Source organism: Capricornis sumatraensis, chromosome 7 (assembly GCF_032405125.1).
Source record: "Capricornis sumatraensis isolate serow.1 chromosome 7, serow.2, whole genome shotgun sequence".
NCBI classification, from domain to species: Eukaryota; Metazoa; Chordata; class Mammalia; order Artiodactyla; family Bovidae; genus Capricornis; species Capricornis sumatraensis.
Genome location: NC_091075.1, coordinates 47,244,969 through 47,313,982, shown reverse-complemented (window position 1 = coordinate 47,313,982; position 69,014 = coordinate 47,244,969). Strand labels below are relative to the sequence as shown.

General features: G+C 38.9%; 1 protein-coding gene across 2 annotated transcripts; it reads right to left on the bottom strand.

The window, feature by feature from the left end:
- Positions 1 to 11,226: 11,226 nt before the first annotated feature.
- Positions 11,227 to 47,370, bottom strand: PI4K2B (phosphatidylinositol 4-kinase type 2 beta). Of its 2 annotated transcripts, XM_068975149.1 has the most exons (12): positions 46,974 to 47,370; positions 36,817 to 36,842; positions 30,834 to 30,968; positions 28,897 to 29,097; positions 27,992 to 28,123; positions 25,655 to 25,808; positions 23,755 to 23,816; positions 20,535 to 20,540; positions 19,619 to 19,718; positions 15,939 to 16,072; positions 15,318 to 15,377; positions 11,227 to 13,575 (listed from the first exon to the last, which is right to left on the bottom strand). In XM_068975149.1, exons 1-12 carry the CDS (start codon positions 47,275 to 47,277, stop codon positions 13,402 to 13,404), a joined length of 1,488 nt encoding a protein of 495 aa, XP_068831250.1. In that variant the 5' UTR covers positions 47,278 to 47,370; the 3' UTR covers positions 11,227 to 13,401. The 2 variants fall into 2 exon arrangements, with proteins under 2 accessions (XP_068831250.1, XP_068831249.1); XM_068975148.1 differs by lacking the exons at positions 20,535 to 20,540; positions 36,817 to 36,842 and having other exon boundaries at positions 30,834 to 30,970; positions 46,968 to 47,370.
- Positions 47,371 to 69,014: the final 21,644 nt, after the last annotated feature.

Here is a 69,014-nt window from a genome sequence, read left to right as displayed (position 1 = left end):
GAAGACATATAGATGGCTAAAAAACACATGAGAAGATGCTCAACATCACTCATTATCAGAGAAATGCAAATCAAAACCACAATGAGGTACCATCTCATGGTGGTCAGAATGGCTGCTATCAAAAAGTCTACAAACAATAAATGCTGGAGAGGGTGTGGAGGAAAGGGAACCCTTTTACACTGTTGGTGTGAATGCCAACTAGTACAGCTACTATGGAGAACAGTGTGGAGATTCCTTTAAAAACTGAAAATAGAACTGCTGTACAACACAGCAATCCCACTGCTGGGCATACACAGTGAGGAAACCAGAATTGAAAGAGACATGTGTACCCCAATGTTCATTTCAGCACTGTTTACAATAGCTAGGACATGGAAGCAACCTAGATGTCCATCGGCAGATGAATGGATAAGAAAGTTGTAGTACATATATATACACAAAGGAATATTACTCAGCTATTAAAAAGAACACATTTGAATCAGTTCTAATGAGGTGGATGAAATTGGAGCCTATTATACAGAGTGAAGTAAGTCAAGAAGAAAAACACCAATACAGTATACTAACACAAATATATAGAATTTAGAAAAATGGTAACAACAACCCTATATGAGAGACAGCAAAAGAGACACAGATATAAAGAACAGACTTTTGGACTCTTGGAAAAGGCTAAGGTGGGATGATTTGAGATAACAGCATTGAAACATGTATATGACCATATGTGAAATAGACCATCAGTCCAAGTTTGATGAATGAAACAGGGCACTCAAAGCTGGTGCACTGGGACAACCCAGAGGGATGGGATGGGGAGGGAGGGAGGGGGTGGGGTTCGGGATGGGGGACATATGTACACCCATGGCTGATTCATGTCAATGTGTGGCAAAAACCACTACAATATTGTAATTAGCTTCCAATTAAAATTAATTTAAAAAATTAAATCTCTTATCTAATTCCTGATATAAATGCATTATGAAGTATGCAGGATCACTTGGAAAATATTGCCAAAAATGTTTAACCTGAACCTATTTAAGCTTTCAGATCTCACTTTTAGTTTAGAGGAAATACAGGGGATACAGGATCAAGTAGAACACTAAGAGGAAATAATGAGACAAATCTAGAATGGGGGATATCCCAAAAGGTAACGTCAAGGGGAAAGTGAAGGGACTGTTCTCGATGAAAAGATACAAAAAACAAATGTATGAAATTTGATTGGATCTCAATTCAAAGAAACCCAGCTATAAAATATATACTTGGTGAATAATTGAAGATATTTGAATATGGTGTATATAATAAATAGGCTTTTTTTGTTGTTGTTAATTTTCTTAGTAGCAACAACCTTGTGGTAAGTAGAATGACCTTTATCTGCTTCTCTTTCAACATGATCTTTCCACATGATTAGCTTAGGCTTCTTCATAGCATGGTGGACTCTGGGTAGTTGAACTTCTTTACATGGCAGCTGACTTCCAAGGGTAAGTGGAGGCTGCCAGGCTTTTTAAAGTTAAGCCCAAAGCTGGCATTGCTATACTTTTGTTACATTCTGATGATCAAAGCAAGTTGCAAGGCCAGGTCAGATAGAAATGGGGGAGGGGTAGACTCCACTTCCTGATGGATGGAAAAGCACATGCTTGCAAAGAGGGGAGTGATGATAGCCATCTTTGGAGACTATACCCTTCTGTCCAAAAAATGGATTAAATATATCCATTGAATGAAATCCACACTCTCCACAGTACAAATCTAGATGTTGAGTAGATGCTCCTATTATAAATAAGAAAAATGTTGAGTGCTCAAATCAAATCCAGTGAAGCATTTTGTTTACAAAGCATTTCATTTCCCCCCACCTTGTAGGCATAGAATGCACAACTTAAGAAGCAAAGATAGAAATGTGCACACACAATCAAAGATGAAGACATTATTCCCTAGAAAACACTTTTAGACCTAACACCATTTTCTGGTTTTTTCTACCTTTGAGCAGTATCTGACAAGCTCACTGTTCTCCGTCACATCTGACTCTTTGCTATCCCATTGACTGTGGCCGGCCAGGCTCCTCTGTCCTTGGAATTTTCCTGGTAAGAATACTGGAGTGGGTTGCCATTTCTTTCTCCGGTGAATCTTCCTGACCATATCTCTTGAGTCTCCTGCATTGGCATGCGGATTCTTCACCAGCTGTGCCACCTGGGGGTCCTAGAAGTACCTAAAGAGTGATTCCAAGGGCTGAAACTGCTACAGATTTCTGTCTTCCTACTGCCTCTTGGAGAATCTGGCACACGTGAATACCCATGTTTGTTGAAATCCATGTGTGACATATCATAAAAACTGTTGTCCATGAACGAATTCGAATTTTAGCAAATGAGAAAGAGTAAAGCAAATTCATGTATCTGCCATGTTTGAGAAATGAGCTGGTCTGGTTCACAACTATGTAGAACAGAACCAGGAGGCCAGCAGTAAGCAAGACATTTACTTCAGTTGTCAAAATACTTATTACAAATCCAAAGATCAAAAAAGTCCCACACGTTATGAAGAGCAAAGTTTCTCAATCTTCACTTCAGAAAATATTTACAGATGGGTGTTCCTATTATTTCAGTCTTCCATTGAAGATTATGACTAAGCAGGTGGCTGGAACTGCAGCAGTGGCCAAGGGAGAGGCTGATCACAGCCGCCTTCCAAGAGACTATTGTATATGGAAGTGCCTAATAATTTTTGGTTTGGGTAGTGCTATCAGCTGAATTGTGGCCCTGCATCAAATTCATATGCTGGCACTCTAGCCTCCATGTGACTAGATTTGGAGGTACAACTTTTCAAGAGGTAATTAAGATTAAATAAATTGGGGGCGTGTAGGATGAATTGGGAGGTTGGGATTGACACATAAATGCTATTGATATGATGTATAAAATAGACAATGAGAACCTACAGTATAGCACAAGGAACCCTACTCAGTGCTCTCCGATGGCCTAAACGTGAAGGAAATCCCCAAAGACAGGATGTATGTACATGTGCAATTGGTTCACTTTGCTGTACAGTAGAAACTAACACAACATTGTAAAGCAACTATACTCCAATAAAAAGTAATTAAAAATTTAAAAACAGAACAAAAAAATAAATGAGTTAGACCCTAATTCAATAGAACTGGTGTTCTTAAAATAAGAGATATGAGGGACATAAGTGCAAGAAGAAAGGTCGTGTGAGGATACAGTGGCAAGGCAGCGATATGTCAGGCAGGAGAAAGCCCTCACCAGGGAAGAAGCTGGCCGGCACCTTGATCTTGGGCTCCCAGCCCTTCCGAACTGTGAGAACATTTATTTCCACTGCTTAAGCCACTCTGTGGTATTTTTTTTCATGTCAGCCCTAGAAAATTAAGAAAGGTGGCATACAAAGCACTCACATAAATGTGTTCCCAAATAAAAACTTATTTTAAAAAATGAAATAATTGAAACATATGGAAAACAGAGAATATTTAAAAGCTCACCTAAAATCTGCTGCTCAGATTTTAACAGATGTGGACATCTCGTCATACCTGTTTCAGATATTTTTTAATTTTTATTTTTTTTACATTCATATAAAAGAATTCTGTTTATTGATCTTCCTTTGCAATTTGACAAGAAAAAAGTTGAGATAATGTTACAAAACAGTTAGGTCCTTGTGTTATAACTCTGTACAAACATTCCAGCCAGAGGCATCTCCTTTGCAAATAGAGCAAACAACAGATTGTTTTTAAGAAATAAAATGTTCATACTTAAAATTGGTACCCTTTAGATCTGCTTCCATATCCTCCTAGCCCTGAGGTAACAACTCTTTTGAAATTGGAGGCCAATTTGTATGTTTCCTGTTGACTTTTTAATATATTATACTTAGGTGTATGCATATATCAAAAAGCAAGCATAAGAAAGTACCACTGATCTGCTTTATATTTACATAAATGTGTAAATACTTTTGCAACATTTGTTTCCTTCAACATTGTTTTGAGGTTTATGTGCACATTTTGATACATGTGGCTATCATTTAACTATTTTTAGTATGCTGTGGTCTTCTATTGTATGGGTATACCACAGTTTACTTATCTATTTTCCTACTAATATTCAGGATGTTCTCAATTTTTCAGTATTATAAACATTACAGCATTGACCAATCTTGTATATGTTTCCTTGAACGCATATACTACCAGCAAACTTGTATCTTCAATTTTACAAGAGGTTGATCTCAAAAATGATTGTACCAAGCTACAGGCTTTTACTTCTCCCAAATCTGATAGGTTTACAGCAGTAATGCACTGTTTATTGTTTCATGAAGAATACTTTACTTACAATGAGCTGTGCAATTTGATGATCTTTGATGAATGTACTCACCTATGAAATCAGGACCACACTCAAGACACAAAGTATTTCCATCATCCCTTGAAATTTCCTCAGGCCTCCGTGGAAACCATCCACCCTCCCACCCCATACCCCACCCACAGGATCCATCTCAGTCCCCAAGTAATCACTGGACTGTTTTCTTTAGCAATGAACTAGCGTTCATTTTAGAAATTTTTATATAAATGGAATCAGATGGTATGTTCTCTTTGTGCCTGGCAGATTATTTTGGTTTGTTGTTCAGTCACTCAGTCATATCCAATTCTTTGAGACTTCATGGACTGCAGCACACCAGGCTTTCCTGTTTATAACCATCTCCCAGAATTTGGTCAAACTCATGTCCATAAAGTTGGTGATGCCACCCAACCATCTCATCCTGTTGTCCCCTTCTCCTCCTGCCTTCAATCTTTCCCAGCATCAGAGTCTTTTCTAATGAGTTGGCTCTTTGCATCAGGTGGCCAAAGGACTGGAGTTTCAGTTTCAGCATCGGTCCTCCCAATGAATATTCAGGACTGATTTCCTTTAGAATGGACTGGTTGGATCTCCTTGCAATTCAAGGGACTCTCAAGAGTCTTCTCCAACACCACAGTTCAAAAGCATCACTTCTTCGGCACTCAGTCTCCTTTATGGTCCAACTCACATCCATACGTGACCACTGGAAAAACCACAGCTTTGACTAGATGGACCTTTGCTGGTAAAGTAATGTCTCTGCTTTTTAATACAAAATATAGGTTGGTCATTGCTTACTCCTTGGAAGAAAAGTTATGACCAACCTAGATAGCATATTCAAAAGCAGAGACATTACTTTGCCAATAAAGGTCCATCTAGTCAAGGCTATGGTTTTTCCAGTGGTCATGTATGGATGTGAGAGTTGGACTGTGAAGAAAGCTGAGCGCCGAAGAATTGATGCTTTTGAACTGTGGTGTTGGAGAAGACTCTTGAGAGTCCCTTGGACTGCAAGGAGATCCAATCAGTCCATTCTGAAGAAGATCAGACCTGGGATTTCTTTGGAGGGAATGATGCTAAAGCTGAAACTCCAGTACTTTGGCCACCTCATGTGAAGAGTTGACTCATTGGAAAAGAGTCTGATGCTAGGAGGGATTGGGGGCAGGAGGAGAAGGGGACGACAGAGGATGAGATGTCTGGATGGCATCACTGACTCGATGGACGTGAGTCTGAGTGAACTCTAGGAGCTGGTGATGAACAGGGAGGCCTGGCGTGCTGCAGTTCATGGGGTCGCAAAGAGTCGACATGACTAAGCGACTGAACTGAACTGATAGCTTTTTTTCCAAGGAGCAAACGTCTTTTAATTTCATGGCTACAGTCACCATCTGCAGTGATTTTTGGAGCCCAAGAAAATAAAGTCTCTCGCTGTTTCCCTCGTTTCCCTATCTATTTGCCACGAAGTGATGGGACCAGATGCGATGATCTTCATTTTTATCAATGTTGAGTTTTAAGCCAGCTTTTTTCCTCTCCTCTATCAAATTCAAAAGGTTCTTTAGTTCATCTTTGCTTTCTGTCATGAGAGTGGTGTCATCTGTGTATCTAAGGTTATTGATATTTTACCTGGTAATCTTGATTCCAGCTTGTGCTTCATCCAGCCCAGCATTTTGCATGATGTACTCTGCGTATAAATTAAATAAGGAGGGTGATGATATACAGCCTTGGCGTACTTTCCCAATATGGAACGAGTCCATTGTTCCATATCCGGTTCTAACAATTGCTTCTTGACCTGCATACACATTTCTCAGGAGCCAGGTAAGGCGGTCTGGTATTTCCATCTCTTTAAGAATCTCCTACAGTTTGTTGTGATCCACATAGTCAAAGGCTTTAGCATAGTCAACAAAGCAGAGAAGTAGATTTTTTCTGGAATTCTCTTTTTCTAAGATCCAGCAGATGTTGAAAATTTGATCTCTGGTTCCTCTGGCTTTTCTAAATCCAGCTTAAACATCTGGAAGTTCTTGTTTCACGTACTGTTGAAGCCTAGTTTGGAGAATTTTGAGCATTACTTTGTTAGCATGTGGAATGAATGCAACAGTGCAGTAATTCCTTCAGTTAGCCTAATGGTTTTGAAGTTCATCCATGTTGCTGGGTTTACCAGTGTATCTTTTCCTTTTTTAAAAAAAAAATATAAATTTATTTAACTGAAGGTTAATTACTTTACAATATCGTATTGGTTTTGCCATACATCAACATGAATCCACCACAGGTATACACGTGTTCCCCATCCTGAACTCCCCTCCCTTCTCCCTCCCCATATCATCCCTCTGGGTTGTCTCAGTGCACCAGTCCCAAGCATCCAGTATCATGCATCAAACCTGGACTGGCGATTCGTTTCATATATGATATTATAATGTTATTTTATAAATGTCTTTTTTGCTTATCCATTCACCTGTTGGTGAATTTAGGTTCTACCTAGCCGTTTGCTTTCATTTCTTCTAGGTTAGTAAAAGAAGAATGACTGGGTGTTATGATAGGTGTAAGTTTAACTTTATTCATTGTGGGTTTTATTTGTATTTCCCTGGTGATAATGTCAAGCTTCTTTCCATGTACTTACTGGCCATTCACCGTTATTTTGTGAAGTGTCTATGTAAAATCTTTTGTTCATCTCTTTAAGTTATCTACTTATTCTTGAGTTGTACAATCTCTTTATATACTTTGGAATTCTTTATCAGATATATTTGTCAAATATTTTCTCCCTGTTCGTGACTAGAAATTTTAATTTCTGAAGTATCTTTTGAAGAGCAAGATGTTTTAGCTTTCAGTTCAGTTCAGTTCAGTTGTGTCCGACTCTTTGCGACCCCATGAATTGCAGCACACCAGGCCTCCCTGTCCATCACCAACTCTCGGAGTTCACTCAGACTCACGTCCATCGAGTCAGTGATGCCATCCAGACATCTCATCCTCTGTCATCCCCTTCTCCTCATGCTCTCAATCCCTCCCAGCATCAGACTCTTTTCCAATGAGTCAACTCTTCACATGAGGTGGCCTAAGTACTGGAGTTTCAGCTTTAGCATCATTCCTTCCAAAGAAATCCCACTCTGATCTCCTTTAGAATGGACTGGTTGAATCTCCTTGCAGTCCAAGGGACTCTCAAGAGTCTTCTCCAACACCACAGTTCAAAAGCATCAATTCTTCGGCGTTCAGCCTTCTTCACAGTCCAACTCTCACATCCATACATGACCACAGGAAAAACCATAGCCTTGACTAGATGACCTTAGTCAGCAAAGTAATGTCTCTGCTTTTGAATATGCTATCTAGGTTGGTCATACCCTTTCTTCCGACGAGTAAGCATTTTAACTTTAATCAAGACCAATTTATCAATTTTTTCTCTAATGGTTTGTGCCATTTGTGCTTGAAGAAATCTTTATGAAAACAAAGTTACCTAAGATTGTCTCCTGTTTTCTTCTATGAATTTTAGCTCTCATAATTAGGTCTCTGTATGGTGTTAAGGTGAAAGTTGTGAGTGTGTGTGTGTGTGTTTATGTGTCTAGTTATTGCTGCACCATTTTTTGAAAAGACTACCCTTTTCATTGAAATGCCTTGGCATCTTTGTTGAAAATTAGTTTACTATGTGTAACTAATACTTACACATTTTTTTCTGGATTTCCTATTCAGTTTCATTGGTCCATGTGCCAGCTAAGTTGATTCAGTCATGTCCAGCTCTTTGTGACTCCATGGACTGTAGCCCACCAGGCTCCTCTGTCCATGGGATTCTCCAGGCAAGAATACTGGAGTGGGTTGCCATGCCCTCTTCCAAGGGATCTTCCTGACCCAGGGTTGGAGCCTCTCTTTAAGTTTCCTGCATTGGCAGGTGGGTTCTTTACCTCTGGCACCACCTGGGAAGCCCTTCATGTCTATCTTCATCCCAATTATCACTGTCTTGATTGCTGTAGCTTTGCAAGTTCTGAGACCAAATAGCCTATACGTCCTCCACCTTTTACTCTTGTCTCATAGTTTGGCCAAAACATTTCCATACACCTTTTAGAATTAGCTTGTCAAATTAAAAAACAAAAAATCCTGATGGCATTTTGACTGTGTATAGACAAACTTGGGAGCATCAACATCTTAGTATTATTTCTACATAATCATGGCATTGCTCTCCATTTATTTAAATCTAATTTTTCTTTAAAATAGCTGGTGTAGAGGGCTTGCTTATATGTCTTTGGTTGAACTTTTATCCCTAGGAACCTAGTATATTTTGCTGCTACTGGTATCTTTGAAGATTTTCTAACTGATGTTGCTGGGATATAAATGTTGCAAAATTCACTTATCAATTCTAATATAGTTATTGGTAGATTCTTTTAAAATTTATATGTGCATAATTATGACAACGGTAAATAATGACAATTTTCTTTGCAATCCTCATTCCTTTCAGTTCTTCCCTGCCTTTACTGCGCTGGCTAAGCTCTCCAGTACGATACTGAACACAAATTGTGAAAGCAGACATCCTTGTCACATTATGGATCTCAGAGAGAAAGTACTTAAGTCAGAATTATGACCCCCAAAGACACCCACATTCTAGCATCCAGAATTTGTGAATATATTACATGGCCAAGGGGAATTAAAGTTGAAGACGGAATTGAGATTACATGTAAACAAGCCTTAAAATAGGGAGATTAGATTACCTGTGTAGGCCCAGTGTAATAACAAGGGTCCTTAAAAGTGCAAGAAGGAAGCAGAAGGGTCAGTGTCAGAATGACGCGATGAGAAAAGCATTCAACCCACTGTTGTTGGCTTTGGAGACGGAGGAAGAGGGCTACAAGCCGAGGAATGTCTGAGGTTCATAGATACAAGAAAGGACAAGGAAACAGATTCCTTCCTAGAGCCCCCAGAAAGAAACAGCCCTTTGATGCTTATATCAGCCTTCTCATCTGCACAGCTGTCAGATATGGAAGTTTGTGTTGTTTGAAGACACTAATGTTTGTGACTATTTATTACAGCAGCAACAGATAACAAATACAGGAAACTTCAGATTTTCCAGCACTAAGTATGATGTTTGCTGCAGAGTTTCTATGGATATGCTCTTGGGTTCCTTCTAGTGTATTTCTTACACATAGTTTCAACTCTGATGTTTCTTCTGATCTCTGTCAGCAGTCATTTTATTTCCTATTGCTTACTAATCCAATTTTTCTTTTTTTTTTAATGTAGATAATCAACCTCTTTTTTTTCCCATTGAATTCCTGAGCTTTTCTGATTTTGATGTTATATTGTTCTTTCTTGGCTTCTATCATTTCTTGAATTCCTTCAGCATTTTAACAAATATTACTGTTTTCCTCTGCTTTGTAAATGTTTCTAGGATACCTTCATTTTCTGTAGGTGTGTTATCCTGTCTTCTTAAAGTATGCCTCACCATGTGGTCATGTTTAAAATGAGATGAACTTTATCATACTTTGCTCCTTTATTTTCAGAAGATTTCAGTGTAGGTGGTGAGGTGGGCCTGGAATTTCCTGGTTTTGTGGTTCTAGGTTTCCCTCTTCTGCAGTTACTACAAATCATTAGATAACATTAAAAAAAAATAACATTTTTAAATTATTATTTTTATCTTTTTGACAGTGCTTCACAGCTTGTGGGATTTTAGTTCCACCTAGGGATTGAGCCCAGGTCCTGGGAATGAAAGCACTGAGTCCTAGCCACTGGACCAGGGAATTTCCAGATGATGTGGGTTTTTTTTTTTTTTTTGGTTGTTTTTTATTGTGGTAAAAGACACATAATATAAAACATACTATTTTAACCATATTTAACTGTACAGTGGCACTAGGTATATTCCCTGATGACATGGCTTTTTATGTACCTTCTTAGTATCGTCTGAATTGTCCTATCTGGTCCCCTGCTCCAAATGTATCAGGACCTTTCTCTCCTTTATCCCCAGGGTCCTTTCCTTGTTGATGTCTGTTTTGTTCCTAGTAGTTTCTCTCAGCGTAGGCCTCTGTGCTCCCACCAGATACTTCTGAGAACCCTCATTACCTCCCTGCAGGCTCCTTTTACAGCTGCCACTTGAATGCTGACAGCCCTCTTCCAATTCTGATTGTGGTTTGGAATGCAACAGTTGATACTGCCATGATGACTGGGGCTCCTCCTTCTGGGGCTGAGGACATGTGGGCACGTTCTGGGACGTTTGGCTCTTAGGACTATCACAAGACCCCCTCCCTTTCTCTCTGCTCACTCCTCCAATGCTGTTGTTCCCATTTGATCCTATTAGTTTCTTGGGTCCAGAGGGATATTCTTCCACCTAAATTTAGTGAAGATGGTGTCACTGTGACTTTCCTTTTGCTATCCCAGTTGCTCTATGAGGATCTGACATTAAATACTCACTGTGGCTGCCATCTAGCCTTCTGTAATTGGTTTTTAATTTTTAAATGTCTTATATTTTTCTATTTATACTGTAATACCTAGGATAGGACAGACTATGGTAAGTTTTAACAAATAAATGCAAAATCTTAGTGACTCAAGCCCTTATTTCTTGCACATGTCACAGTCCAGTGCAGATGGCATGCTCTACTGGTAGGTTTCCAAGCAGTGACTCACATGCCCTGGGTACTTCCACTTTGCAAATTCTTGTTTATAGCCAAATGAGAAGACGGGAGAGTGGTCAACGGCGACCACTGGTTGTGATGCAGTGAGTTTTATTGCCAGATATGGAGGTCACGTAACATCCTTGGCTGGACTCTGTCACATGACTCCAAACTAACCACAAGAAAGGACTGGAAACAAAACCACACCGAAAACCTCTTCCTCAACTCTGTACAGCTGCCCAAGCAATTTCGGGAAAGAAAGTGAACTATAAAACAGTACCCATCTCTTTGTATATCTGTAAAACGATTTAAGATGTAATCTAACCAAAGAACTGGTCACCACTCTTTTTAATAAGGTTTTAATTCCATTAGTACAAAACTTTAAAAAAAATTTGTAAAGTCGTTTTCAAGCCTACAAAAACACATCTCCATGTTTGCTGACAAATTTGGAGAATAAGGCAGCTTACATTTAAATAAAAATTAAAATGCCTCTAATTATAAAGATTCCAGTTACATATCTTTTGGAATGATAACGCATTAAACTGTACTAACATATAAAGTAAGAAAATGGTGGTTTGGCATCATTCATAAACATAAACATATTCACAAACATTCTAAATATTCAATATACATACTTCAGGAGAAATCTAGAAATCAATCCTTTTTATTACCTTTAGTTTACAGGTGTAACACTACAAATATACTCACTGAAAAAATTAACGATATTTAAAAAAAAAAACAAAGTTCGTGAAAATTTACAAAATACAACCAATGTATTCTGACTTGTAATCATATCTTAAATATTTCAGCTTTATTTTTCTGACCTGGTCAGATCATTTAAAAATATTTTCACACTATTTAATTTTAGGATATAAAACAGTAGCAACTTACTAAGTTTATGTTATAAAAATTAATATAGCAATTATCAAAATACTGAAAAAACTGTCTTATGAGAGCAGTATCCAGATCATAAAAACTTGTTTCATTAAGAAAACATCTTCAAAAGGCACATTTTAATTACTGGTGTTTATCTGAAAACAGTAGCTTGAGTTTTGAATTTCCAGTCAGTTTTTCATTATCTCAATATGAAGATCATGGAGGGTTGGAGAAGGTAAGAAAACACAGGTTTCCAATGGACATCACCAGGACAGCAGTATTCTTACTCATCACATCCACAAAGACCAAGAGAAAGATGTAGAGGAAGGGAGGACTTCTGTTCTAATTCAACCTTCAGGAAATACCTTTTACATAAAAATAACTTAGTTTAAAAGATTACAGGACAGAAAGCTTGAAAAACACAAGGCCAAGACCACAAACTGCCCAGTTTAGTCTGAGTGGTGATGTTACTTGTTTGGAGCCTAAGAAGAGAAAGAAGCTTCTGCTTGCTTCTCTGGGATCAAATCTTCATATGGAGCTCATCTCAATTTAAATTACTCAGTGAGTTAAAAGTACTACAAATTCCCAGCATGTCAGACATATTGGTGTTTAAAATAAAATAAAAATGACTTTATGGTTATCTCTGTCATGTTCCCCTTTAGTGGGGGCTGATATTCTAAAGTTGAGTGTAATTATAACATCAGTAATTCAAGTACTTTACAAAACTACTATTATTTTTAAGAGGTTATCTCCTAGGTCCTCAAAATACCATCCAATGTACAGTTTGAATTATGCTTTACTTTTCAGTGAAGTTTAATATTAATTGAAGTACTAAATTGAACCAGATCAGTACTCGAAAGTACTAATTGATACGTACTGACCCCATGCAAGAAACAGACGGGATTTTTTAATGCTATTTTGGAATTTCAGAATACTGGGGATCCATCTTCATTTCATATTATTTCCCTCAAGTCTCAATTGAGTGTTTCCATTTTTTTTTTAAAGGTGGGAGACATCATTAGATTTTTTTTTCCTCACTGTAAACAAAATAATTGACAAAAATATTCTGAAGTATGAAAAAGAAAATGGTCATCAGTTACTTAAACAAAATATAATTTTCTGGTCCCTAATAATGGTCACGTTAGGAGTATTTATTCAAGTTCTAAAATAGCAGCTTTTTAAATTAAGACAACATTGCTTTATTCTTACCTGTTTTTTATTAACTACTCTATTATAGCTCATAAGAGCATTTTTATCCTCAAAAGCCTTTTATAATGTAAGAAGAATTAACATGACTATTCTTGTCAATGTTTAAAAAGTATATAAAAAGTTACTGTATTCAAAGTCATCAAACACCTTATTTTTCTGTTTGGAATTCAAGAGTAATTATAGTCATTTTAGAATGTGTAAACTATGAAATTACCTTAAACTAACATCAACAACATAAAATACAATTTTTCTACAAAAATATGATATAAGAGATATATCACTTCTTCCCTGAAATAGAAATTTAATATTTGGACAAAAAACTGTAAACTCTGATTACATTCAAAAGATAGCCTTTTAGAAACTTATATTATTTGAGGCTCTGGCAGCTGGAGCTCTTACCAGCAGATTTACGTGACAGTATGTTTTAACCACACAAGGCCCAGTTGTTTCTCTCAAAGCTGCTACCAGGAGGAAAAAAATGGCTTCCTGCAGTGGACAGTTTGGGTGAATGAATTGCTGAGCTGGACGATCCGACCCTGCCCTCCACCCTGACTGCGCTCCACAACCACACAAGGCATCTGCACCAGCTGGACAGGAGTCTTCCTGTCTCTCAGTGCCTGAGTGAGGTTTAAGATCTGTGGAAGGAAGAGAGGTTTTCATCAGCTCAAAAAAGGTAAAGGCCTCAGTTCACTGACATTATTTTAACTATCTATTTATAACTACAGCTTTTATTTCATCCATTTATGCCCAACAGAGACGGTGATGAGGAGTACCTGCTATCAATACAAATATGCGGAGGTATGTATGCTTGTACATACACATCCATATACACAAACAAACGCACAAGATTAGAATTAAATAATTTTTGCCAACTGACAACTCTGAAATATTCTAGAATGCATCTACATCCAGAAGAATTGAATCAGAGACGGAATAAAGTGAATGGTTCCACATACATACTCCATTGATACTGGTCCTAAACAGATACTGGTCTAAATGATCTCATTTTTACTAAATACTTGCCTTACCCACTCACTAAACAAATTTATTGCATGTTCACTGGAATTATTAATAGGACCTAGTATGAAGGCATTTCTTTTAAAATTTGACTAATAATGTTTATTAAGTTAAAACTTTTGAATTTTACATTAAATAGCAGTAGGGTCATGATCAATCTCAAGAAGAGCATTCATTTCCTATTCTACCTGTGCCTATTTGGAACACTGGACCTCAGAAATACTAATTTATTTGAAATATATTTTTAGACATTATCTGAAAAAAATGGCAGAAATGATGAATAACTACTCCAATCCCTTCCATGTGGAATCTAAGGCCCTCCAAAATCTGACTCTCTAGCCTGCTTCTCCAGCCATTTCATTTACTATTTAAAACTTATGACTCCAGCAAAGTCCTGTGTAAGTACAACAGAACACCAAGGGGTATGCAAGCTAATAATCTGTCCTCTTCCCTAGCCCCGGGCCTCATCAGAGCAAGGGCTCCAGGACAGGAGGAACTTGGTTTTACTCACTGCTTTCTCTCAATCACTAGGACAGTTTCTGGCACTGGTTCTGTCAATAAGCAATTAATGAATAAATACAATAGTTATTTAATTATATCCATTTGTTAATGTTACATAATAAATAGTGCAAAAACTAGACTTGTCTTCTTGGTCACAGGTCTGCAGCAGCTATTTTAAATGAAATGCATCTTTTAGAAAGAAAAAGTTAATTAGTAAGTCACTGAATGACCATGTTTGCACTATAGTTTATTTTTATTTCAAATCTTTCTTTTGGAATCTAAATACTAGTAGTAGAGTAGAAGAAGCAGAGTCACCTGTAGGTTAGCCTAGCCTTCAGGTCCACACTAGCAGATGTAATTAATACCCTGTGTTTCTAATTAAAGGAGGTGAAAAGGAGTGAGAGGACTGAGTTACAACTAGTACTTTTATGTCCCAAGTAGTGCTCGTCCTTGGTGACACGACTATTTACTGACTGCTCTAGCCAAACATGTTCTCTGAGGAAAATCATCCACAGGGAACAGAACTTGGTACTGAAACATTCAAGCAAGTGGATTTGAGAAGGAGAAAGATACTAACACTCAGGAAAACAGATATTAAAGTGAGGACAATAATTAGCAGTAGCAGGAAACTGATTAACCAAATAATACACAACAAAGTAAAAAAAAAAAATCTAATATGGAAACAATACGGGGGAAAAAAAAGTAATGAAATCAACTTTATTTCTAATCATCTGAGCTATTTTGGTTCAGAATAAAGGACAGTACTGAGAGTTGTCTTTGCGTCACAATGGAGGAAAAAAGTTGACTACTATTTCAGAGAGCTCTTTTCAATGAACAAGATCTTAAAAAAGTAACCTACCTGACCCCTCATCACAGACATCTGCTTTTCAAAAGTGGCTTTGTCAAAATTTCTGTCAATCTATCACAAACAGAAAAGGAAACATTATTATAAAAATCAAGCTCTTTGAAAAAAACACTTGAAAACAAATGAACTCAACTTAGTACATGAGATCATTACAAAGCATTCCTAACAGAAAAAGTCACACAAAAAGATCATTTTTACTTGATGCATTTTTGTGTACATCTTAGAATGACAATAAATACTCTTATACTCCAACTGGTTCCAGAAAGGATTTAAAATTACTTTCCAGCCAACACCTTTAGGCTCTTTTTAAGAGAATTAAATAATAACAGATCACCAAACATTTCTTATAATTCACAGAGTAATTTTGTAAAAGTTCAACTTCTGAAGAAAATAACTTCCCAAATTATAATGTAGTCTCATTTCAAAGAATACTCAAAGTTTAACTTCACAAATTTATGCTCCTATAAAGAAAAATGCTAACTCCTTTCTGTTATGTCAGGTTCTATTGCAAGCAGTGATATCAGAAGCAGTTAACTACAAATTAGCTCTATTAGGAAAAACTCTTCTAAGATTTATTTCATTTTCTGAAATAGTTAAAACTAAAAATCTATTTACCTTAAAAAGTTCATAAAGATCTTCACATAAATCTTGCACAAAGTTCATGTCTGAAATATATGGCAGAACCAAGTTTTTTATTTCTTCAGAAAAAGGAACTTTTGCTTGAGGAAGCCAAGCCCAGTGAAATGGATCTGAAAAAAAAAAGTATTCTGATCAGTGAAGGGAAATAGTTTATTTAGACTCACATTTATTCTGTATTTTTCTCTATAATTCCTGGGTTAACAAAAACACAGGAGAAATTATCGGAACATTTACTCTTTGCCATCTAAGTTATTCAAATTTCTAAGTTTAGATGGTTAATTCAGATGGCTTCCTTGGTGGCTCAGAAGGTAAAGAATCTACCTGCAACGCGGGAGACCCAGATTTGATCCCTGGGTCGAGAAGATCCCCTGGAGAAGGGAATGGCAACCTACTCCAGTATTCTTGCCTGAAGAATTCCATGGACAGAGGAGTCTGGCAGGCTCTAGTCCATGCAGTCGCAAAAAGCTGCACAGGACTGAGCAACTAACACTTTCACTTTCAGATGGTAAAGCACAGTAAGGTATTTACCTGAGCTGGTTAGGTTTCTGAGTTTTAAACAGGAAAATAGTAAGTTCTGATAATGAGTATATCTCCAACAGCCCTATATCATATCTGAATGTCTGGCTGCTGTGTTTGGAAATTGAGCAGTACCTATAATTTGTTCACAGCCCCAGATATCATGACTGAGATCTCCCTGCAGTTTCAGTCACAAATGGTCAGGAACTGATGACTCATTGGTGTGTGTGTTTGTGTCTGTGCTTAAAATTTTAAATCATTAGTAGGTCAATAGGTCAGAGAAGGCGATGGTACCCCACTCCAGTACTCTTGCCTGGAAAACCCCATGGATGGGGGAACCTGGTAGGCTGCAGTCCATGGGGTCGTGAAGAGTCAGACACGACTGAGCAACTTCACTTTCACTTTTCACTTTCATGCATTGGAGAAGGAAATGGCAACCCACTCCAGTGTTCTTGCCTGGAGAATCCCAGGGACGGGGGAGCCTGGTGGGCTGCCGTCTATGGGGTCGCACAGAGTCGGACACGACTGAAGCGACTTAGCAGCAGCAGGTCAATAGGTAAAATGTTCTAAAATTTTAAATCATTAGTAGGTCAATAGGTGGGCTTCCCTGATAGCTCAGTTGGGAAAGAACCCTCCTGCAATGCAGGAGACCCCGATTCGATTCCTGGGTTGGGAAGATCTGCTGGAGAAGGGATAGGCTACCCACTCCAGTATTCTTGGGCTTCCCTTGTGGCTCAGCTGGTAAAGAATCTGCCTGCAATGAGGGAGACCTGGGTTCGATCCTTGGGTTGGGAAGATCCCTTGGAAGAGGGAAAGGCTACACCCACTCCAGTATTCTGGCCTAGAGAATTCCATGGACTCTATAGCCCATGGGGTGGGAAAGAGTCGGACACCACTGAGCGACTTTCACTTTCAGGTCATTAGGGAAGCCGCTTTGAGAGAGAAAAGATTTTTGGGCTAACTCTAGTTCTCGCCCAAGAAGACCATTAAATATACACAGTGGCAGGGCTAGAAAGATAATCTAGATATAAGGTGCATATTCAGATTCTTGCAAGAAAATGTAAGGTTTATGACAGTATGATATCCTACAGAACTACAGTTCATTCAAGGAGAATCTCTGGCTCTTACCACTCAGAAAGCCCCAAGGAAAAAAAACTTTGCCTTTAGAGTCATTTCTTCTGAATTCTCCTTTATCTATCTCTTGAATACTATGGAAAACACAGTCCATTCCAAACAAAGCCTTCCCCTGACCAATTATATAAAAGAAAAGCTCTGATTTTCTGCCTGTCTCTAATTCCAATCCCTGGCCCACACTCTCCCCTAAGGCCACCAGTCACCTCATAAGGCTCTTTCCAAAAGTCCGTGTGCAGTCCTCATGCTACTTCACGTGTCTTTGCAGCAGGCAGCACTGTTCTCTATCGTCTCCCTCTGTGAAATGTTCCCCTATGTGGTTTTTGGTGCTACCACTGTCTCAAACTTTACCTTGTTTTTTAAGCCATTTCTCTTTTGCTGGCTTTTTCTCCCGGTTTCAACACCACCATTGCCAGACTCTACACTTCATCTTTTCTCTCCTTCACTTACTAAACATTCATGAAATGTCTACTGAGTACCTACGTATCTCACATTGCCCTAGTGATGGCATTTGTTCACCATGATTTTCCCAGGTGCACCACCACCATGGCTTCCACTTACCAAGGTGACAGTCTAAAAATGACACCCTCAATACCAATCTCCCAACCTAGGGACTGAATCCAGATCTCCTGCATTGCAGGCAGATTCTTTACTGACTGAGCTGCCAGGGAAGCCCAAGAATACAGGAGTGGGTAGCCTATCCCTTTGCGATCTTCCTGACCCAGGAATAGGACTGGAGTCTCCTGCGTTGCAGGCGGATTCTTCACCAGCTGAGCTCCCAGAGAAGCCCCACCAAACATTCATGAAGCATTTATTGAGTAGCTATGTATCTCACATTGCCTTTGTGATGGCATTTGTTCACTACGGTTTTCCCAGGTGATAGCAACACTGCCATGGCTTCCGCTTACCAAAGTAACAGTTTAAAAATTACATCCTCAATACCAATTACTCTTTCAAGTTCTAGATCCTTATTTTTTGGTGTTTGTGTTTGGTAAAATTTTCCAGGTGTATTGTAGGCATCTTAAACTTGACACCTTTAAAAGGCAATTTGTATCTAGATTCCAAACCATTAGAGGTTAAAAAAAAAAACAAAAAGAACAAAGACATCTCAAGTCAGTTCAACCAAAGATAGGAAAGAAAAAAATTGAAATCCATGGTAAATAGGAAAAAAAAATGGCAGGAAAAGTTCAAGCATATCAGGAGTTTATTGTGACAAACTACAGAGTTAAATGTAGCTATTAAAAGGATCTCAGACTGGGCAAAAAATCTTCAGCTAGGAGCTATTTATATGTCATATACTTAAAACAAAATGATGGAAGTTGAAAATTAAAGTATAGAATAATACAGGTAAATACTAGTAAAAAGAAACGAGGCATAGCAATATTACAACAGACAAAATAAGAAATGCGAAAAACACTGTGAGGGATAAAGAGGGATGTATTTTACACTAACAAAAAGAACAAGTCACCCCAGCAAGATAAAACACTAAGACTTTGAGTGTGAAATACAAAGCAAAAAGTACACAGAAATACAAGAAGAAATTGACAAAATCGCAATCACGGTGAACTTTGTCTCAAAATTAGCAGATTAAGTGGTTAAAAAATGGGTCAAGAATATGATTTGACTAACTAACAAGTTTTCATTAGAAGACAGACTTGGTGCTCAACCACATTCTTCTCAAAAATAGTCCTTTAAATTGGCCATAGATCAAGTTAGCAAAGAATGACTTAACAAATTTCAAATTTGGAAAGCTATTAAATTTATTTTACGAGGCTAACACAAGCCAAGAAATCAAAATCAGACATAGTCACTCAAAAATAAGGAACAAAACATGGCAAGGTTCACAGAGTGTATTACACATCTTTGCATCCCAAGTGCCTAGAACTGAGCTCGAATGACTGTAATATATCCAGCTTTTCCTCTACTATTTTGATATCCATAAATTTCATTCCCATCCTATTCTGAAAAAGGGATCACTAGAGATTCTATAAAAATTTCCAAATACTCACATGCCCTCCACTCATCAGGATGTTTAAAAGGAAACGCTAGACCGTTATCAATTGCAGCTATTTTAATAAGTGTTTCTTTATCATCAGTCCATTTTGTATCCTAAAAGGGAGAAAATAGTTGATATAACAATTTATATGCATATTTCCAAAAGAAAAAATGTATAATAATCATTGAGCTTTAAAGACATTTTACCTGAAGAGTCTATAAAAATAAACTTACCAAAAAGTACCAATTTACCATTTAAGGGAAAACAGGGTCTTAACAACCAGTAAAACCTTCATAATCACTACTTTTTAATTTGCTATTACAAAGTTATACAGTAATAGTTTCATTCTTTCCATCTTTGGGGAAGAAGGCTTGACATTATTAAGACTTCAAAATGTGTAGTTCTGTATAACAGGCTCTAGGTTCATCCACCTCACTGCAACCGACTCAAATTCGTTCCTTTTTATGCTAAGTAATATTCCATTGTATTATATATATCTGTACCACATCTTCTTTATCTGTTCACCTGTTGATGGACATCTAGGTTGCTTCCATGTCCTGGCTATTGTTAAATAGTATTGCAATGAACCCTGGGGAACATGTGTCTTTTAGAATTGTGGTTTTTCTCAGGGTATATGCCCAGTAGTGGGATGGCTGGGTTATATGGTAGTTTTGTATAGAGTGAGGTAAGTCAGAAAGAGAAAAACAAACATTATATATTAACACATACATACGAAATCTAGAAAAATGGTACTGATTAACCTATTTGCAATGAAGGAATGGAGATGCAGATGTAGAGAAAGGACTTATGGACACAGCTGGGTAAGGAAAGGGTGGGATGAACTGAGAAAGTAGCATTGACATGTATACACTATTATGTGTAAAACAGAAAACTAGAGGGAAGTTGCTATACAACACAGGAAGTCCAGCCTGGTGCTCTGTAATGACCTAGAGGGAGGGGTGACATGCGAGGGAGGGGAGCGAGGCTCAAAAGGGAGAGGATATACGTATAATTATGATTGATTTGCATTGTTGCATTGCAGAAACCAACACAACATTGTAGACCAACGGTCCTCCAATTAAAAAATTTTTTGAAAATAAATATTATGACCATGTATACCAAAAAATGTTAATTATGTGATGGGATCGAGGTGTTAGCTAACCATACTGTGATAGTCATTTCACAACACATACTTGTATTAAATCATCATATTGCATACCTTAAAACTGCATGCACATCAATAATACCTCAATAAAGTTGGGGAGAAAAATAAATAAAATGTTTAGTTCTGGATAATTAGATGTTAGATGTGTTGCTTAAATGGATGTGTGTGTGTTAGTTTCTCAGTTGTGTCTGCCTCTGTAACCCCCATGGACTGTAACCTGCCAGGTTCCTTTGTCCATGGGATTCTCCAGGCAAAAGTACAGGAGTGGGGTTGCCATTTCCTTCTCTAGGGGATCTTCCTGACCCAGGGATCAAACCTGGGTCTCCCACATTGGCAGGCTGATTCTTTACTGACTGAGCCACCAGGGCTTAAATGTATGGTATTTGCAAAATACTGATATTTTTAAGATAATGATGAAGTTACCTTACTAAAATAAAGTCTTTCCTAGGGTCTCATAGAAATAATTAGTTCAAATACAAAATGTTTCTAAATAAAACTTTCCAACAACCATGGCTAAATGTAATAAGGTCCCGTAGAAGGAACCTCAAGATACTCTTGATTACAGAATGTAAGCCATTTCTAACTTCTCCATTCTCCTGTAATGAAAATGCAAGCCTCAGGAGCAAGACAGTTTTCATGTTGAAGAGCACTTCTTATTATCTAAAAATAGATATTGTCATTATTAAGTGGTCTAGACTTTAAAAAGGTGAAAAAGATAATTTTTAAATTAAAAGTATTAGAGTGAAGGTACAGATGATACATGCCAGAGTTGTTTCTGTTAGTTTGTATCAAATATCTTATCTAAATGAGAATGCACAAAATAGTTCAGAGCAAAAGAATAAGGTTTTCAGTAAAATCCAGTTGCTTTAGATATACCACTAAGATATATTTAGAAACTATTATAAACATGTATATTTTTACATGTGTATTTTTAAACCCATTTCTGCTATAAGTGTCATTTATTTTTATTTCTATCATTTTTTTCTATTTACAACTTCACTGAGGTATAATTTACACACAATAAACTTTACACATGAAAGTGTACAAGTCAATAAGCACTGAAAGATATGAAACCAACCAGATGTTTCCCTGTGTCCTTTAGCAGTCTCCTCCCTCCCTCTATCCCACCCCAGGCAAACATCATCTGTTTTCTGTCCCTAGGGATTAGTTTGCACTTTCTAGATTTTTATATGAAAGGAATCAGATGGTATCTTCCTTTTTGTTTAGCTTCTTTCACTCAGCAGGGTTTTGAGATTCATCCACATTATTGCGTGTATCACATGTGTTCTTTATTTATTGCTGAGTACTTTGAATATGTAATTTCAAAATTCTTTGATGAACTATGAAAACTACAAACTTTTTAAAGTGATATAACAGCTTTAAATGATAAGAATCAGTTCAGTTCAGTTCAATCATTCAGTTGTGTCCGACTCTCTGTGATCCCATGGACTGCAGCATGCCAGGCCTCCCTGTCCATCACCAACTCCTGGAGCTTACTCAAACTCATCTCCATTGAGTTGGTAATGCCATCCAACCATCTCATCTTCGGTCATCCCCTTCTCCTCCCACGTTCAATCTTTCCCAGCATCAGGGTCTTTTCAAATCAGTCAGCTCTTCGCATCAGGTGGCCAAAGGATTGGAGTTTCAGCTTCAGCATCAGTCCTTCCAATGAATATTCAGGACTGATTTCCTTTAGGATGGACTGGTTGGATCTCCTTGCAGTCCAAGGGACTCTCAGCACAGTTCAAAAGCATCAATTCTTCAGTGCTCAGCTTTCTTTATACTCCAACTCTCACATCCATACATGACTACTGGAACAAAAAAAAAGGTTTGACTAGATGGACCTTTGTTGGCAAAGTAATGTCTCTGCTTTTTAATATGCTGCTTACGTTGATCATAACTTCTCTTCCAAGGAGCAAGTATCTTTTAATTTCATGGCTGCAGTCACCATTTGCAGTGATTTTGGAGCCCCCAAAAATAAAGTCTGACACTGTTTCCCTTGTTTCCCCATCTATTTGCCATGAAGTGATGGGATCAGATGCCATGATCTTAGGTTTCTGAATGTTGAGCTTTAAGCCAACTTTTTCACTCTCCTCTTTCACTTTCATCCAGAGGCTCTTTAGTTCCTCTTCACTTTCTGCCATAAGGGTGGTGTCATCTGCATATCTGAGGTTATTGATATTTCTCCCAGCAATCTTGACTCCAGCTTGTGCTTCATCCAGCCCAGCGTTTCTCATGATGTACTCTGCATAGAAGTTAAATAAGCAGGGTGACAATATACTGCCTTGATGTACTCCTTTTCCTATTTGGAACCAGTCTGTTGTTCCATGTCCAGTTCTAACTGCTGCTTCCTGACCTGCATACAGATTTCTCAAGAGGCAGGTCAGGTGGTCTGGTATTCTCATCTCTTTCAGAATTTTCCACAGTTTATTGTGATCCACACAGTCAAAGGCTTTGGCATAGTCAATAAAGCAGAAGTAGGTATTTTTCTGGAACTCTCTTGCTTTTTTGATGATCCAGTGGATGTTGGCAATTTGATCTCTGGTTCCTCTGCCTTTCCTAAAACCAGGTTGAACATCTGGAAGTTCATGGCTCACACACTGTTGAGGCCTGGCTTGGGGAATTTTGAGCATTACTTCACTAGCATGTGAGATGAGTGCAATTGGGTGGTAGTTTGATCATTCTTTGGGACTGGAATGAATACTGACCTTTTCCAGTAAAAAGAGTATCAGTACTGAGCTGATATTATCCTTCTGTACTAATACAACATACAAAATAAAATTGCACAGAGATTTCAAAAACAGAATAAAAAATGCAACATAAGCAGGCGAAGGAAAGAAAGAAGATGATAAAAACAGAAAAAAGAAACAAAAACCAAGGATTAAGATGAAGGAAATGAGGAAGTGATGAAGAATAACTTCAAGGAATTTTTAATAGACACTGATAGTGTGTTTATATATGCATATATATTAAAATTCCCTCACCGTAATTTCATCTTCATGTGTCTGCTTTTCACATCTGATTAACCAGTTATCATTTCCCCTGTCTTTCAAAACAAATGAAAAATCTATTACTTCATTTTTTATAGATATCATAGCTTAATATCAAACAGAAAAATCTAGTCACCTCTTTGATTTTGAGACCTGCGTTTTTTATCTGTATCATATTAACACATTAAAGGCTTCAATTTAATACATATAAACTAAAAATACTCATAAATGTTAGTTAACATTTATTGTTTACTCTGTGCCAGACATTGTTGTTAAGTGCTTAACATGTACTAACTCATCAAATTCTTATAAAAACTGTGTGAAGTAGGTACAATTACTGTCAAGAACTTTTATTAGAAAGGATAATTTCTCTTCACCTTAGGGAGAAAAACTATACCCCTGTTACCAAGCAAATTTCTGGATGGGCTCTTACCTAATGTCAAGACAAGAGTCACTCTAGACACAAACTTTTTTAAAAACTGGAATAGAGTTGATTTATTGAATACAACATTGTGTTAGTTTCAGGTGTACAGCAAAGTGATTCAGGTAAATACACAATTTATCAGATTATTTTCCATTATAGTTATTACAAGATATTGAATATAATTTCCTGTGCCATACCATTCCTTGTTGCTTATTTATTTAATGTGTAGCAGTTGGTACCTGTTAATCCCATACTCCTAATTTGTCCCTCTTTCCTTCCTTCTCCCCTTGGGTAACCATAAGTTTGTTTCCTACGTCTGCAAGTCTGCTTCTGTTTTGTATGCAGATTCATTGGCATTACTTTTTTTAGATTCCACATATAATTGACCATATAATTTTCATCTTTCTCAGTCTGCTTTACTTCTCTAAGTATAACATTTTCTAGGTCCATCCACATTGCTGCAAATGGCAATATTTCATTCTTTTTTGTGACTGAGTACTATATTCCATTGGACTCTACACTAATTTTACCATTAAGACTGTATGATTTTAAAAGGTAAATCTAAAAAGGTACATAATCTTTTTTCCAAAACTAATATAAATGAGCAAAAATTCTGAACTAGAGTTTTCAAGCTTCAGAGTATATCAGAATTACCTGGTGGGTGGTAGTTTAGTCGCTTCAGTCATGTCCAACTCTTTGTGACCCTATGAACTATAGCCTGCCAGGCTCCTCTGTCCATAGGATCTCCCAGGCAAGAATACTGGAGTCGGTTGCCATTTCCTTCTCCAGGGGATCTTCCTCACCCTGGGACTGAACCTGGGTCTCCTGCATTGCAGGCATATTCTTCACTGACTGAGCTACCAGGGAAGCCCCATCGGACCTGTTAAAACACTAACTGCTGGACCCATGTTCAGTAGATTGGGATGGGTTCCCAGAAGATGCATTTGGGCCCACATAATACTGACCCTAAAAGAGACCAGGGAACCACATTTGGTAATCACTGTTTCAAGTTATCAACAACGTCACTGCTCCCTGGCAGCACAGAAAAAATTAAGAGTTTGTTGTATTTACAGACTGTACTAACAGTCATCTAATGTCAAAATAAGCATCTAAAATAACTTACACAATCAAGTTTTAATTATTCATATTATGCAGATAACATCTCCAATTTCCAGCAGGCTTTGTACTGCTGCCATGAAACTCCACCTGAGGGACAGGTACTCATCACTATCACTGGGGCAGGAGCCAGCCCTGAATCAGAATCTCCAGTATGAGGTTAATTCTGCCTGGGAGAGTCAGCACTACATCTCTGCTTTCCAAGGCAGGCAAATAAAAAGACTTTGCCTTTTTCAAAAAGTAGCCTTAAGACTACTGCAGCAAAACTTTACATCTTTCATTTGGATAAACAAGAGTTGAATACAGTTTGAAAGTTAAGAAGATGTGAGTAAAAAAATGAGAGAACTTCCATACCTGTATTTCTGATGATATAATCCAAAACAACTAATCTTTCAAACTGTGACTGAAACTGTTTTCTAATATTCTCAGGCAAAGGGTCAGCTTCAAATTTCCTAAGCCAACATTCAGCCTCCTTGTAACCTTCAACAAATAACTGAAAGGAACCAATCTATAATTTTAAGAATTATAGTTAGAAAAGAAAATACAAGAACAACGGAATTACTTTTAAAATTTGTCAGCAGTACTGTCAAAAAATACTTTATATAAATACAATAAGAAAAACTGAAATTACCACTAATTTACATAAGCCACATTTATCAAGAAAACTATTTTTATACATTAATTTAAAATAATCACATAAAGAATACATAGCAAATAAAAAATGATCGATCCTAGACTTTTAAGGAGCATAGAAGCTATTTTAGGATAATTGAAAAAGAAAATACACACATGTCCTCAAGGTAATATTCTCAACAAGAATGCTATTTTCTAAAAATATTTATTAAAATGAATTCAATTACGAAGACCAAAACCTGTACATCTCTTGGCTATTTAATAATAGTGTAATTTTATCTTACTGGAAAAATATATTAAGATTCTTTTTTACAACAGAAAATAACTTTATTTTTTTAAATGAGTAAATTATTTGACTATGCAGCTTAAAGATCCTGTAATAAATTTTAAATAATTAATCATAACCTCTACAGTGGTTTTTAAAAAAGTCCTTTCCTTGAAGATATGTCTATATGATGAGGTTTCCTATCACTAAAATTACGAGCTGTTAACATTAAACAATTTTTTAAAGAAGAAAATATAAATTTAAACAGCACAGAACACATAGATAATGGTAACTTGGCTGGCCTCCTTTGTCCATGGGATTCTCCAGACAAGAATACTGGAGTGTGTTGTCATCTCCTCCATGGAATCTTCCCTACTGAGGGACTGAACCCAGGCCTCCCACCTTGCAGGCAGGTTCTTTACTGTCTGAGCCATCAGGGAAGCTGGCTTCATAAATACAAACAAATCACTAGAAAGAAAATCTATCTCAGGAATTCCCTGGCAGTCCAGTGGTTAGGACTACATGCTTTCACCGCTGAGGAGCTAGGGGTTCGATTCCTGGTTGGGGAATTAAAATCCTACAAGCTGCATGGTGACACCAAAAATAAACATCTCTTAACACTTTATGTGACTTGTTGCTGGCATGAAATTTTAATGATTTCCGAAATGTTTTCTCTAAAGCACTCATAATGAGGTCCTAGTAGTGATAAATAGGAAAATTATTTCAGTATATGCAAGGAGTAACAAGCCTTGTCAATGTTTTCAAAATTTCCTGCTTACTTGGAGTACAATATTAAAGACAAGTTATGTAGTTCTTACTCTAATTCTTTTATATAGATAAATGCATAGCAACAACAAGACAAAAAAAATTACAGGTTAAATATATTAAAAAAAATAATAAAAAGTCTATTGCTTTTTTTAGAATGCTTTTCCCATTAACCTTCACTACCCTTGCTGAGCTAGTTGCTAATCATCCCTTAGGTTTATTTAAAACCTATGATAAGGAAAAAACAAAATCTAATATGTAGTGAGTAAACCTGGTTACTACCATTTACTATGTGCCAGGGACTATACTGAGTACCTGACATAAACTTTATCATTTTATTCTCACAACCCTGGTAGTTTCTGTTATCCTCGATTTATAGAAACTGGAGCTTGGAGAATAAGAGACTCGCCCAAGGTCTCAGAGCTAACTGGTGAAGAGGCTTGGAGTACAGTCTAGGTCTAATTCTTGGCCTTTATTTTTAGCTGTAACTTTATAAAGCCTTAGGTGCAATCTCCTATTGGAAATTCCCCAGCTCTCCAAACTGGATTAAATATCCCTCCTCTACCCACTATAAGCTCTCTGCACTTAATCATCATTAACAGCTTTATCACATTGTGTTGAGGCTGCTTGTTACTACAAGCTCTTGAAGATGAGAAAACCGTTTTTACTAATATATCCACAGCCCACAGCAGAGCCTACAGACCTCTGGTAATATGTGATGAAGTTTGTTGAAGTTTGTGCGTGCTTCGTTGTGTCTGACTCTTTGTGACCCCATGGACTGTAGTCTGCCAGGCTCCTCTGTCCATGGGATTATCCAGGCAAGAATACTGGAGTGGGTTGCCATTTCCTTCTCCAGGGGATCTTCCGGACCCAGGGACTGAACCTGTGTCTCTTGCACTTCCTGCACTGGCAGGCAGATTCTTTACCACTGTGCCATCTGGGAAGCCCAGTATGTGATGAATTGCCCACCCTCTGCCACGCCACCCCCCCGCCTTCCCCCCTCCCCAAAGCTCATCACAGTAACTTACCTTAGGAGGAAGTCCTATCCGATGAAATTTTCTACCTACTTTTGGCACTTTCTCTAAAGCATACTTTTTGCCTCTAGATTTTGCACGGTCAATTGCACTGTAGTTAAATGTCTCACTGACAAGCCAAACCACCTAGAAATGTAGTTTAGAGAAATAGCTATTAGAATTTGCATTATAGTATGTCTATTCACATACACCATGGAACTCACACTAATGCTGCAAATGAGTGAAGTTTAATGCTATACTAAATGCCTCTGAGAATCTAAAACAGAAAAGCTAAGAGACTTTGCAAAGTTAGTAACATGGCACACATGTATTTCTTTCTGAGAGAGGCAGCCTAAAATTGGCCAGTTGAAGAAAGAAGTATGTAGAATTAGGAAGGAAGATATAGAGAACTTTAAGTAAAAATGTATAAAGGCCAAAAAGAAAAAGACAGGAATCTTCTGAGTATGTTAGTTATCTCTACCTTCAACAGAATTTCTAGATCACTGATTTTTTTCTGCTCTCTAAATGCTGGTTCTTTCTCTTCTTTTTGTCAGCATCATCTCAGCTCATGAGAAAGAGATATTCCCTTGGATATTCTGTGTGTCTACACATTGGAAAAGATTCTGATGCTGGGAAAGATTGAAGGCAGTAGAAGAAGGCGACAACAGAGGATAAGATGATTGGATGGCATCATTGACTCGATGGACATGAGTTTGAGTAAGCTCCAGAAGTCGGTGATGGACAGGGAGGCCTGGCGTGCTGGAGTCCATGGGGTCACAAAGAGTCAGACACAACTGAGTGACTGAACCAACTGACTGACACTAGAATCAATTTACTAGTCATTTGTGACTCTGGATCACCAACCGCGACTTTAGATTCTGTACACTAGAAGGACACAATAGAAAGAACGCCTCCTTTACCCTTGTTTTTGGCACAATGCCCAGATGAAGCTTTTCATCCACAAGGTAGGCACCAGCTTCAGAAAGGTATCCCTGGTTAGGAAGCAGGCAGCCCCTGCCAAAGCAGCAAGGGCAGCAGACCTTGTGAACGTATTTGGTCCATTTCGGATTCAGGTGACCATAAGGCTCTTCTGATTTGGGTTTAAACACACCAATAATTTTCTATATAGGAAGAAAGTAAACACTTTGTTAGATTTTTAACATAGGGAGATGTTAATCCATAAAAATGCATTCCGGTCTTTTTCTACTCTTCCCACCACAGATTTGGGCATAACCCTTAACAATTAAGAGTTTTAATTTCAGTCACAGTTTTACACTCATTCTCATTCAACAATCTAAAATCAATAATCTTTTGAGCTAGTGGTTTTCAAACTGTGCTCTGAGAAACCCTAGAGAAGGTGAGAGGAGAGGGCTCTGAGACCTCATTCTCTGGTTACACCCATTTTACATAATAGATGCGCTAGTTAAAAAAGAGTTCTGCTGATTTTAAAATGTTTGAAAATCAGTGACCTAGGTCAAACAGTGTTATTATTCAATATATATTAAATATTCAAATTATATGCTTATTATTCATTATCTACGTTCCCAGCAAGTGTGCATTCTAAAAGGGCAGGGACTTTCTCTGTGAGGGCTGTATCACCAGTACTCAGAACAGTACCTGGCATACAGTAGGCATTCAAGCATTTGTTAAATGAATAAATCCAATGACAAAAAGCCATCTCTAAGATACAAAGGAAATGATAGGCTATAGTGACATCTATGCTGCCAGATTCTCCTACTTTTTTCAATTTTTTTATGAGCCAATTTTAAATAAATTCTCTCCTCTTAAAAAAACTGCTTATGGATGTCTAAAAGTCGTTGCCCATCAAGCATATATATCCTGTTAGAACTGTCTTTATTATTGGTCTGATAGAATATATTCATATTAAATTTAGAAGCTGAATTATCCTTAGAAAAGAAATAAAAAATCTGATTATAAGTATATAATTGTTTTATAATGCAGTAAAGTCTGAGTCACTAATAAAGAAGTCAACAAGAACAAATCAAGAAATCAAGCTTAGAATAAAGATTAAGACATTGACACTACCTACATATATATATATTAAAATCTCAAAAACACTGTTTTAAAAAATATAACTTCAGTCTTTGAAAAAATATTTGGGTAGAATTATAACCTATTTTTCCTCCTGAAAAAAGAACTGCTGGCTATGCATCATTCAGAAAGCTTTTAGAAATGATAATACAGATTTTTGAAAAATTCTAAACTGAGTGGAACAAAGTCCATATCAGGTTCTCTTTTCTGCCTTAGGATTATTCTTTGGTTCGTTTCATTTTGTCACATTCCAATGCCTTCAAACTTCAAACTGCCCAGGATCCTTCTCTGGTATAATAATGCTGGAAAAAATATTCTGAGGGTAAAAGAAAACTCTGCTTGGGTAAAAGAAAACTCTGCTTGGGTAAAAGAAAACTGCAGAGGATGAGATGGTTAGATAGCACTCGACTCAATGGACATGAATTGAGCAAACTCCAGGAGATAGTGGAGGAAAGATGAGCCTGGCGTGCTGCAGTCCATAGACTCACAAAGAGTCAGACACAACTCAGCAACTAAAAAACAACAAGGACTTGTGAATATAAACCCCACAAATCCACATCTGAATGTTGAATATTCAATAAATACTTGAAGCCAAGTATTAAAATAATAAAACAGAAATTATACAAACAGCTCTAGTTTTAAACAGTAGAGTGCTTTAGTTAAAAATAAACTGACCTTTATTTCTGAACAGAGGGTGCAACCAGATTTATTAGGAAAATATCTTCAAAAACTCACAATGACTTCACATTAAAATTAGTGTTTTCCAAAAGGTCTGTTATATATAGTAGGTCTATGAAATTCTCACCCGCTTAGGATCCTTCACAAAGTAACTTCCACTTGAACCTTGAGAGATTCTTTCTGGATAAACCTCAAACTCTATTGCTTGCTCCGCTTTCAATATAACATTGGCAAATTCTGGATCATCCAAAAATGTGTTCAACTCTGAAGAATCAACAATTATTACATTAAGAAAAACATTACTACAGAATGCAAAAAAGAAGAAAGACCAGCTATGAGAATAGCTGACAACATATGAGCTCACAACATGGACCTGTAATACTAGATTAGGTTACTAGTGTTAAGACATTTAGGCACAGAAAAATGTAGACTTCCCTCGTGGCTCAGATGGGAAAGAATCTACCTGTAATGTGGGAGACCTGAGTTCAATCCTTGGGATGGGAAGATCCCCTGGAGAAGAGAATGGCTACCCACTCCAGTATTCTGGCCAGGACAGAGGAGCCTGGAGGGCTACAGTCCATAGGGTCACAAAGAGCTGGACACGACTGAGCGACTAACACTTTCACTTTTTTTTTTCCATGGAGTATTTCAATGTCTTTTTTTTTTTCTTTTTTAACCCCATTTTAACTATCAAGTTAAGACACAAGGAAAACAATATTTGCTACGCTGAAAAAAATCACACAAATCCCTTGTGTTAACTTGAACTCCTCCCTCCCAGTGCTTTTGCTCTTCATCCAGCCTCAGCCTGCATTGCCAGTCATTCCTCAGATATATCATCACCACCTGCAACCACATCACACTTAGCATTTCAGTCATCTTCTATTTTCCTAGTTCACTGCCTCAGGCATCCTGAGTCCAAAAATTCTTCCATCCCACTAGGACCTTTAAAGCACTGATCTACCAAATACTGTTCAAGGGTCTTCACCTGCTTTGTGTCCCACCTTGGCTAGCATAAATTATGGTTAATCATCACTAAAATCACTCTCTTCTTCCCACTCCTCATCAGAGTTACCTGTAAAATCTCAATCCTGGTTAAATCCAGCTGTCTACTGACTATGCCTGTGCCTGGACAGCTGAACTTGCCAAACACAATGCCTGGTGTCTTCCCTTAAATGCCTGGTGTCTCCCCTTTAAAAAAAAAAACCACAAACCTCAGCTGGACTCTTCATGTTGTCTGGGGAGCATACTACATTCCTGTTAAAGACTGAATGCTTGTGTTCCACTGAAATACATTGAGGCCTTATTCCCCAATGTGATCATATATGGAGGGGGATTTGGGGGGAAGTAATTAGGCTTAGATGAGGCTACGAGGGTGGGGATCCCATGATAAGAGTTAGGCCATGTGAGGACCCAGGGACAAGGCTGCCATCTGCAAGCCAAGAAGTGAGCCCTTGCCAAGAACCTGATCATGCTGACACCCTGATTTTGGACTTCCCAGCCTCCAGAACTGAGGAATAACGTCTGTTGTTCAAAAGCCACGCAGGCTAGGGTATTTTGTCAAAACATCCTAAACTAGGACAAGTTCCCTGATACACAGACTCTCCCACTCTTCTGGACAACTATCTCATACCCTCTCCTCTCCTCATATTCCCAACAACTGTTTCATCTCAGCAGATCATCTAGTTTCCTATTTCAAGAAGAAAACAGAAGCAGGCAGGAAAAACGATCATCCGCCCTCAGCATCATATTTACCCCCTCACATTCTCTGCCTTCTGCTTATTACTGTACAGAAATGATCCAAAATCTAAGGTTGTCTCTTCCACTTTGAATACTAGACCTATCTCTCTGACTGTGTGCTTAGTTGCTCAGTTGTGCCCGACTTTGTGACCCCATGGACTGTAGCCTGCCAGGTTCCTCTGTCCACGAGGATTCTCCAGGCAGGAATACTGGAGTGGGTTGCCATGCCCTCCTTCAGGGGATCTTTCTGACCCAGCGATTGAACCCAGGTCTCCCACATTACAGGTGGATTCTTTACCATCTGACCCCTACCAGGGAAGTCCTACCCCAGGACATGTCTTCAGCAGTTCTTTCCTGAATCAGTATTTCCCTCGCTATTGGATCATTTCCACAAACACATAAAACTTGACCTCACTTCACTTGACTGCCAAGGTGCCATTTCTCCAGTTGTCCTTCCATTTCATCGGCTCCTCTTTTTCAGTCTCTTGTGGGCTCATTTTCACCTCCCTAGCAGCTTAACTTTGGAAAGCCCAGGTTCAGTTCATGGTCCTCTTCATTAGCACTGATGACTTCCAGATTCATATATCAAGCCTGGACTTCTGCCCCGAACCCCAGACTACTTACTATACTCAGCTTCTCCACTTGTATGTTTAGCAGACAGCACAAACTTTACTGCCTCAAACTCAATTCATTTTCTCTCGACTGCCTCACTCCCAGTATTCCCTGTATTACTGGCAATTCCAAATCTTCTAGGTGCTCTTGCGAAAAACTTTGAATCATCCAAGACCTCACTCTCACCCTCCACATCCAATCCATCAGCATGTTGTATAACTCCACCTTAAATGAACATCCAGAATCTAACCACTTCTTACAATCTCCATTCCTTCCATGTGATTCAAATCACTATCAACTCTAGCCTAGATTGTCGCAAGAGTCTCTTAATGGGTCTCCTCTCTATACTCAACAGGGAAGCTATAGAATCCTTCTAAAACCTAAGTCAGTTAATTGCCTGATGGTCTACTGGTGAGGACCCAGCACTTTCACTCATGGGGCAGCCCAGTGATTCTCCATCTCATTCAAAAGAAAAAAAATCTAAGTTCTAATATTGGCCCCCAAGACTCTATACAATATCCCCTAACCTCCACTTTATTTATCGGCTTAGCACTTATCACCTAACTTATCATATAACTTAGCTATTTTGTGAGCTCCAAGAAGACAAGTATTTCTTTCACTGCTACATACCCAACTTTTTATAGTTCCTGGAACATAAGAGGCACTCAATATATATTTGCAGAATTAATAATTAATCTTTTAAAATGGTAGACAAGTTAAATACATTTTTCTTTGAAAGGCATATAAATGTTATTACATGTAAATCTCACGAAAATTCAAACTATAAACTTTCCTTAATTTAAAACTTGCCTTAATTCAGACATAGAACTATTATTTACTAATTTTTAAAAGCTTATGCTGAGAAAGATACTGCAAAAAGGGCCCTTGGGCATATTTAACCTACTTAAAACAATAAATAATCCAAGTATTTAGTCATGTTCATAAAATTGATACACTATTTTCAGATCTAGTCCATGAAAATTCTTAAGAATGAAGGGAGAGGAGGTGGTCCTAAGATAGCAGAGGAAGAGGACGGGGAGACCACTTTCTCTCCCACAAATTCATCAAAAGAACATTTGAACGCTGAGAAAATTCCACAAAACAACTTCTGAATGCCAGCAAAGGACATCAGGCACCCAAAAAAGCAGCCCATTGTCTTCAAAAGGAGATAGAGAAGTCTTGAGGCTACTGTAAAAATAAGACTGAAAACCAGAACCAGGAGGCTTAAGTCCAAATCCTGAGAACACCAGAGAACTCCTGACTCCAGGGAACATTAATTGACAGGAGCTCATCAAACGCCTCCATACCTACACTGAAACCAAGCACCACCCAAGGGCCAACAAGTTCCAGAGGAAGACATACCATACAAATTCTTCAGCAACACAGGAACATAGCCCTGAGCTTCGATATACAGGCTGCCCAAAGTCACTCCAAACCCACTGACATCTCATAACTCATTACTGGACACTTCATTGCACTCCAGAGAGAAGAAATGCAGCTCCACCCACCAGAACACCAACACAAGCTTCCCTAACCAGGAAACCTTGACAAGCCACCCATCCAACCTCACCCACAGCGAGGAAACTCCACAATAAAGAAAACTCTACAAACTGCCAGAATATGGAAAGGCCACCCCAAACACAGCAATATAAACAACATGAAGAGGCAGAGAAATACCCAACAGGTAAAGGGACAGGATAAATGCCCACCAAACCAAACAAAAGAGGAGGAGATAGGTAATCTACCTGATAAAGAATTCCAAATAATGATAGTGAAAATGATCCAAAATCTTGAAAACAAAATGGAGTTATAGACAAATAGCCTAGAGACAAGGATTGAGAAGATGCAAGAAAGGTTTAACAAGGACCTAGAAGAAATAAAAAAGAGTCAATATATAATGAATAATGCAATGAAAGTGAAAGTGAAAGTGAAGTCGCTCAGTTGTGTCCAACTCTTTGCGACCCCCTGGACTGTAGTGCTCCAGGCTCCTTCGTCCATGGGATTCTCCAGGCAAGAATACTGGAGTGGGTTGCCATTTCCTTCTCCAGGGGATCTTCCTGACCCAGGGATCGAACCCAGGTCTCCCGCATTGCAGGCAGACGCTTTAACCTCTGAGCCATCAGGGCATGAGATCAAAAACACTCTGGAGGGCAACAACAGTAGAATACTGAGGCAGAGGATAAGATCAGTGAGGTGGAAGATAGAATGGTGGAAATAAATGAAGCAGGGAGGAAAAAAGAAAAAAGAATTAAAAGAAATGAGGACAAACAATCTCAGAGACCTCTGGGACAATGTTAAACGCCCCAACATTCGAATCATAGGAGTCCCAGAAGAAGAAGACAAAAAGAAAGACCATGAGAAAATACTTGAGGAGATAATAGCTGAAAACTTCCCTAAAATGGGAAAGGAAACAATCACCCAAGTCCAAGAAACCCAGAGAGTCCCAAACAGAATAAACCCAAGGCAAAACACCCCAAGACACATATTAATCAAATCAATGAAGATCAAACACAAAGAACAAATATTAAAAGCAGCAAGGGAAAAACAACAAATAACACACAAGGGGATTCCCATAAGGATAACAACTGATCTTTCAATAGAAACTCTTCAGGCCAGGAGGGAATGGCAGGACATACTTAAAAGTGATGAAAGAAAATAACCTACAGCCCAGATTACTGTACCCAGCAAGATCTCATTCATATTTGAATGAGAAATCAAAAGCTTTAGAGACAAGCAAAAGCTGAGAGAATTCAGCACCATCAAACCAGCTCTCCAACAAATGCTAAAGGATCTTCTCTAGACAGGAGACACAAAAAGGGCGTATAAACCCGAACCCAAAACAATAAAATAAATGGCAATGGGATCATACTTATAAATAATTACCTTAAATGCCAACAAAGGTCCATCTAGTCAAGGCTATGGTTTTTCCAGTGGTCATGTATGGATGTGAGAGTTGGATTGTGAAGAAGGCTGAGCACCGGAGAATTGATGCTTTTGAACTGTGGTGTTGGAGAAGACTCTTGAGAGTCCCTTGGACTGCAAGGAGATCCAACCAGTCCATTCTAAAGGAGATCAGCCCTGGGTGTTCTTTGGAAGGAATGATGCTAAAGCTGAAACTCCAGTACTTTGGCCACCTCATGTGAAGAGGTGACTCATTGGAAAAGACTCTGATGCTGGGAGGGATTGGGGGCAGGAGAAGAAGGGGACGACAGAGGATGAGATGGCTGGATGGCATCACCGACTCGATGGACGTGAGTTTGAGTGAGCTCTGGGAGTTGGTGATGGACAGGGAGGCCTGGTGTGCTGCAATTCATGGGGTCGCAGAGTCGGACACAACTGAGTGACTGAACTGAACTGAACTGAAATAGGTTGAATGCCCCAACCAAAAGACAAAGACTGGCTGAATGGATACAAAAACAAGACCCCTATATATGTTGTCTACAAGAAACCCACCTCAAAACAGGGGACACATACAGACTGAAAGTGAAGGGCTGGAAAAAGATAATCCATGCAAATAGAAACCAAAAGAAAGCAGGAGTAGCACTACTCATATCAGATAAAATAGACTTTAAAACAAAGGCTGTGAAAAGAGACAAAGAAGGACACTACATAATGATCAAAGAATCAATCCAAGAAGAAGATATAACAATTATAAATATATATGCACCCAACACAGGAGTACTGCAATATGTAAGACAAATGCTAACAAGTATGAAAGGGGAAATTAACAATAACACAATAATAGTGGGAGACTTTAATACCCCACTCACACCTATGGATATATCAACTAAACAGAAAATTAACAAGGAAACACGAACTTTAAATGATACAATAGACCAGTTAGACCTAATTGATATCTATAGGACATTTCACTGCAAAACAATGAATTTCACCTTTTTCTCAAGTGCACATGGAAACTTCTCCAGGATAGATCACATCCTGGGCCATAAATCTAGCCTTGGTAAATTCAAAAAAATTGAAATTATTCCAAGCATCTTTTCTGACCACAATGCAGTAAGATTAGATCTCAATTACAGCAGAAAAACTATTAAAAATTCCAACATATGGAGGCTGAACAACATGCTGCTGAATAACCAACAAATCACATTAAGAAATCAAAAAAGAAAGCAAAATATGCATAGAAACGAATGAAAATGAAAACACAACAACTGAAAACCTGTGGGACACTGTAAAAACAGTGCTATGGGGAAGGTTCATAGCAATACAGGCATACCTCAAGAAACAAGAAAAAAGTCAAATAAATAACCTAACTCTACATCTAAAGCAACTAAAAAGGAAGAAATGAAGAACCCCAGGGTTAGTAAAAGGAAAGAAATCTTTATTAGGGCAGAAATAAATGCAAAAGAAACAAAAGAGACCATAGCAAAAATCAACAAAGCCAAAAGCTGGTTCTTTGAGAGGATAAATAAAATTGACAAACCATTAGCCAGACTCATCAAGAAACAAAGGGAGAAAAATCAAATCAATGAAATTAGAAATGAAAATGGAGAGATCACAACAGACAACACAGAAATACAAAGGATCATAACAGACTACCATCAGCAATTATATGCCAATAAAATGGACACCTTGGAAGAAATGGACAAATTCTCAGAAAAGTACAACTTTCCAAAACTGAACCAGGAAGAAATAGAAAATCTTAACAGACCCATCACAAGCACGGAAATTGAAACTGTAATCAGAAATCTTCCAGCAAACAAAAGCCCAGGTCCAGACGGCTTCACAGCTGAATTCTACCAAAAATTTAGAGAAGAGCTAACACCTATCCTACTCAAACTCTTCCAGAAAATTGCAGAGGAAGGTAAACTTCCAAACTCATTCTATGATACCAAAACCTGACAAAGATGCCACAAAAAAAGAAAACTACAGGGCAATATCACTGATGAACATAGGTGCAAAAATCCTTAACAAAATTCTAGCAATCAGAATCCAACAACACATTAAAAAGATGATACATCATCACCAAGTGGGCTTTATCCCAGAAATGAAAAGATTCTTCAGTATCTTCAAATAAATCAATGTAATTCATCACATTAACAAATTGAAAAATAAAAGCCATATGATTATCTCAATAGATGCAGAGAAAGCCTTTGACAAAATTCAACATCCATTTATGATAAAAACCCTTCAGAAAGCAGGAATAGAAGGAACATACCTCAACATAATTAAAGCTATATATGACAAACCCACAGCAAACATTATCTTCAATGGTGAAAAATTGAAAGCATTTCCCCTAAAGTCAGGAACAAGACAAGGGTGCCCACTTTCACCACTACTACTCAACATAGTTTTGGAAGTTTTGGCCACAACAATCAGAGCAGAAAAAGAAATAAAAGGAATCCAAATTGGAAAAGAAGAAGTAAAACTCTCACTGTTTGCAGATGACATGATCCTCTACATAGAAAACCCTAAAGACTCCACCAGAAAATTACTAGAGCTAATCAGTGAATATAGGAAAGTTGCAGGATGTAAAATCAACACACAGAAATTCCTTGCATTCCTATACACTAACAATGAGAAAATAGAAAGAGAAATTAAGGAAACAATTCCATTCACCATTGCAACGAAAAGAATAAAATACTTAGGAATATATTACCTAAAGAAACTAAAGACCTATATAAAGAAAACTATAAAACACTGGTGAAAGAATCAAAGAGGACACTAATAAATGGAGGAATATACTGTGTTCATGGATCAGAAGAATCAATATAGTGAAAACGAGTATACTACGCAAAGCAATCTATAGATTCAATGCAATCCCTATCAAGCTACCAGCCATATTTTTCACAGAACTAGAACAAATAATTTCAAGATTTGTATGGAAATACAAAAAACCTCGAATAGCCAAAGCAATCTTAAGAAAGAAAAATGGAACTGGAGGAATCAACCTGCCTGACTTCAGGCTCTACTACAAAGCCAAAGTCATCCAGACAGTATGGTGCTGGCACAAAGACAGAAACATAGATCAATGGAACAAAATAGAAAGCCCAGAGATAAATCCACACACCTATGGACACCTTATCTTCGACAGAGGAGGCAAGAATATACAATGGAGAAAAGACAATCTCTTTAACAAGCGGTGCTGGGAAAACCGGTCAATCACTTGGAAAAGAATGAAACTAGATCACTTTCTAACACCATATACAAAAATAAACTCAAAATGGATTAAAGATCTAAATGTAAGGCCAGAAACTATAAAACTCCTAGAGGAGAACATAGGCAAAACACTCTCCGACATAAATCACAGCAAGATCCTCTATGACCCACCTCCCAGAAAACTGGAAATAAAAGCAAAAACAAACAAATGGGACCTAATTAAAAGCTTCTGCACAACAAAGGAAACTATAAGCAAGGTGAAAAGGCAGCCTTCAGAATGGGAGAAAATAGTAGCAAATGAAGCAACTGACAAACAACTAATCTCAAAAATATACAAGCAACTCCTGCAGCTCAATTCCAGAAAAATAAATGACCCAATCAAAAAATGGGCCAAAGAACAGACATTTCTCCAAAGAAGACATACGGATGGCTAACAAACACATGAGAAGATACTCAACATCACTCCTCATCAGAGAAACGCAAATCAAAACCACAATGAGGTACCATTTCACACCAGTCTGAATGGCTGCAATCCGAAAGTCTACAAGCAATAAATGCTGGAGAGGGTGTGGAAAAAAGGGAACCCTCTTACACTGTTGGTGGGAATGCAAACTAGTACAGCCACTATGGAGAACAGTGTGGAGATTCCTTAAAAATCCGGAAATAGAACTGCCATATGACCCAGCAATCCCACTTCTGGGCATACACACTGAGGAAACCAGAATTGAAAGAGACACGTGTACACCAAGGTTCATCTCAGCACTGTTTATAATAGCCAGGACATAGAAGCAACCTAGATGTCCATTAGCAGACAAATGGATAAGAAAGCTGTGGTACATACACATAATAGAGTATTACTCAGCCATTAAAAAGAATGCATTTGAATCAGTTCTAATGAGATGGATGAAACTGGAGCCTATTATACAGAGTGAAGTAAGCCAGTAAGAAAAACACCAATACAGTATACTAACGCATATACATGGACTTTAGAAAAGATGGTAACGATAACCCTGTATGCAAGACAGCAAAAGAGACACAGTTGTATAGAACAGTCTTTTGGACTCTGTGGGAGAGGGAGAGGGTGGGATGATTTGGGAGAATGGCATTGAAACATGTAAATTATCATACGTGAAATGAATCACCAGTCCAGATTCAATGCATGATACAGGATGCTCGGGGCTGGTGCACTGGGATGACCCAGAGGGATGGTATGGGGAGGGAAGTGGGAGGGGGGTTCAGGATGGGGAACACATGTACACCCACGGCAGATTCAAGTCAACGTATGGCAAAACGAATACAATATTGTAAAGTAATTAGCCTCCAATTAAAATAAATAAATGTATATTTAAAAAAAAAGAATGAAGGGAGAGACTTTGTCTTTCTCATTCACTGTGTGCCCTAGCACCTGGAAGAAGCATCAGCATTTAGTGGGTTCTTAATAAACACTTAAATGAATAAATTATTACTTATATGGCAGAATATGCTAGTAAGTACTACATTAATCAAATGATACTTCTTCTAGGTAACAAGAAATAAGTCACAAAGTTATTTATCTCAACTTTGTTCCCAGTACTGGTATATTTTCTATAATACATCTCCAGTAGGTGGTCTCTGGGCCAATGTTTAAACACTTCCAAAGAGAGAGACTCATTTTTTTGTTGTTGTTGATACTTTTTGTGTTTTTTTTTTTAATAAATATAAAACTTTTCTTTTTCAGAAACACGGCTCCTTGTAGCTTCACCCAATGTCCTAGACTCGCCACCTGGAGCAAAACAAAAGTCTACTTACTCCTCTCTTCCCAGGGAGAGGCCTTCACATAGCTGCAGACCATGTCATGCTCCCCTAAGATTCCTCTATTCTCTGCCTCCTTCCACATGGAAGTGTTCTCAGGTTTTTCAGCATCCGAGTTGCCCTCTGGCTTCATGCTTCAGTTTTCCAATGTGCCTTTTAAAAATATGGTCTCCAGAATCAAGCAACCCATTGCAGAGAACAGAGACAGCTCTCAGTCTTGACACTATACCAAAATAAGAAGTACTCTAGTATTACAATCGTTGTTTAGGAGTCCTGTCATACTAATTCACGTTGAACTGGCTAAACTCTTGGACCACTTTTGGTCTCTCCCATCCTGTACTAAAGCAGTTCTTTTGGAAACTATGTGCAGACTTTGACATTACTGTTACATGTTTCAGATTGCTTTATGGGTTAAGCTTTATGAGTTCATCATAGAACCTGCCTTTGTTACTCTCATGGAGTCCAGGATCATACTCTGGACACTTAATAATTCAGCTTCAACCCAAACCTGAACCATTCCTATACAGTCAGCCAGCAGGTTTTCAATCCCTTTCTCTTTAGCTTGTCCCTTCACTGAGCAATTCTTTTCGATAAACGAGACTATCTCCCTACATGAAAACTGGTGTTCTTTGAAGATGGTCTGGATATACCATCACAGTCCAGAAAGGCACTTGGAAGACAAATGGTCCTGTCTAATTACTACCAGAAAAGAAAAAAAAGCAACACGAATACATATCAACTCTTCTAAAAATCAAAGTAATTATTTTTCAGTAGATTTTTCTGATTCATAATTCACAATTACATCCTACAACTTTCATTTTAGTTACTTAAATGTATATTTAGCCATGAGTTTAACTTGGAGAATACACTCTAAGTTATACCACTTCAAGAATGGATATTTGGTTTGAAGGTTTACTGTCATTGGTTTGATTGTTAATAGCTGAGGAGCTTAAATAGCTATATTTTCTTTAGCAGAAATTATTTTATTTTATTATTTTTAATTTTTATTTTTACTTTATTTTACTTTACAATACTGTATTGGTTTTGACATACATTGACCTGAATCCACCACGGGTGTACATGTGATATTTTCTTTAAATTTTGTTCAGTTAATATTACTTTTACTCCTTCTAAGGAATAAACTGTGAAACTTTGTCTCTGTACTAGAAAATATTCAGATTTTCTGAGGAGACTGTCAGTCCTACCTCTGTATACTCCCATTGGGACTGACCTTAGTTGCCTTCCTTCCAGTCAAGCTCCAGTCCTATTCAAATTCCTCACTTTTCACAAGGCATCCAGCCCACTCTCTGAACTTTTGTCCATGCTGTTCTGATGTACATGGCAAGTTTCTTTCCTATGGCTAATTTTTATCCATCTTTCAGCTCCATCTGACCACTTGTAATGCTGTAACAAAATGATCTTGGTCCCAGGAAGGCAGAAATCTTTGTTCTGTTCTGTGATATATGCCAAGTGCTTAAACCTGTGCCTGACACATGGCAGACCTTCAATAATGTGAGAAATACTTATCAACAAACCCTCAACCACACTTAAGGGCTACAGTTGATCCTCTGGAAAGTAGAAATGAAAATGGATTTAGAGAACCCATTGTATAACCTGTTAACAATTACTTTTATATAAGTATGCATAGCAACTTATCAAGTTCTCATATTAAATAAGTAAATCAAGATGAACTCTTCTTCACCTAAGGGCTGGGAATATATCTTACCCACTGGCCAGAATATCTTCTAACATGTAAAGTAGCTGGTTCACAAGTTTGATGATCCAAACTAAACTGGAACCCTCGGGGGTGCCAGTGCTATTCAAGCCTCAAACTAGACACCATTTCCTCTGCTAAGTCTTCCCTGGCCCCTATATCCAAGGTAGGGCTCCAAGGAACTGTCAGCTTTCCCCATGATGCACATATATCCTGTTAGAACTGTCTGTTTTAATTGACTGTTTCCTCCATTAAGTTATAAGGTTACATGAGGACAGGGCTGGCGACTGGACATCCATTTGGTATCTGGTTACCACTGTTTCCCTAAGAGCTGGATTTCCACTGGTGCCCAAGGCACTGAAACATTTGCTGACTGACTGATGGATTTCTGCAACAAGTGCATTCTAATTAGTGGTTTGAGGAAAACTCTCCCACACACTGATGCTCCCTACTTTTCAGAAGCTCAGTTTTAGAAGATTGTCAAGACCCATGAGATTATCTGTTCTTCTAATACCTTCCTCTAAATTAAGCCAGACTATCAGCATCTTGAATCTAGATCCAGCAATACTGATAACATCACCCACTAGAATTACTTCCACTGAAATGAACTTCAGGGAAGTTGTATGAAACACTCATAAAAGTCATCACTTTTATTACCAAGATATTACTTAGCATATAGTCTCTTCTGCAAGAGAATACCTAACAGTTTATTCTTTGCCGGTTTGGTTTTGTTTCAGATAACTAGTCTGTTTTAACTTGATGAGCATAGTGATTGTGTTTCTCTCAAGCTGCTAGGTCAGTAATCTTAAAAATCAAATTCATGCACTGCCTGCAACAAGTGTGTGATGTTAGTTTTGTGCAGTCTTGTTCTGGCCTCCATCTTATTTATTTCATTACTCTTATTTCCCATTCTCATAATTCTTCCTTATTTTTAAATGACTTTATTTTGTTCAAACATTTATAAAGCCACGATGAATCATTAAATGGCTTATAAACACACACTTTCTTTTACTTTGGTAGCTTGTAAATTCTAACACCATTCTCTAATCACTAGGCTCTCCAACAAAAACTGATAAGTGCTTTTGGTTTATATTAACTGGAACCTTCAATTCACCTCTGTGCTTCTTTAAAATGAGAATTTTTTAAAAAGTGCTCATATCATAGGGTTGATTATAAATTAATATATATGAAACACATGGACTATGCCCTGCACGTATTGTTTTGTGGGTATTAACTATTATTATCTTTACTACTCTCTGACTCATTGATTAAAATGACAACTAGCAAAAGGAATACCACTAATTCTCCTACTTTGACACTGATCCAACAATCCAATGTTTACGCTGGTTCTAGACTTTGCCACACGCCTTGTTCAAGTAAAGATAACAGAGCTAGGCCATTCTTCCACTGGTTAAAGTACATAAAGCTCCCATTTACATACACAGAATAGTTAAGCTTGATAAATGATGCTAATATCAATCTAAAGATAAGAATATCTTGGAACTAGAGAGATGGCTTCATGGAAATTGGATGGTAAAGGACAAAGGAAGTTAATGAATTCAAAAAATGACTTAATTATCTAGTTTAATTAATCAAACTTTTTAGGAGAATGGTTTGAAATTTTAAAAATAGCTTTTGTAGTTCGAAACTATTTTAAAATCCATTAAAAATAAGACCTTGGTAATAAGTAAATAAAGGTAACAATTATTTTATAACAGTTGGGGATCTATAGGAAAATGCAGGATATGAAAGAACTAGGTTCAGTCTGGCTTTTCCACTTTTTGGGCCTTGATTTTGGCTTACAGCTGAAGTTTCTATCAACTACTAGTCATGCAGTTTTCATTCATTTTCCATGCTCATATCCAGGATGACAACCCAACTAACTTGCTGCGCTATTGTAAGAATTAATGAAATATTTTTTTAAAAAGTGATAGTTGCTCAGTCATGTCCAACTCTTTGCAACCCCACAGACTGTAGTCCGCCAGGCTCCTCTGTCCATGGAATTCTCCAGGCAAGAATACTGGAGTGGGTAGCCATTCCCTTTTCCAGGGGATCTTCCTGACCCACGGATCGAAACCAGGTCTCCTGCACTGCAGGCAGATTCTTTACCATCTGAGCCACCACGCTTGAAGATGGTAAGAAGAAGCCTTGAAGATCTTAGAAAACCATCAATTGAGATATAAATGTTATTGCCATTTAAAAAGGTTAAGATTCTCTTTAACAATCCATTTGTATTCCAATATTACACTCTATCCTCACTTTTACTTTTTCTAGCTTTAATATCAGAAGGCAATGGCACCCTACTCTTGCCTGGAAAATCCCACAGACAGAGGAGCCTGGTAGGCTGGAGTCCATGGGGTTGCTAAGAGTCGGACACAACTGAGTGACTTCACTTTCACTCTTTACTTTCATGCATTGGAGAAGGAAATGGCAACCCACTCCAGTGTTCTTGCTTGGAGAATCCCAGGGGGAGCCTGATGGGCTGCCGTCTATGGGGTCGCACAGAGTTGGACACGACTGAAGCGACTTAGCAGCAGCAGCAGCTTTAATATCACTTGTTTGCAAAATCTTACCTTCACAGAATAAATGCATTTTCAAGGTTCTTTTAAAATTTAGCTACACAGGTAACTTTGGGTAGAAAAAGGCAAGTTTGCCACACAAACCTCAGTGACTTCACAGACAGGTTTCTAGGTATTATATACCATTATAATCAATGCAGCTGGGTGAATGTGGATCCATTTGTGATCTGGTTCCAAATCCATGTTTGATTGTTCTGTTAAATGTTGTACTGTCGATGCATCCAAAAGTTAACATTATAATGGTAGCTGGCTGAACTGTTGGAGAAGGCAATGGCACCCCACTCTACTCTTGCCTGGAAAATTCCATGGACAGAGGAGCCTGGTGGGCTGCAGTCCATGGGGTCACTAAGAGTCGGACACAACTGAGTGACTTCACTTTCACTTTTCACTTTCATGCATTGGAGAAGGAAATGGCAACCCACTCCAGTGTTCTTGCCTGGAGAATCCCAGGGACCAGGGAGCCCGGTGGGCTGCCGACTATGGGGTCGCACAGAATCGGACACGACTGAAGCGACTTAGCAGCAGCAGCAGCAACAGCTGACCTGTAAGTCAGACCAGTTAAAGCTTTCGTCATTAAAGTCTGCTTCCCTTGGGCCTCTTTGATTCATTCACTCTACCATTTGACGGTAACTACAACTAGAGTAACCTACTCTATCAAGCGGAGAAGCCCCATTAGTGAACCAGTAGCAGAAAATGTAAAATCTAACTACTCCACAAACACTTCAGCAGCGTAATGCAAACTACATTTTCTGTGCCTTTTCTTTAAGCTGTCATGTGCAGAGCGATATTCCAGGTAGAATGCAAACATTACCTCATTTAAACCATCCTTACCACCACGGAGCAAGTGTTAGCAGGATCATTTTACAAAACAAGCCTGTCCCAGTGCTACCTAGGACCTTACAAGTCTATTTTTTAAATTAGCCTAATTCAACCCATCTCTGCCAAAAAGTTCCATTTAGCAACAAATACCCATGCCTGCAGCTTCGTGCCTAAATTTTACTACCTTTCAACATTTCAATAACCCTCTCTTTCATGAGGCTGTCTGCTTAATAGTGAAAAAGGTTTTTCCTTTTTCTGTACAAAAATTAAAAAGTCTCGAGAAAGAAAACTTTGCAAGAGAGAAAGCAGGTACAGAAGTTCAACTGCTTCTGCCCCCTCTGGCTAATGTCACAATAACAATATTTTTAAAGTTTTTGAAACGTGTCCCAGTGGCAACCGGATATTCTTGCTATCTCTTGACTGTCATCCACCTTGCAAATTCACAAACTTTCTTGGTAGTTCAGGGTTCTTAAGCCAAAACTTTAAAGCCAAACTTGAGCAAACAACTTAGGTCATTTTAGTGTTAAGATTTCCTGTCTGATTCCAAAAGTTTAGGATCACTCTTGGGGGCGGCCCCAGGGATCGGAGTTTAATGACAACCTCCTGCGTCAGGAGCAGCAGCCTATATACTGCCCCTGGAGAAGGTGCGAGTAGACGGGGGAGCGGGGATGGGGGACAAAAAGGCGAGGTGACCAAGGTGTGAGAGACAGCTGAACCCTCGGCCGGTGCTCAGGACGAGGTGCCTGGCGAACAGCTTTTCCTACCAGGCATGGGCTAGCGGGCGCGCGAGAGAGAAGCCGGGGGCAGCGACCCGAGGAGGGGCTTGAATGCTGAGCGCGGCGGAGAGGGGCACTCTGGCAGCGCGCGGGAGTGGGGAAGAGCCGGGTCGCACCTGAACCCACGGGGCGATTCCGGTCCAGATTGGTGGGCGAGCTCCGCTGGCGCCCCAAGCCCGGGGAGGAGGAGAAAGACGCATCCCGGGGCAGAAGCGGCAGTTCCCGGTCGCTGGCCTGGCTAGGGGAGGCCGCACCTTCCTCCCCGGCAGCCGTCTCCAGCCTCACGGCGCCCCCCGGAGCGACCTTCCGCCGCTGGGCCCAGGCGATCCGCGGCAGCAGAGGCTCCCGCTCCTCGTCCTCCTCGTCCTCCTCCAGGCTCCCGCTGCCGGCGGACTCTGGCCTCCCGGGCTCGGAGGCCTCCGCCATGGCCTCCCTCTGTGCCTTCCGCGCTGAGACCGACTCAGAGAGGCGAGGCGTTCGGGTCTGGTCTCGGCATCGCGGGGAACCGAAGCCTCTGGGTCAGACCGAAGAAACCTAGCCAGTGCACTGTCCAGCTCGGCGCCCGCCAGGCGGCTGCCCCGCCCGCCCGCCGAGCCCCACCTCGCGCCTCCCCCGCGCCTGCGCGGAAGTGCGGGGGCGTTGTGCGGGGGCCCGGCCGCCACCTGTCTTCCGAAACTGGGGAAGACGCCCTGCGGGTCTAAAGTTACTTCTTGTGGAGCGCAGGGGTGGATGTTAATCTACCTTTGCAGAGGTGCCCCTCTCTAACCCAAATCGGCCTCTCCCTCCCCTGCAGAATTCTCTCATGTTTCCCACAATGTATACCTGTGTATTTATTTCTTTGTATGACTAACATATGTTTCCCCCACTTAGAAGTCCGGGAGAGCCAGGGCTTCGTCATTTTCCCCAAACATTCTTGATATTGTAGTTTGCATTTTCTCTTTTTAAACACTGGTTAATCTAGCTAGAAGTTTATATAAATTTTTAGTTTTTTCAAAAAGCCATCTATGGGTCCATTGATTATCTGTTCTCTAGTTCATTGACTTTTTAATAATTTTCTTCCTTTTTCTTTTTTAAATATATGTACCTTGTTTGGGTTTTGCTTGGTTTCTTAATTTGTAAGTTTACCAAATTTGTAAGTCTACCAAATTTGGGGAAATCTCAGCCATTATTTTTTCAAAAAATTTTCTACTCCACTCTCTTCCCTTTCTGTGATTCCTATTACAGGTACCTTAAGCTCTTCAATATCGTCTTAAAGATTAGTATAGCGCTGTCCATTTTTTTCAATAGTTTCTATCTCTGTTTTTCAGCTGGAATAATTTCTCTTAATCTGTTTTTGTTTGCCAGTCCTTCAGCCATTTCTAATTAGCTGCTAGACCCACCCAGTGAATTTTTTATTTCAAAATTTGTACTTTTCAGTTCTAGAATTTCCATTCCCCTCTTCTCTTTTTAGAGTTTCTGTATCTCTGATGAGATATAGTTTCTGTATAGCTGAGTTTTTCTGCTAACTCGTTATTATGACCATATACTTTTTCATGTCCTTGTATGGTGTATCAGTTCAGTTCAGTTCAGTTGCTCAGTCGTCTCTGACTCTTTGCAATCCCATGGACTGCAGCACACCAGGCTTCCCTGTCCATCACCAACTCCTAGAGCTTGTTCAAACTCATGTCCATTGAGTTGGTGATGCCATCCAACCATTTTTCCCTCTATTGTCCCCTTCTCCTCCTGCCTAATGTATAATAACTGTTTAAAACTCTTTGCTAGCCACTATGGAGAACAATATAGAGATTCCTTAAGAAACTAAAAATAGAGTTTCAGTATGATCTAGCAATCCCAATCCTGGGCATGTATCCACAGAACACTCTAATTCAAAAAGATACATGGACCCCAATGTTCACAGCAGCACTATTGACAATAGCCAAAACATGAAAGCAACCTAAATGTCCACTGACAGATGAAACGGTTAAAGAAGATACACACACACACACACACACACACACACACACACACACACACGCACAGAGTGGAGAATTACTCAGCCATAAAAAAGAATGAAATAATGCCATTTACAGCAACACAGATGGACCTAGAATTTATCATCCTAGGTGGAGTAAGTCAGACAGAGAAAGAGAAATATATATCATTTATATGTGGAATCAAAAAAATGATACAAAGAACTTATTTATTAAATAGAAATAGACTAGCAGAAATAGTAAACAAGCTTATGGTTGCCAAAGGGAAAATGTGAGGGAGGGATAAACTGGTAGTTTAACATATACAACTACTAAATAGAAAATAAGTAATAAGGCTTACTGTACAACACAAGGAGTTATATTCAATATCTTATAAGAATCTCTAATGGAAAAGAATCTGAAAAGGATATATGTATATAGGTGTGTGTATATAATCACTTTGCTGTGAACCTAAATAACACAACTTTGTACATCAACTAAAATTTTTAAAAAGTCTTTGCTAATTCTTACATCTGAGTCATCTCCAAGATGACTATCTTCTCTCTAAACTATGAGTCAAACTTTCCTGTTCCTTATTATTTGCTAATTTTTTATTGTGTACTAGATATTATAGATGTATATATATGAATATTGTAGAGCCTATAGATGCTGCTATCCTTCCTCTGATAAATGTTGATGTATTCTAGTAGGCAGTTAATTTTTACCCTATGCACACAGAGTTTAGGAGTCAACCAAGGATTTTGGCAGAGTGTATGTGTCAGCTTTGGAGTTCTTTTCCTCGACTACTCTTTCCTTTTCAGGAATTTCATCTTCAATTTCCAGCAGCTCTGGAAGCCCCAGGCTCCATTCTCTAATTCCTTAAGCCATTCATATTGTAGTTTTCTGAGTTCCAGCTGCTTTTCACAGTGCAGACTGAGCAATGCCCTCAGATGAAAAGATGCAGGAGCATAAAATCACACTCATTATATTTCAGTTTTCCGAACAGTGGCCATCCCTTAAAATTCCACCTGCCTGCTTTGGGTTGCTTTTCAGCATCTTCAAATAATTGCTTTTATATTTTATCCAAAGTTTATGACTTTAACTATAAAAGGCTTAGTCTGATATAACTTCCTATGACATATTTTTACAGGAATGTATCTTCTTTTAGTGAGGTGAATGGTGCTGGTGCTGTGTTTTTTTTTTTTTTTTTGTCTGTAGTTCATGTTAGTGGACTTCCTGGTGGCTCAGACAGTAAAGAATCTGCCTACAATTCAGGAGATCCATGTTCGACAAATGGGTTGCAAAGATCCTCTGGAGGAGGAAATGGCAACCCACTCCAGTATTCTTGCCACTGAGATAATCCCATGGACATAGGAGCCTGGCAGGCTATAGTCCATGGGATCACAAAGAGTCGGACACAACTGAAGTGACTGAACTCACATGCACACATTAGTAGAGGAATACTACTTACTGCTAGATGAGACAAGATTCAGCATCAGTTCTATTCGTAGATATGAACACTGAGAAAATATGTTCAAATAAATAGATGATTATGGTGAATGCTTTGAAATAGCCATATCACTCAAATTTTTGATCTTTCAAGATATATGCTAAAAGTAATATAGTGTCTATCATCAAAAATTATTTTTTATTATCTATCACCAGGCAATTTATTTGGGTCCTCTTTTGTTTAAGTTATTCACTTTCTTTCATGCAAAGAGTCGGACACGACTGAGCGACTGAACTGAACTGAATTCACACTTTTGGTTATTCGATTTCTGGCAAGTACCAAAAAGGCTTTTAAAAGACTTATCAGTTATTAATAATTGTTCTGTAACTCTTTCAAGACACTTTTTTTAACTGAGTTGAGAAAATAAAAATATTAACATATCTATAGAATTTTGGCAATACAATATTACTTGTTAAAATGCTTTTATCTTATCATGAGTTTTAAGTATATTTTTGCCAAAATTTTAGGACTACAGATTTGGTTCATTCAATGTATGTTAAAAAAAAGTCTAACTTAAAAGTTAATTGGAAAGCCAATATCTACTATCAAATCAGTCAGCCAAAGCAAGTATTTTTTCAATTCATGACAGCTCAGTTGGTAAAGAATCTGCCTGCAACGCAGGATACCCTGGTTCGATTCCTGGTTCGGGAAGATCCCCTGGAGAAGGGATAGGCTACCCACTCCAGTATTCTTGGGCTTCCCTTGTGGCTCAGCTGGTAAAGAATCCGCCTGCAAAGCAGGAGACCTGGGTTTGATCCCTGGGTTGGGAAGATCCCCTGGAGTATTCTGGCCTGGAGAATTCCATGGACTGTATAGTCCTTAGGGTTGAAAAGAGTCAGACACGACTAAGTGTCTTTCACAACAACGACTAAGTGTCTTTCACAACAACGACTAAGTGTCTTTCACAACAACAAATATGGTAAACCCTGGAGGAGGGCATGGCAACCCACTCCAGTATTCTTGCTGGAGAATCCCATGAACAGAGAAGCCTGGCGGGCTGTAGTCCACAGGATCGCAAAGAGTCAAACATGACTGAAGCAACTTAGCACAAGCACACAAACATGGTAAAATATATCCCTGTCAGCATCTCAGTTTTAAAATTCTAAGGCTCTGCTGCCTCTAGTATTTCTCACAGATATTTCTTAACTTTGTTCCCACAGAACATTTCCTTAGGAGTCCATTCTTTGATAATAGTCAGAGTTTAGAAGATGCAAGATCTTTATTTATTTATTTATTTTTATTTTAATTGGAGGCTAATTACTTTACAATATTGTGGTGGTTTTTGCCATGCATTCACATGAATCAGCCATGGGTGTTCATGAGTTCCCCATCCTGACTCTCCATCCCACCTGCCTCCCCATCCCATCCCTTAGGGTCACCCGAGTGTACCAGCCCTGAGCATCCTGTCTCATGCATCGAATCTGGACTGGCGATCTATTTCACATATAATATACACGTTTCGATGCTATTTTCTCAAATCATCCCACCCTTGCTTTCTCCCACAGAATCCAAAAGTCTGTTCCTTATATCTGTGTCTCTTTTGCTGTCTCATATATAGGGTCATCGTTACCATCTTTCTAAATTCCATATATATGCATTAATATACTGTATTTGGTGTTTTGAAGATGCAAGATCTTTAAATGACACTTGGCATCACTCTTGCAATCTAACTGTATACCTATGTATTCAGAACATCCTCACACAGGACTAAATGCACCATGTCCAATGTCACCATCACCTTTGCCGCTGCTAAGGCGCTTCAGTAGTGTCCGACTCTGTGCGACGGCGTAGATGGCAGCCCACCAGACTCCCCCGTCCCTGGGATTCTCCAGGCAAGAACACTGGAGTGGGTTGCCATTTCCCTCTCCAGTGCATGAAAGTGAAAAGTGAAAGTGAAGTCGCTCAGTTGTGTCTGACTCCTAGCGACCCCATGGATTGCAGTCCACCAGGCTCCTCTGTCCGTGGGATTTGCCAGGCAAGAGTACTGGAGTGGGGTGCCATTGCCTTCTCTGCACCATCACCTTTAATGCTCCCTTAATAAGAGAAGACATGAAGCAGTGTTGCTACTTCATGGGACATTCATTAATCAAGGCTTTACCAACATCTGTATTTCAAAATCCAATCTTTGTTGTGAGCCTCAGGTCTTTTATACCCCAGCACAAGGAACCACTGGAAGATTTAGGATAGGTATATTCCAGCACCAACTGGAATTCAGTTCTACCACTAAGCACACAGACTTAGCACAGATCTTACAAGTTAAAGAGTCAGTCCTCCATGAGACCATCCTTACTTCAGATGTCAGCTACCCTTCATGGGTCCTCAGGCCAGCTCCATTTATAACCAACTGGCTCTATATTTGGGGGGCCCATCACCTCCTTAGGTTCTGTAATTTGCTAGAACAACTCACAGAACTCAGCAAAGATCTGAAGGTTTCTGCCTTAATGGAAATTATGATGAAATGGAACTTACAGACAAATAGGCAGTTGCAGTACAGTATCCTAAGAGATTTGTGAAGGAAGTACAGGCTGCTGTGAGAGTATATGAGGAAGACCAGTCAGGACAGAGGGCTAAGAAATAGAATATAGGGGTAGGGAAGAGACTTGGCTGGAGTAAAATCCCACCTGAAATTTCTGATCATGTTTTGCAGCAATCTAGCTGTTATTTTTTGCTAGTGGTATTGGTTGGGCTCCATCAACGACCCTCCTCTCTCTCAGGTACCCCAAATAATCTTTATTTTCACCCCTAAGTAGAAAACTATCCTTACTAAGCAAACACAGACTGAAGAAAGTTTCTTTTTTTTCAATCCTAAAATGCATTTCTGTTCTTTATTTTTTTTTTAATTCTTTATTTTACTTTACAATACTGTATTGGTTTTGCCATACATCAACATGAATCTGCCAAGGGTCTGGAGCCAATTATACAAAATGAAGTAAGCCAGAAAGTAAAACACCAATACAGTATGCTGCTAAGTCGCTTCAGTTGTGTCCAACTCTGTGCGACCCCATAGACGGCAGCCCACCAGGTTCTGCCGTTCCTGGGATTCTCCAGGCAAGAACACTGGAGTGGGTTGCCATTTCCTTCCCCAATGCATGAAAGTGGAAAGTGAAAATGAAAGTGAAGTCGCTCAGTCGTGTCCGACTCTTCGCGACCCCGTGGACTGCAGCTTACCAGGCTCCTCTGTCCATGGGATTTTCCAGGCAAGAGTACTAGAGTGGGGTGCCTTTGCCTTCTCCTTCAATACAGTATACTAACACATATATATGGAATTTAGAAAGATGGTAACGATAACCCTGTATGCGAGACAGCAAAAGAGACACAGATGTATAGAACAGACTTTTGGACTCTGTGGGAGAGGGAGAGGGTGGGATGATTTGGGAGAATGGCATTGAAACACGTATAATATCATATAAGAAACGAATCGCCAGTCTAGGTTCGATGCAGGATACAGGAGGCTTGGGGCTGGTGCACTGGGATGACCCAGAGAGATGCTATGGGGAGGGAGGTAGGAGGGGGGTTCAGGGTTGGGAACTCAGGAAGAAAGTTTCTATTCCTCCATTCCCTTAACAAATAAATTGTACCAAGTGCTATTCTAGTGCTGGGGAAAGAAAAGAGAACACACCTCTGTTCTCATGAAGCTTCCATTCTCATGAGGAAGACAAATACTAAAAAGTAGCCAATAGAATGTTACAATGTGAAATGATGACAAATGTTTTGAAAAAGAATAATGCAGGGTGAAGAGTACAGAATGACAGTACTGCAAACAAGTGGGTGCTATTGCATAAAAGGTGGTTGTAATGGTTTGGATGGTGATTTCCCCCAAAAGATATTTCCATGTCAAATCCCTGGAACCTGTAAATATTATGTTATTTGGGAAAAAAAGTTTTTGAAGATGTAATTAAGTTAAGGACTGGGGGATTGTATCATCCCAGATGACACTATATCTAATGACAAGTCTCCTTATAAAAGAAAGGCAGAGGGAAGTTTAAGACAAAAGAGGAAAAGACACACATAGAGGCAAATGTGAAGATGAGACGTAGATGTGGCCACAAGCCAAAGAATCCAAGAAATGCCAACAGTAACAAGAAAATAATACAATAGTCAAACACTCAAAGACAGAATGGACAATGATATGATAGCTATTAGGGTATCTTAGATAAGTGCTCCAAATACATGGTTACTTCTAAATCCTATCTATATGAAAATTTTGGAGCTTCTTCTTTGTATTTTTTGGCTCTGTTCTAATTTTTGTGTTTTTTTTTAATTAAAAAGTTACATTACAATGATTTTAGTGCACCAGAAGGTTTGTATAGCAGTGAGGGGGGAAAAAAACAAAGACTACTGGTTCTAGGTGAATGTCTTAATTAGATGAGTTTGATTTTAAGGTTATGATTCAGTTGATATGCCATGTGTAACCCCAGAAAACAGAACACTGCTAGCCTTTGAGTAAATCTGATAGTAGCTGCTTGATCATCTGTTTTGGCTTTGTTCAGCTAGCTGCAGTGGACTTTTACTTCATGGGGAATCTATTACTGCCTTGAAGAAACACAAAGATCCTCTAGATGAGCCCTCCAATCTTTGTATTCGGCTCCACTTCAATATTTATATGTATGTGTTGTGATTTGAATACAGACATACCAAAGAAAAAAACATAATTCCCAGTTTTCTGTCATTTCCCAAATTGATCTCATACTAATATTGGATTCTGCTTTAAGCAGAATCTGTTCCCAAAAACTTACATGCAGATAAAACGCTTCTGAAACAAATGCTGCTTTAATGCGGTGATAATGAAAGCTACAGTTTATTGAAAGCCAGATGCTGTTCCACGTGCTTTGAGTTAATTAGCATATATACCCTCACAACAACCCATTGTGGCAGGGTTCTTATTATCCCCTCTTTACATGTGAGGAAACTAAGGCATATACAGGTGAAAGTGATTTGTCCCAGGTCACCCAGATGTAAGTGGAAGAATTAATGTTGGAACACCATTCTACAGTCTCTCTTGGCTTTGGAAACCAAAGTAAGTTTCTTTCTAAATCACAGTTCTGATTGTTGTCACTAACTTCTTTTTCTTCTTAAGGAGATCTTTTTTTTTTTTTTTCTCTTTTAATGAAGGATAGTTGATTTACAATGTTGTGTTAGTTTCAGATGTACAGCAAAGTGATTCATTTATATTGTTAATGCTATTGTTTAGTCACTAAGTTGTGTCCGACTCTGTGACCCCCTGGACCGTAGCTCTCCAGGCTCCTCTGTCCATGGGATTTCCCAGACAAGAATACTGGAGTGGGTTGTCATTTCCTCCTCCAAGGGAGCTTCCCAACCCAGGGATCAAACCTGCATCTCCTGCATTGGCAGGCAGATTTTCTACACTAAGCCACCAGGGAAACCCTATTCAGTATACAATACATATATATATATATATATATATATATTCTTTTTCAGATTCTTTTTCATTATAGGTTATTAAAAGATATTGAATATCATTCCCTGTGCTATACAGTAGGTCCTGTTGATAATCTATTTTAAATGTAGTAGTATGTATATGTTAATCCCAAACTCCTAATTTATCTCTCCTCTCCCTTCCCCCTTTGGTAACCATAAGTTTGTTTTCTGTATGTGTGAGTCTATTTCTGTTTTTTAATAAGTTCATTTTCATCTTTTTTTTTAGATACTATATATAAGTGATATCATATGATAGTTGTCCTCTCTGACTTACTTCACTTACGATAATAAATTCTAGGTCCATTCATGTTGCTGTAAATGGCATTATTTCATTCTTTTTTGTTGCTGAATACCCCATTATATATCTATCTCACATCTCCTTTATCCATTCATCTGTTGACAGACAGTCACTAGCTTCTAATGCCATCCTCATTGCTCACTTAAACATGAAAACAGAAGCAAACCTAAAAATTTACCATGGTATGTAATTCCTCCCCAACTGGGCTCTAACCCTTCACATCAACCCCAGCTGCAGCCATTCTGATTGATTTCCTATTTCTAGGACCAGTTATTTCATGTCTCTGTGTCTTTAATCTTCAGTTTAGCCGCTCAGTTGTGTCCGACTCTTTGTGACCCCGTGGACTGCAGCACACTGGGCTTCCCTGTCCCTGACTTTAATCTTGCTGACAGGATATCTCTACCATCTTCTCAATGTGGCCATCATCTACCTCACCTCTAAAACCCCACTTCCCTAAACAGAGATCATGTCTCTATCCTATATTCTCCCTAAATCCTTGCTCTGACTTCCTCCAGTGGCACCCCTCCCACTAAACTTTCATCATTTCAAAGGTGCTGTGAAAGTGCAAGTCCCTGGCAGTAAAGGAGGTGATGTTCTCTGTATTTCTCTCTCACTTCCTCCAGTTCCTAGGAAAGTGACTAGAACATAATGTGTGCCTGACAAAGGTTTTATAAATTCCTGAACAAATGAACAAATAAGTAAAATTATATTTAAAGGAGTCTGTAAAATTCTGTAATGAGAGCCATTAATCCTCACCTTTTCTTTGATAATATTGATATCTGCTTCCCAAATATCACCAAAAAAGCCTGTGCTGAGAGGTCCCCAAGAGCATCCCAGGTTTGATGATTCAGTGGGAGGACTCAGCATGAGGTCATATTTATATCTATGACTTATTATAGTAAAAGGACACAAAGCAGAATTAGCAAAGGAAAAGGCACCTGAGATGAAGTTGAGAGGAAACCAGGCACTCACTTCCAAGAGCCATCTCCCAGTGGAGGCACGCAGGACACTCTTACCTCCCTAGACTACAAGTTATGACAACAAGTGTGAAATGCTGTCTACCAGCGAAGCTCAGAGACTCAGTGTCGGAGATTTTTATTGGGGCTGGTCATGCAGGCATCCTCTGCCTAGCATCAATCAAAATTCCAGATCCCTAGAAACAATGCATGTGTTCAGCGTAAACCATAATGTTTGCATAAACATTTCAGGCACAGTGAGTCACTCTTATCAGGAATGGTGAGACCCAAGTTGTCAGTGAGAATCCCAGATGTCAGTCAAGGGCCATGCAACAATCACACTTGCCAAATGAGAAGAGCTCTCAAAGGAAAGAATAATACCTCAGCAAGAAAAGAGGAAAAGGGCTAGCTAGCCCCATGCTCCAGAATGAGATGAAGGACAGAAGCCGAGTTCCTCAGAGGCCATCTCAGAAGAGAGTTAAGCAAAGAGTTGCCAGATTTTCTTTTCCAAAATTCTGGTTGGGAATGGCAATGGGTTCATGGCATAAAAAACTGTGATAGTGGTTACAAATATAGGTACTTGATGAAAGTACTTCCAGTTTATGCAGTTTAATATCATTTTTACAAAGTATTTAAATTTTTTATAACTGTATAGAAGTATATAATTCAATTTTTTGTCTTATTTTTATTTCAATAGACAGAAGCAAAACTAGCCAAGTGCCAACCTAATTGCAGACACTAGATAAATCCAGGGACAAGACAGACTTCAGGAACTGTGGTTTTATATACCTTGTAATTTCCCTGGTATTCTTACTTGTGTGGTTGCCTGTCCCCAGTACTTACTGAAAAATCAGTGAAAGCAGAGAGACGACTGTTAGCTTGTCAGCAAGAAAATGAGGAGCTGGGAAATTGGGTACCACGCTGCTGCTGGGTCTGGGTGAGGGGAGACAAGCAGATGGTGATGTTGTTGAAAGAAAAGGAAAACTGGTCCAATCCTTAAGCCCCTAGGGAAGAGGAAGAACTAGGGTGAGCAAGTGTGGGCCTGCAAGTGGGGCTCAAGCTTTGAAACCTGTATTAGTTTCCTGGAACTGCCCAACAAACCATCACAAACTGGGTGCCGTGAAACAACAGAATTTATTCTCTCACAGTTCAGGAGGCAAGAAGTTTGAAATCAAGATGTTGGCAGAGCCATGCTCTCTCCAAAGGCTCTTGGGGAAAATCATCCTTATTTCTCCCAGCTTCTGGTAGCTGCTGGAAACCCCTGGCCTTGTGGACACATCACTCTAATCTCTGCTCCAGTGTCATGTAGCCAGCTCCTCTCTGTGTATCTCTACTTGTTCTCTCCTCTTTTTATAAGGACACCAGTCATTAGATTTAGGGAGTACCTTAATCCAGTATGACGTGATCTTAACTAATTACATTTGCAATGACCCTATCTCCAAATAAGATCACATTTTGAGGTTTTAAATGGACATAGGATTTTTTCTTTTTATAAAAAGGGGACACTATTCAACCCACACTAAAACCTCATCATAGTAACTTGCACTTGTCATTGTCAGATGAGAGGTCCCCCACCAAAACCTCAGTGTGCCTATTAGTATAGCTTTCCTGGAATCTGTGACTATCAAAAAAGGAAGCCACTGAGAAAACCTAAGAAGAGGTCACAAAAAAGACAAGGAAAATTGCTTCCTATGCATGACCAGACTTAATGCTATTCCATGGATGAAAAGCCTGTGATTTCAAAGCTCACAATGAAAGCTCTTGTTGAAGGAAATCTGCTTATGAGACACCATATGGTGAAGGTGGTTCCATTAACTCTCTGAGGCATCTTGAATGCACTCTGATCTTCCTCACAGGGTTCCCTCATCACAGGTGACAGGCCCACCTGCAAGGATCCAGGTACATTCAGAGGACAGGATGCACAAGCTTGTAAACATATCCAGACCTGTCTGAGCCACCCACAAAGACACTCCAGCTAAAATAACCTCTGGCCACTCCCTTCTGAATACTGCTTCTCTGAGGGAAACTTTATTTGCTTAAGGAAGCTTTGGCAATTGGAAATTGTTATTCTTGGCTTTGAGGAAACACTGGAGAGTGGCTACTCAGTCAATTCTGCTTCCAGAATTAGACTTATGGACACTGACATAGGTTAAAAAACAAGTGAACAAACAAACTTACATGCTGATACTATTTTTAACTTCTATCACCAAGTTGGTACTGTTGGTAAATGAATGAGATGCAAAAGAACCTCAAAAGTACAGTTGCAATCATTCCTGGTCCACAAGACATTTTCAAATGGTATATTAAGCTATTAAGTAACTGCCATAGACTGTATTCTCCCAAAATTTATCAATCAAATCTAATCCCCCATATCATGGTATTTTGGAGGTGATTAGGTCATGAGAGTTGAACTCCCATGAATGGATTTAGTACCCTGACCCCAAAGAGCATTCTTGTCCACTTCTACCAAGTAAGGACACAGTGAAAAGATGGGCATCTATTAATCAGGAAGCAGACCTTCGCCAGAAACCAAATCTGCTGGCAGCACAGTCTTGGACTTCCCAGCCTCCAGTCAAGTTCTATTGTTTATAAGCCACCAGTATATGGTATTTCTTTTCTAGCAGCCCAAACAGACTAAGAGACTCATTGTCAACATGGTGTACGGCATGGCAGGGGCAGTGGTTTAAGTCTTTCAGTTGTGTCCAACTCTTTGCGATCCCATGGACTGTACCCGCCAGGCTCCTCTGTCCGTTGGACTTCCCAGGAAGAATACTTCAGTGGGTTGCCATTTCCTTCTCCAGGGAATCTTCCAGACCTAGGGATAGAACCCAGGTCTTCCACATTACAGGCAGTCTCCTGCATTGCAGGCAGATTCTTTACCTGCTGAGCCACTTGGGAAGCTGTATGGCATGGAACTTTCCTAATGATTTAATCTATCCATCCTTTTATCCATCCACTCCTCACTCTATTGATTCTGCTTCTACTCAAACTGCCATCTATGGGGTCACACAGAGTCAGACACAAGTGAAGTGACTTAGCAGCAGCAGCAGCTACTCAAACTGGTTTAAAGGAAAATCATTATCGTGCTTTGGAGGAAGGCCAACAAGAGGGCACGTTTGGGAGCTAGTTCACTCAGGGGCTCATCATTGTCACCAGAGACCCAGGTTCTCTCCATCCTTTAGCTCATTCATGCTTAGCTCGTTGGCTTCACTTTCAGGCTGCCACCCTCATGGGTGAACGATGATTGCAGCTGTTGTCAGCAGCTTCATACCAGACAAAGCCACAGAAAGGCAGGCAACCCAATACCTTTCTCTCCAGGTCTTCTACCCTAAATCCCTTCTGTAGAGCAGCCAGAGTGAACTTCCCAACTTGCATCTCCAATTATGTTCCTCCTCTGCTTAAAGATTCAGTAGCCTCCCATGATACTTAGAATACAAACCAAAATGTGATCTGGGGTTATAATGCTGTCCAGATGAATTTGAAGGAAACTTGATCAGGAACTAGCTTCTTCCCTTGCCTCTCAGCAGCAAGGGCCACAAATTCCCGGCTATTCTGCTGACTCAGCTATGCCTGTCTCTTTTGGTCTCCTCTTGCTATCAGCCACTAACACCTTCCCATCTTTTTTTTTTTTTTTTAATGTTTTATATTTTATTTTATTTTTTTAATTTTTAATTTTACTTCATTTTACTTTACAATACTGTATTAGTTTTGCCATACATTGACATGAATCCACCACGGGTATACATGAGTTCCCAAACATGAACCCCCCTCCCACCTCCCTCCCCATAACATCTCTCTGGGTCATCCCTGTGCACCAGCCCCAAGCATGCTGTATCCTGCATCAGACATAGACTGGTGATTCATTTCTTACATGATAGTATACATGTTTCAATGCCATTCTCCCAAATCATCCCATCCTCTCCCTCTCCCTCTGAGTCCAAAAGTCCGCTCTACACATCTGTGTCTCTTTTGCTGTCTCGCATACAGGGTCGTCATTGCCATCTTTCTAAATTCCATATATATGTCTTAGTATACTGTATTGGTGTTTTTCTTTCTGGCTTACTTCATTCTGTATAATAGGCTCCAGTTTCATCCATCTCATTAGAACTGATTCAAATGTATTCTTTTGAATGGCTGAGTAATACTCCATTGTGTATATGTACCACAGCTTTCTTATCCATTCATCTGCTGATGGACATCTAGGTTGTTTCCATGTCCTGGCTATTATAAACAGTGCTGCAATGAACATTGGGGTACACATGTCTCTTTCAATTCTGGTTTCCTCACTGTGTATGCCCAGCAGTGGGATTGCTGGGTCATAAGGTAGTTCTATTTGCAATTTTTTAAGGAATCTCCACACTGTTCTCCATAGTGGCTGTACTAGTTTGCATTCCCACCAACAGTGTAGGAGGGTTCCCTTTTCTCCACACCCTCTCCAGCATTTATTGCTTGCAGACTTTTGGATTGCAGACATTCTAACTGGTGTGAAGTGGTACCTCATTGTGGTTTTGATTTGCTTTTCTCTAATAATGAGTGATGTTGAGCATCTTTTCATGTGTTTGTTAGCCATCCGTATGTCTTCTTTGGAGAAATGTCTATTTAGTTCTTTGGCCCATTTTTTGATTAGGTCATTTATTTTTCTGGAATTGAGCTGATTAAGTTGCTTGTATATTTTTGAGATTAGTTGTTTGTCAGTTGCTTCATTTGCTATTATTTTCTCCCATTCAGAAGGCTGTCTTTTCACCTTGCTTATATTTTCCTTTGTTGTGCAGAAGCTTTTAATTTTAATTAGATCCCATTTGTTTATTTTTGCTTTTATTTCCAGAATTCTGGGAGGTGGATCATAGAGCATCCTGCTGTGATTTATGTCGAAGAGTGTTTTGCCTATGTTCTCCTCTAGGAGTTTTATAGTTTCTGGTCTTACATTTAGATCTTTAATCCATTTTGAGTTTATTTTTGTATGTGGTGTTAGAAAGTGATCTAGTTTCATTCTTTTACAAGTGGTTGACCAGTTTTCCCAGCACCACTTGTTAACCTTTCCATCTTTTTATGTCTTCCTGACCTTGTGGCAGCTGTTTGTGAGTAACATGCGGTCACTCATGCCTTTTCTTTGCATGTTTTCAGAGTCTCTTCTTGAACCTAGCTGATTCTTTCTTCATATTTTCTAGATCTAATGTCTAATCAAGGTACCCTGGTTGGCTTCTTTTCTTATTATCCTTCTTGTTTGGATAGAGCTTTCCAATTGGTCTAATTGGTTTGTGATGGAGAAGATGAGGAGGCAGGCAGATCACATGGAAAAGAACATTTCAGAGGCTGTGGTGGAGGCCTTCTTTTCCCACAGTGACCAAAAGGCAAGTATCCAAACTGATCCGTCCAATACAGGACGCTGGATGACCAGCGTTTTTGGATAACAGTCCACAGTGTTATCTCCTGGCAAGGTATAGTGGTATTTTAAAGAAGCTCTGTCTCCCTCATTTCTGGCATATGGTGGCTCTAGACTTTCTTTTTCACGCTGAGGTTGGGAGTAAAACATACTGGGGACAGTATGAAAAAAAATGGGAAAAAAAGTGTCAAATGGAAAAAAGTAAAATAACCCTAAGATTATAACATTATTTGACTTGGACAATAACAAGTGAATTTAAATGAAGCTAGATCTCAAAGTGATTTCCATGAAAACAGACAACTAAGTTTTATTTTTCTTCCTTTCTTTTTTTTTTTTTAATAAAGATTTTAATCTAATCTTGGTCAAGTAGAAGAAAATAACTCAATGTTCTGAAAATAAATTTCCCAGAGGAGGCCATTAAGGCAGCCCTTTTGTTTCCTGTCATACTTGGAATCTGTTACAAGGACAAACTCTATTTGTTTGGGTACATTAATTTTGCTCAATGGCCTTTCTATAAAATGAGCATCAAATTGATGGGACTGGACCTCAGCAAAGAAGAAGTTCCAATTTTCTCTGGATGGATTGTTCTGGACGTGCAGTGGAAAATTATTATTAATAGCGATTCATGTTTACTATCCAGTGAACACAAAACAAAGAGGGAGTTAGAAATGCAGCTGTGTCCAACTAAGCACTCAGCAACACAGGACACATTACAGGGAGTGATGACCCCAATCTTCGGCTCCTGGGTGGCTAGGCTATTTGGACCACATCCGGTATGTTGGAACATAGCACCTGAATGTGCTTTGGTTTAAGAACTTCAGGGAACTAAAACAGGTCTTCAACATGATCTTGGTCATTTGAGTTGTGCTTATACCCTGGATGCATCCACGTGTTTATTTCAGTCATTTAGCTGGACACGTGGAGATGGGCTGAACACACATTTCCTTCCCTCATGGAGTTGATATTCTATGTGATAAAACCTGGTTCCTAAGGTCTTCCTGATTTGAACTGTGTCTTCAAAGGTCAAACCGAAGCAGAGGCATATGGTGGCTCTAGAGATTCCTTTTCAGGTTAAGTAGCTGGGGATAAAGCATGCTGAATGAGGGAGTGGAGAAGGAAAAGCAAAGAAGTAAAACAACTTCATCTTCTTGGAGCTTAATCAGAATCTAGCTAGACCCTGTGATCAGTGGGGTATGGAGAGTTGCTATAATGCTTATTTCTCATACATGTATATGCCTTTGTCATTGGCACTCTGTGTGCTGTGCTCATTCCCAAGTTCATTTCTCTTTGTCTCCTATGGAAATAAACGAAGACTAACCAAATGAGGACAGGCAAGATGTTTTTATTTAGAATTTGCTATAGCAAAGGAATAACCCACCATTACTTGCCTTTTGGCAGAGACTGAAAGGCAGGCAAATGAGTGGGAAAGTTTTATAGTAAAACAAAGAGAAAGCTTCAGGTATGGACCGACTGGAGTCTGTTGGGCTTGGAGAAGCCTGGAGGTGGGCTAACTAGAAATAGGACATCCTATATGGTGTAAGGGTGTATATTGGTAAGGGTGTATATCAGGCTGTGTCTGATTGGTCCCAGGTTCAAAGTGAGGACAAATATTAGGGAAGTTCAGTTAATAATCAAGTCCTGGCCTGATTTCGGGGCAGCTGCTGTGGAGATTATTATGTAGCTTCCTGTTCTGTTCTGTTCTGTTCAGTCGCTCAGTCATGTCCAACTCTTTGCGACCCCATGAACCGCAGCATGCCAGGCCTCCCTGTCTATCACCAGCTCCCAGAGTCCATCCAAACCGATGTCCATTGTGTTGGTGATGCCATCCAGCCATCTCATCCTCTGTCGTCCCCTTCTCCTCCTGCCCTCAATCTTTCCCAGCATCAGGGTCTTTTCAAATGAGTCAGCTCTTCGCATCAGGTGGCCAAAGTATTGGAGTTTCAACTTTAGCATCAGCCCTTCCAAAGAATATTCAGGACTGATTTCCTTTAGGATGGACTGGTTGCATATTCTTGCAGTCCAAGGGACTCTCAAGAGTCTTCTCAGTTCAAAAGCATCAATGTACCTTCCTAGGCCAGTTGATAGAGACAGTGGTCTGATTTACACAGAAGACTGGCTTTCCGGTCTGGTTACTATAAATAATATCAATTGATTGGTTTCCCAGGCTGGTTTCTACAGTTTGTGGGTCAGAGCTCTGTTTTAATATCTGGTCTGACAATTCTCTGTTTGTATATTCAATTTCTCACTTATATTTTCCCTAAATTACTTAACCTATTTTAAGTTTTAAATCCTTTAACTTACACATACCTATTAATATCCATTAATTCAGCAACTTTTATGGTACATTTTCAACAAAATTTTAATTATGAAAATAATGCATGTTCACTGAATGAAAAGTTTAAATGTAGAAATAAACAAAAGGAAAAAGAATTTTATAAATTCCCACCAACCATTGACAATTTGCGGTATGTTCTTTCTATGCATATTCAGTCGTTAATACAATCCCATAGTACTTTGCAACTCTCTTGTAAATGGTAGCTGGTGTGTGTTTCTCCCAGTGAAGATTTGCAGAGATGGGGAGTATTTCTTGATCTTAGCCAAAAGGCTTAGAAGTGATGGGGAGTATTTCTTATCCAACTGTTACTCCCCAAGACTTGAACATGGTTAGCATGTTCAAATAAGTATTTACTGAATATTTTTTATTGAGCCACATGAAGCTGCCTTTCTCTGAAGTCAAAATGATCAAATAATGGTAATTTCATGTTTGTTAAACATAGTGGATGGATCGATGAGTGGATGGATGACTGGATGAATGAATGGACAGATAGATGATGGATGGAGGAATGATAATGGATGGATGAACTGTAAAGCCTTTTACCATTGTCAGTTCCATTACATATAACCAATGATTTGAGCATCTAAATTCCAGATCAATGTGTTGTGACCTCTTAAAGATGATGGGGAAGATTCTGAGTTTTGTTTTTAACTTGGTTATTTCTTCCATTTATTTATGATGGTTATTTAGCCAATTACCAAATGGTAGTGTCAATCCTTTTCATCCATATATGCATCCAACTTTTTTATTAGACTGCAATCTCCCTGTCATGAGTAGATGGATCATTTTCAGTTTTCAATTATTTGAGCTTCAGTTTAGGACTTTGGTTAATGATTTTGCAAGACATTGATTGGAAAGCTCTTTGTCTTTCCTGATTAAAACCATGTATGATGTCTTCTCTCCAGCTCTCTTTTATTTGTGCCTAGTAATTGTGGATCTAAATATATGACTATGGTGATCTGTCACACACTATATTATGCGAATTTTTCAGGAAGCAAAATCTTTTTTATTTTTTTTTTAAATCATTTCAGAAGGTTGTCATTAATCAGACTAAGGATTTTGGAAGTAAGTCTTAAGTAAAATGAATTGTTTTCAATGAAACACTATAATAGCAAATCACTGCTGCCAACTCCTATTCAATATTCATCCTATTATAGTATCTTTGTTTAATATCTAGAGAAGAGTTGCTACATAAATTATCTCTAAGGACTTATCCTTGGGGGTTAGTCTCTAAATGCTATAAAAGTCAGTAGTTTAGTATCATGGATAAAAATAGAAGGTTGGCTGTTCTGATTTCTCTTTCCTTTCAGTTCTGTCTGGCATAATTCTCTTACTTCAGGCATGTTATCTTCTCTCTTGGAGTCTTGGTTACCTCCTTTGTAAAATGGTTCTATCTATACATCTGAATGTTTATGGCCTTCCCTTCATACATATGTTAAATCTTAACCACCAAGATGACAGAATTAGGAGTTGGGGCCTTTGGAAGGTGATTAGGTCATGAGGGTAGAGCCCTCACAAATGGGAACAGTGCCCTTACAAATGATACCCCTAAGAGCCCCCTCACCTTGTCTGCCATGTGAGGTTACATCAAGAAGACTGCCATCTACGAACCACAAAGGGAGACTTCACCAGTCTCTGAACATACCAGTGCCTTAATCTTAGACCTACCAGCCTCCAGAACTCTGAGAAATAAATGCTTGTTGTTTATAAGCCAGCCAGTCTATGGCATTTTGTTATAGCAGCCTGAAAGGACTAAGACAAATGGGGGTAATGTTATCTTGGAGGATATAGTCATTCATTCTTTCATTCAATACACACTTACTCATGTGTCCAGGCCCTGCTCTCAGCAGTGCTATTGGTGTCATAATTTCATGTAAAATATGTTCATATAACACAGGTGACCCTTTGAATTTGTGGGCTTTGAATCCTTAGATTCAACCAACTGTGGAATGAAAATGCTTGAGGGGGGGGGGAAATCCAGGAAGTTCCCCTAAACATTTGAATTTGCTGCTCAAAGGCAACTATTTATATAGCATTTACATTGTATTAGGTATTATAAGTAATCTAGAGATGATCTAAAGTATTTGGGAGGATGTGCTTAGGTTAAAAACAAATACTGCATCATTTTATAAAAAGGACTCGAGCATTCTTGGATTTTGGTATCTGTTTGAGTCTTGGAACCAGTCTCCCATGGATATCAAGAGTCAGCTATATTTTTACTTTGCTTTCCAGGTCCTGGGAATGCAGTGGGAAAGGAGGAACACAAAGCTTCTTTGAATCTTTTGTTCTAGTATCATGTCATTGGCTGGTTTCCCTGGTGGTTCAGTGGTAAAGAATCGGCCTGCCAATGCAGGAGACGCTGGTTTGATCCCTGCATCTGGAAGATCAGCTGGAAAAGGAAATGGCAACCCACTCCAGTATTCTTGCCTGGGATATCCCATGGACAGAGGAGCCTGGCAGGCTACAGTCCATGGGGGTCACAAAGAGTCTGACATGACTTAGCAACTAAACAGACTAAACAACAACAAATTTCACTGGAAACTCAAAGATAGGAGCCAATTCTTGAAACCAACATGTTGTAGTTGGGAAAGGTACTTGGGTTCAACTCTGCTGTTAATTGATCTTGGGAAATTTCTGAACTCTCTCAATTCCCTCCCAGGTAAAATGTAAACAATGGTTTTTGCCTCACTTACTTCCCAGAACAGTCTCAGACAGTTACACCTGTTAGTACTTTACATATATTATCATAATTCAATGAGATTATCAAATAAGATTATTTCCATGATGACCCTTGTAAATTGTAAAGACAGAAATAGTAATTAAAATTCTAACTTAAAAAAATCAAAAACCTCAGGTTGGCTTGAAGAAAGCAAAATTTTTCTAGTGTTTTGGTGAGAGAGTTAATCATTCCCAGAGTGGTTTTAGAACTCTTTCCAGCACATGTGTGTTGTGTGTTAGTTGCTCAGTTGTGTCTGACTCTTTGTGACCCCATGGATTGGAGCCTGGAAGGCTCCTCTGTCCATGAAATTCTCCAGGAAAGAGTACTGGAGTAGGTAGCCATTCCCTTCTCCAGGGGAAACTTCCAGACCCAGGGATCAAACCCTGCATAGCACGGTTTCCTGCATAGCAGGCAGATTCTTTACTACCTGAAAATCCAAGGAAGCCATTCTAGCACTTGCATGGAGAATTTATCTACAGTATCTCCCAAAGGCATCACTCTTCTCTCTGCTTATTAGCATTAACTGGGAAACATCTTAAAAGTGCCCACACCTGGGCCTCACCCTAAACAATAGATTTCTTATCTCTGGGGGTAGGGCATTAAAAAATTCACTCAGGTAATTCTAATGTGCCTCCTGGGCTGAGAACCACAGCTCCAAGAAATGCTTTTCTCATTTAACACCTGCGGTTTTGCCAGAGAAATTCTAAAGCATTATAATTGTTCTGAGTGGGCAGTGGTGGTTTGCCCAGCCTCCCTCCCACCTCTGGAAGGTGGCAGCTGCACAGACTTGAGTGCTTGGGCAGCTGGTTAGCGGATCTGCCCTCTGACTTTACAAATGGCATGTACAGCATTTAATATGTTTTACAGTAGTAATGAAAGTGCTTCTATAATTGAATTGCTTCACAGATTACAGAGTGCTTTCAAATGCATCATCTCATTGAAATGTTTATCTTTTTTTCCGGTGTAAAGGAACATATGCTCATCATAGGAATATTTAAAAAGTACAGAAAGGTGAAAGAAGACTTTAACAAAATCTCCCAAATCCCATTACCCAAAGACAACCCATTGTTAATATTTTACAAATTCCCTTCTGGTTGTTTTTAATGAATTAAAATCTCATCATAAAATGCATCTTCATCATAAAAATAAAATACAGGGTTTGTAAAGCAAAAAATGAAAGTTGCTGTCCTCTCCCTAACCCCTCACCCACCCCAACTCCTACCATCACCTTGCCAAATCATATTCTTTAGAGGCAGACGTTGTTAGTGTTCTTTACATGCAAACACTCTCAGGCTTTTTGCTCTATGGACATAAGTTTAAATTTTTTGGTTTTTCATGGCTGTATTCTTAAAGTAAATGCAATTTCTATTCCGTTTTACCCCATTAAACATTATATCATAAGCTTTCTTGGGCATAATTTTTAATGGCTGCATAATTTTTTATTGAATATATACATTATAATTTGCTTAATTATATGCTGTTGAATAATTAGGTTGTTTCCAGTTTTTTTTTTTTTTTACTATTATAAATCCTACAATGACTATCTTTGTACATAAAGCCTTTTCTGTTCTACT

Bases quoted from the DNA above. Each gene is read 5' to 3' on its own strand.
- PI4K2B (XM_068975149.1), bottom strand. From the start codon at position 47,277: ATGGCGGAGGCCTCCGAGCCCGGGAGGCCAGAGTCCGCCGGCAGCGGG. The intron at 29,098-30,833 runs GTGAGAATTTCA...CTTCCTATATAG, and splicing joins TTGTGAAGGATCCTAAGCGG to AAAATTATTGGTGTGTTTAA. The intron at 13,576-15,317 runs GTAGGTTACTTT...TTCCTTCCACAG, and splicing joins TGTCTGTGATGAGGGGTCAG to ATCTTAAACCTCACTCAGGC.